General features: G+C 35.0%; 2 protein-coding genes across 4 annotated transcripts; both read left to right on the plus strand.

Annotated features, from left to right (window-relative positions):
- Positions 1-29,881: 29,881 nt before the first annotated feature.
- LOC141672790 (uncharacterized) lies at positions 29,882-36,833 on the plus strand. 3 transcript variants are annotated; one of them, XM_074479466.1, is made up of 8 exons: positions 29,882-30,036; positions 31,130-31,214; positions 31,322-31,390; positions 31,487-31,599; positions 31,850-31,961; positions 32,031-32,174; positions 33,094-33,268; positions 36,439-36,833. In XM_074479466.1, exons 1-8 carry the CDS (start codon positions 29,985-29,987, stop codon positions 36,562-36,564), a joined length of 876 nt encoding a protein of 291 aa, XP_074335567.1. In that variant the 5' UTR covers positions 29,882-29,984; the 3' UTR covers positions 36,565-36,833. The 3 variants fall into 3 exon arrangements, with proteins under 3 accessions (XP_074335567.1, XP_074335566.1, XP_074335565.1); XM_074479465.1 differs by having other exon boundaries at positions 29,929-30,069; XM_074479464.1 differs by having other exon boundaries at positions 29,941-30,084.
- Positions 36,834-46,903: 10,070 nt separating this feature from the next.
- Positions 46,904-47,873, plus strand: LOC141675216 (uncharacterized). Its single transcript, XM_074481927.1, has one exon. It carries the CDS (start codon positions 46,974-46,976, stop codon positions 47,733-47,735), a length of 762 nt encoding a protein of 253 aa, XP_074338028.1. The 5' UTR covers positions 46,904-46,973; the 3' UTR covers positions 47,736-47,873.
- Positions 47,874-72,089: the final 24,216 nt, after the last annotated feature.

The raw sequence follows: 72,089 nt of genomic DNA on the forward strand, positions 1-72,089 counted from the left end.
AAGATCATTTCTTTTACAGTTGCTTCCAGCTTGATCTTCTGATACGATTAATCACCATATGGTATGTCTTGTCTTTAGAATGCACGAACAACAACTTTGATCAATACGAGTAGTCAACCACCATCACTAAGGTATATATTTACTTTGATGTGATGTTGTCTTTGACTCCTCTTTCTGAAATGCCTCGCATATTTCATCCTACTGAATTCCAGATAAGGCAGTCCTCTCACTAATTCCTTTTCACAAAAGAGTTCCTTCAGTTGATGTTCAAGGGTGAGAGCTTCTAATGCCATAGCTAAACTTTTGTTAGATGAAGCTTTATAGTAGAAACCATTGACTTCACATTTTCAGAGTTTCCATTCTAGCCATGAGCATTTGCTTTCCTTACTCTAAGAAGAGCAAGCTTCTCAACCTTCCTGCTTCAGATGAGACACTAATCCTTCTTTCAATTGACATTTTGTCCTGTGATGCAGAACTGTCTGATAAGAAGATTTGTGCCTTGATTCTCCAGCAAGAAAGATGCTTCAATTGTTATCAATGACTCCAATAATTAGTTGTTATCAGTGATAGCAATTGTTGAGTCCATGATGACATCCCTTTTCTACATAGCTTGTCCCGTAATGAAAACCTTTGCTGTCATCTCCAAAGATTACTGACGGAATAGCTTTTGTTGATCACATTTTATTGTGAGGCTCTTTCTTTGATCATATGCCTTGAGTATGAATTACCAAGAATACATATGAATCAATTGACCTGTTATGTCCTGCACTCACAAATGGATTAACAGTTCTTGGTACCCAATTTATCAGTTTGGGTCCAGATGGATTAGAGACTTTACTATAAGCAAAGATAATAACAACTACAACCTTATCATGCTAATTCTTATTTTTGACTGACCATTTTCTCCATTTTAATACCGTTGACAGAATTGTCTCTAGGCTAGGGTAAAAATGATTCCAACATTACATAAGGAGGACTAACAGTCTTTGCCCTATTGTAATCCTAAACATGCTTTCTACAAAATAAGCAAGCATTGTATTAAGAATACATGGCATTCATTCAGAAACATTACACATAAGAATTAAGAAAGACAGGCATGATATGGAATAAATAGAATTAACACATAAATCACTAATTCTATCTAGTCCAATCCTGTTGATGTATCTCATCTAGCTATCTCAATCCAAATATAAACTAATACATCTTAACAAACAATTCAGATTAAATGGATAAATCACATTTTAATAGGGTACATAAAATAAGCATTAACAAAGGTCTTATATGCTGGAAAACATATATCTCACTTAAGTAATAAATCATGTTTAACAAATATTCAAACACATATATAAGATCATCTAAAGTAACATGCACAAGTTAAACATCAATCCTAGTTACTAGAAAAATAATCTAGTGAACTAGTTCAATATTATCTATGTGTAATGTTATCATGCTTGTGCGAGTGTTAAACATTTAAACACTAAGATCTTATCATGCATTGAATATTGAGAACAAGATATTGCAGTGGTTCAAGAAATTGAAACCTGAGATATGTGAGTTGGATCATCTTCAGAGATTGCTATAAAAGCAAGATATTCATTATTTGTCATCTGATCCATCCCAACTCTTTCCCGTGCACTATAAGTTTTGACAGGATGCTTCCCTAAGAAAATATTCCACCTTTGTCTCAACTCTTCAACTGAATCCCTACTCATCCTTGTTTGTCAAGCTTCTTGTTCTGTTGTAGCAAAACCCCTGATAGTTACTTGACACATATTGCTTGTCAAACCTGTAGCTATCAAATCTTATTTATGTCCTAACCTCAATCTGTAATCATCTCTTGAATTGAATCTGTAAGAATCTCTACTTAAAAATAGATAGGCTTGATCCTTGGATATAGCTTATGTACTCCTTGTGAATCTGATGCGACTAAACTTCCCTGACAAGTGAAACACTGCCCTGACGTCCAGTCCCTCAAGTACTTCTACCTGAGTTTCTTCTGATTCAATAATCAGTAACTCTTACATTCTGTCCTGAGGTTCCAACTTTATTGCATGTAACTGAGATGTTTGTGTGTCCCCACTATTCTCTCTGACCTCCACGATTCCTGCATGTATGATCTCATTGATTCCCGTATAAATATAACATTGGTACAAACCACTGTGACTGTATAATCTGGAATCCTAGAGTTGTCTTAAAATCTCCGAGAAATTTATTTCTTCAAAAGATTAAAATCCACTTTAAAAGCCCAGAAGAATCCTGAGTCTACTAATCCTTTGGGTACCCTTAATTTAATATTTAAGAAAAAATAAATTTCCAGTATTTTTAATTTTCTTAGAAAATAAATTAATCAAAAATAAATATTTACATAAAATTTAATTTTCACGAATTTCGAATTTTCTTAAAAATTAAATAAAATTTAAATTATTATTTAAGAAAAATTTAAATTTAAGAATTTTAAATTTTATGGAAAATTAAATAAATCATAAATAAAAATTATGGCTAAGTCCAAATTATTTAAAATTCAAAAATCTCAAGTGTTGATAAATTTTGAAAATTAAAAATCTGAAAATATGAGAACTTGATTGTTTGGGCTGACACACCGGATCTGATCTGTATATCGATCAACAAACTATGATACCAATTGTTAGGTCCCGAATTATCGTAGAAGGGGGGGGGTTGAATACGATAATCACTAAATTAAAAATTCTTTCAAATCTTTAGCGGATATAAGATTTAGTGCTCGGTTAGTGGTTCCGTTTTCTTGAGGTGAATAGTGTTTGGGAATATAAAATGAGGAACACAAGATATTCGGGGAAGTATATATATTCTTATATAAATCCTCGAGGGTGTTGCTACACTCCGGTAAATAAATTAACCGGCTACAATCTAAGAACAACAAAGTTCCTAGCTCCTACAAAGATCAACAAATTAAATCCTATACAATGATCTAGCTTTTGTTTGTCTAAGGATTTAATTACCGGATAATGATTATAATGCCCCTATGAATATACAAGTGTTAAATAGGGAATTATAACGTTTCTCCTGTGAGAAGTTAAACGGATATCAATGTCCTGAACTTCTCTGTATTCTCTTTGTTTCTTATTTTCATCACCTCCCGTGAGAGAGATGATGAACGGAACTACTTAACAATAATAATTTTGATTGTTATATATTCTGCTTCTCTGTGTAGACTTTCAATTCATTTGGACAAGTGGCAGCTTTGTGTCCACAAATATCCTTGAAATGCTGCTGTATAATTCACTGGAAAATCAACCAAGTGTTCTATGGAGACTGGAGTATCCTTTGGCTTTTCTTCTATGGCGACCAGCATCTGTGTGGCTCTATGGCGACCAATTGAGCTCTATGGCGACCACTGGAGCTCTATGGAGACCACTAGAGCTCTATGGCGACCACTGGAGCTCTATAGCGACCACTGGAGCTCTATGGCGACCATTGGAGTGAAGAGTCTTCTGCCTTAGAACATTTTGCTTCTATTTTGCCATTCTTCACTGTATCAACACTTTCTTCTGTAATTAAATTAAAATCCCTTCTTGTATACCGATGTTTGGTGCACTAGTCTGGTTCAGAAAAAACTAGCATTGAGAGAACCTAATTCAATTTCTCTTGTGTTTTTAAGTTGATACAGATTGGTTGAATATCCATTGCTTCTAACACTGACTATCAATAAACAACTGTACTTTCACTGGAATCCTTTCTAGTACTTTAAACAGTGTCTTTATTGCTACTACAATCTTGAACACTTTATTCACTGTTCTTAACCGACACTTGAACATATAAATGAGCTCCTGTCAGTGAGTATAACTTCAAGACTGCAGTTGTCTTCTTTAACCTTTGTTTATACCATGTCTTCAATTCTTCAGATTCCTATGCTTCATACACTATCTATCTTCAATTAATGCCAATACACTGAAATCTTCTGGTAGCACTTTATACACTGAATCTTCATCATTTCTGAAACTCTGAAAGTCTTTAACCTTAATTCTTCATTGAGGCATGAACATATTAATGAACTTCTTTCAGTGACCTGTAAACAGACTTCAAGCCTTCTTCTAATATTTTGATTCTTTGTATTTGCCTTGTCTTCATTCATCCTGATTTCTTGTGTAGTCGTAGTATTATTAACCTGTCATGTTTTAGTGTTGTTCTCGTGTTGAGTTATCACGTAACTGTTCATACAGCTACGCAGTCTCACCAACAAGTTCCTAACAGTATGCACACAAAAAAACCTTTGAAATAATTATGCATAAAAATAAGCTTGCACAACAACTCGTGCGAGACATGGGTCATTTTCTAGATTATTTTGTACACCATACAATTATATTAGTAAAATTCTTGATCGTTTTCTTATTGATAATATTGTTTAACGTCTAAAATATATCAAATACAAGTTGAGTGTTTATCAATGTGTATGAATTACATGTAAGACATTAACAACGTATACAACATTTTTAATATAACTCATTAATCAAATTACATATTTTCTTATTTGTGTCATCTAATTCGTATTTACCGAATGAATACATGCAGGGTAACCACTGTACGTTTAAAAGAAAAAGATATGAAGTTAATTCATAGAATGTTGTTAGTATGTTTATAAAAAGTAAACTAAATATTAACACATATGTTAAATGCAGAGTCGAGATTTTTTTTAAAGTTTTGGTTAAATAAACCCTGGGTAATGAGCTATTTTATTACTAATGTTATTACTAATTTACAACAACCTTCCTTAATTTAAAAGGATTAGTAATGCATAACTAAAGTCGTCAAGACCTGCAATCGTTATATTCAACAAAGTAGAATTGACACTACTGTTAATATAAGTTTATTTTTTTATGAAAGATGTTATTTTTTTAATACGACGTTCATGTTGATTTTATGTCATTACTAATATCTTAATTTATTAAATAAAGTTGGCCAGTCGTGTCCTTGATTTTTAATCTAATCTATTATACAAATTTATTTTTTAAGATGTCAAATAATTGTTAATGTCATAATTTATAAACTAAAATTGATATAATCCACCTAATTTTTAACATATTGAAGAAAGCATAGATTTAATTAATGAAAGGAATATGTCCTAACTCCAATCGTGTATTAGGATTTAGGAATAACTTTTATGTAATCTGTTTTGATTTCATTGATATTAATAAAAGACTTGTTTTGTTTTTATTACGGGCTCTATCTATTTAAGTGTTTAAATAAGATATACCATAGTTTAGAGTAAAGTTTTTTATGGATTATGATGAGATGATAATAGTGAGACCTAAAAAGATGATAACTCTAAACTTAAATAGTTTCTGGTCATAGGATTACTAACTGGTAATTAATAATCCGCAAAGATCGGTACATACTATGCTTGCTTCATTATGAAGGATGTCTGTTCTCATAGACATTTGTGTGGTGACACTATAGCTAGTATGTAGGTGCTTATTATAGAATAAGTTCACTGAACATGACTCACACAGCTGAACAACTGACGGAGTTCACTCACGTGTCAGCAGTTGTTCACATAGTGATAGTTGTACAAGTATCCTTAGACTTGAGGTCATCATAGTCATCTTGTGTACACCGAACTATGCTTTGGTTTAGTTCTTAGTCTCCAGGAAAAATTATTAGGGCTCTTCTGGGTATAGGAATTTGTACACGAAGATAGTGTATGATCAATAAAGGATCTACCCCTTCCAGTGAAGGAAGCGAATGTTCAAGGCTGATCCACTTATGCTAGTTCAGGAATCTCTGGCCAGAGTGAATGAAATTAGAAAGGAGTTTCTAATTTGCATTGAACTAAGCATAGTAAATGGTAAGCAAGTGATTGAATTAGATAGGCTTGACACGAGATCTATGCCTTGTATTTAATCGGGACATTGTAGGGTAGAAGGAGTTTATTGTACGGTAACTATTCACTGAATAGGTTCTTAGTATTCTAAGCAGTGAATTCATATTATCCGGATAGTCGCGATATGCTGAGAAGTATCCCTCACGATGTAGAATAAATGTGATTAATTAATTAATCATATTTAATAAATTAGAGAATTTATATAAATAGTGATAAAATAGTTTTATTATTATTTATTTCTACTACCGGCTTAATATTGAACCTACATGGTCACACCATAAAAAGAGAATAATTTAATGGTGGAGGAATTAATTAATAATGGCTGATAATTATTTATTTATGAAATAAATAATTAATTGGCAAATTTAATAATTGATTAAATGAGATTTAATTGATTATAAATTAATTAAGAAAAGTTCTTAATATTATTAATTAAAGGATTTAATTTTTGGAAATTAAATCAAGAGAGAGAATTATTTCTAAAGTGTTTAGAAAAAGGATTAATAATTAAAAGGTGTTTTAATTATTAATAAGAATAATAAATGGGATAATAATAATATTATTTATGGGAAAATTTCAGCTGCAAATTTTGCCTATAAATACACTATTATAGACCCTAATTTTATTCTAACCCGAAAACCCAAAATGTTTGGAAAACCCAATTCTCTCCACCTCCTTCCTCCTCCTTAACATCGTTTTCTTGGTGGATACCGGTAGAGTGCTTCACACTTGAGGAGCAACTGCTAAGGATCTCTGATCGTTGTCTCCGAATTATTTTAAAAGGTCAGATTCGATCCCTCAAATTTTTTATTCACGATTTATATGCTTTTATTTGGATTTTGTATGTGTAAAAGTGTTTTGCCATGACCCCGCTGCGTTAAAAATCCAACATTGGTATCAGAGCATAGGTTGTATGCATATAGATCTGTGGTAAAAAATTCAGAATTTTATGTGCTTGTATGAATTAATTATGATTTTTACAAGTTATATCATGGATTAATTTTGTCTGATGAGAAATCGTTTCTCAGAATAATTTTGAATATTGATCTGGGTTCTACAAGTGTTGTAGATCGTCTGGGTATTTTTTTCATAATTTTATGATGTATAGATTTTTTATTATGAATTTTTGAAGTTGTTGCAATTAAATTCATAATTAAATAATCATATATGTATATATATAAATTGTAAGTATATATATTAGTGCATATGTCTGCTGTATTAATGGCACGGAGAAAGAAGACAGGTGATGTCAGGCGCGCAAACCGAGAAAGAGAACGTCTGTCAGGCGGCGGAAGAAATAAACAAAAAATAGGGGTGTCACGCATTCCGGGAATGCGTTACACACCTGTGGCGCATTCACGGAATGCGTTACACCCTTTAATGGCTTAAAAGGGGTGTAACGCATCACCGGAATGCGTTACAGGGCTTGTAACGCATTCCTGTAATGCGTTACAGCCCGTCTGTTGTTTTTAAAATTGATTTTCTGGGAGTTTCGTAACTCCGTTTTAGGCGTGCAATATACCGTTGGATTCGTTTTTTCGAGACGGATCTAATGGAGTGATCAATTTTAGTTTATATAAAAGTTTTGAACTGTTTATATTCCATGAAGTGTTTTAAAGCTATTTTTGATCGTTTGAATTGATTTTAAATGCTTCATGTGATACATAGAGATGTATAATGCTTAGACTAATGTGCTAGATGATGTAACATGCCTACCTTGATGTTTATTCATGTTGATATATGTGATATATGCTTAGTTTATCATGCGATGATAGATTTAGGTGAACTTAAATAAATATAAGGCGTTTGTTAGACAACCTAGTATAGTGAAATTGTTTCATAACCTTAATAATAATATTATGAATACAATCATGAGATTATTGTGTTTATGAAACACGTAATTGAATATGAATTTTCGATATGAGAGAAAGGATGATTCTGTCAACAACAGATTTCTATCTGTAAGAAAGGGTTATTAAGTGACGCCTCTTGACAATGCTCCACCCGATCTGGGAATCATCTGATTATTGATTATTGATTTGAAATATTTAATTTAAAAGGAAGAATTTCTTTATAATATGATTATGATTGTAACGTAATATAATCCCTCTAAAATTAAATAATATCAAGTAGTAATTGGCCAATGATACAACGGGCTTGTGTCGGTCATAGCCTTCCAACATGGTAGAAAGTAGTTCTTATTTTTGAATCATTGTCGTTTCGTGCCACAGCAGAGGGCTTTGATTTCGAAATAAGAAATACTTGTCTATTACATAGAGATGTGTACATTGAATAAGAATCTAAAGGTCGTTACGTGCCACAGCCGTGGGCCTTTGGGGACTGATTCAATTGTACGGAATGTTGGGTTAGACTTGACTTAGAATATTGAGTTTATCGTGCCACAGCCGTGACTCAATTATTCAAGAGGCTAAAGTTTGATTAGGGAATAACATAAGATGTAATTGACAAGAGTTGTCTGCCTATTAACATTACATGGCGTTTCGTGCCACAGCCAGGGTTGTGTAATAGAATGTAGGATCCCTATTCCCACTAGCATTATGAATGCTTAATTTTTCACGTAGAGGGTTGAATAAATTAGGAAAACTAGTGGGAGCCACTTATGAATAAAGACCCGATTCATATAGTGTTTTTAAAATGAAATCGAATATTTGCTAAGTGTTGTTATGTGTTTATCATTTACAAATTTACAATATACATTATGTCTTCTGCACTATCACTCAGGAGCATACTAGATGCTCATAAATTGACTGGTCCTAATTATGCTGACTGGCTTCGAAACTTGAGAATTGTTCTCAGGATTGAGAAGCTGGAATACGTGATTGACTCACCTAAGTCTACTGAACCTGCTAGTGATGCACATAATGATGAATATGTTGTGTATCGTAAGTGGATAGATGATGCAAATGTTGCTCAATGCATCATGCTAGCTTCCATGAACATTGAGCTACAGAAGCAACATGAGCATATGGATGCTCACACTATCCTCATGCATCTACAAGAGTTGTATGATGTGGCAGGGAGGACAGCTCGATATGTGATATCGAAGGAGCTGTTCGGTTGTAGAATGTCTGAGGGATCATCTGTGAATGACCATGTACTTAAGATGTTCAATTTGATTGAACGTCTTGGACAACTTGGTTTTGCCATGGATGGGGAGCTGAGCCAAGACTTGGTCTTGTAATCGCTTCCGAGTTCGTTCTCGCAGTTTGTTGTGAACTTTCACATGAATAAGTTGGATGTCAGCCTGCCTGAACTCCACAATATGTTGAAGACTGCAGAATCGAATTTTCCCCCTAAGAAGAGTTCTGTTCTTCTAATTGGTGAAGGTTTCAATCCTAAGAAAAGGAAGAGGAACCCTTCCAAGAAGAAGAAAGTAGGTGAGAAAACGCCGGTTCCACCAAAAGCTGAAGACCCCAAGAGCAAAGTTGTTTGCTTTCACTGTAACAAGGTGGGGCACTGGAAGAGGAACTGCAAGGTTTACCTTGCAGAACTGAAGAAGAAGAAAGGTAGTGAGACTACCGCTTCTGATTCAGGTATGTTCATGATAGAAGTGAATATGTCATTAAATCAAATTTCTACTTGGGTATTAGATACCGTCTGTGGTTCTCAAATCTGCAATTGTTGCAGGGACCAAGGAGAAGTAGGACTCTTGAGGAAGAGGAGATGATTCTACTGATGGGAAATGGAGCAAGAGTTGTTGCTGAAGATGTAGAATCATTTCATTTACATATGCCTACGGGCAAGACTATTATTTTAAATAATTGTTATTTTGTTCCCTCGATTGTGAGGAATATTATTCCCATGTTAGAATTGGCTGGATTTTCATTTATTATTGAGAATAATGAATGTTCTATTCTTAGAGTTAATATTCTTTATGGATGTGGTACTTTAAATAATGGTCTGTATAAATATGACATAATTTACTTCAGATTGAACAAACTAATAAAAGAAAAGGGATGATGAAAATCTCACTTCGTTGTGGCACTGCAGTCTCCATTTAGTAGACATGGAGAGAGGGCTGCGAATTTGCTAGGAATGGTACACACATATGTATGTGGACCAATGTCTACGCAAGCCATGGGTGGATTTTCATACTTCATTACTTTCATGGATAATAGATCTAGATTCGGATATGAGTTTGATGAAATACAAGTCTGAAGCCTTTGAAAAGTTCAAAGAGTATAAGTATGAAGTGGAGAAACAAACCAAACAGAGTATTATAATTCTTCGATTAGATCGAGGTGGTGAATACTTTAATGGAGTATTTCTAGATTATCTCAAAGTAAATGGTATAGTCTCCCAGTGGACTCCTCCAGATTGGTATCTGAAAGGAGAAATCGAACTTTGTTAGACATAGTTCGGTCCATGATGAGCTATGCAAATCTTCCAGTATTCCTATGGGGTTATGCATTGGAAACCTCAACATATTTACTGAATAAGGTGCTTTCCAAATCTGTTCCTCAAACTTCGTATGAGATATGGAAAGAAAGGAAACCGAGTCTTAAACACGTTAAGATTTGGGGATGTCCAGCTTATGTCAAGTAAGTTGACCCAGATAAGCTGGAAAATCGATCCGTAAAATGTAGTTTTGTGGGATATCCTAAAGAGACTTTAAGGTATTACTTTTACACCGATCATCGGGTATTTGTCTCCAGACATGCTACCTTCTTGGAAAAGGAGTTTATCCTTGAAGGAAATAGTGGGAGCAAAATTGAACTTGATGAAGTTCAAGAAGCACAAACTACTACAGATCGAGTGGAAACACCTGTTCTGACTGAACAACCTTTTGTGGAACAGCCCATTCATAGGTCAGGGAGAGTGTCTCGCCAACCTGAGAGGTATTATGGCCTTGTCATTGAGAATGACAATGAGTTGTCGATCATTGAAGATGACGACCCTGTGACCTATAATGAGGCTATGAGTAGGGTTGACTCAGAGAAATGGCATAGTGCCATGAAATCCAGAATGGAATCTATGTATACGGTATATAAAAGATAGATTATAGCAGATGGCCAGGCTTTTGGGAAAAGGATTCAAATAAAGGCAATGGATTGACTTTGATGAAACCTTTTACCTGTAGCCCTGTTATAATCAGTTCGGATTTTGCTTGTGATTGCTGCTTACTACGACTATGAAATTTGGCAGATGGCCAGATGGTTTTCTTTCCAAGGGAAATAAAACCTAGTGTGTAAGCTGCTGCGAACCATATGTGGTTTAAAGCAAGCTTCTCGAAAGATGGAACATTCGTTTTGATGAGACAATCAAAGAGTTTGATTTTATCAAAAACGTAGATGAACCATGCGTCTACAAAAGGGTTAGTGGGAGCGCGATAACATTTCTTGTGTTGTATTGAAATAGAGTTGACACACATAACAACATAGCAGACCCACTCACAAAGCTACTTTATGAAAGTCACTTTGATCGTCAAAATGGGTATTAGATACCAGAGTGATTGGCTTTAGTACAAGTGGGAGATTGAAAGGAATATGTCCTAAGTCCAATCGTGTATTAGGATTTAGGAATAACTTTTATGTAATATGTTTTGATTTCATTGATATTAATAAAAGACTTGTTTTGTTTTTATTACGGGCTCTATCTATTTAAGTGTTTAAATAAGATATACCATAGTTTAGAGTAAAGCTTTTTATGGATTATGATGAGATCATAATAGTGAGACCTAAAAAGATGATAACTCTAAACTTAAATAGTTCCTGGTCATAGGATTACTAACTGGTAATTAATAATCCGCAAAGATCGGTACATACTATGCTTGCTTCATTATGAAGGATGTTTGTTCTCATAGACATTTGTGTGGTGACACTATAGCTAGTATGTAGGTGCTTATTATAGAATAAGTTCACTGAACATGACTCGCACAACTGAACAACTGATGGAGTTCACTCACGTGTCAGCAGTTGTTCACATAGTGATAGTTGTACAAGTATCCTTAGACTTGAGGTCATCATAGTAATCTTGTGTACACTGAACTATGCTTTGGTTTAGTTCTTAGTCTCCAGGGACAATTATTAGGGCTCTTCTGGGTATAGGAATTTGTACACGAAGATAGTGTATGATCAATAAAGGATCTACCCCTTCCAGTGAAGGAAGCGAATGTTCAAGGCTGATCCACTTATGCTAGTTCAGGAATCTCTGGCCAGGGTGAATGAAATTAGAAAGGAGTTTCTAATTTGCATAGAACTAAGTATAGTAAATGGTAAGCAAGTGATTGAATTAGATAGGCTTGACACGAGATCCATGCCTTGTATTTAATCGGGACATTGTAGGGTAGAAGGAGTTTATTGTACGGTAACTATTCACTGAATAGGTTCTTGGTATTCTAAGCAGTGAATTCATATTATCCGGATAGTCGCGATATGCTGAGAAGTATCCCTCACGATGTAGAATAAATGTGATTAATTAATTAATCATATTTAATAAATTAGAGAATTTATATAAATAATGATAAAATAGTTTTATTATTATTTATTTCTACTACCGGCTTAATATTGAACCTACAGGGTCACACCATAAAAAGAGAATGATTTAATGGTGGAATAATTAATTAATAATGGCTGATAATTATTTATTTATGAAATAAATAATTAATTGGCAAATTTAATAATTGATTAAATGAGATTTAATTGATTATAAATTTATTAAGAAAAGTTCTTAATATTATTAATTAAAGGATTTAATTTTTGGAAATTAAATCAAGAGAGAGAATTATTTCTAAAGTATTTAGAAAAAGGATTAATAATTAAAAGGTGTTTTAATTATTAATAAGAATAATAAATGGGATAATAATAATATTATTTATGGGAAAATTTCAGCTGAAAATTTTGCCTATAAATACACTATTATAGACCCTAATTTTATTCTAACCCGAAAACCCAAAAAGTTTGGAAAACCCAATTCTCTCCACCTCCTTCCTCCTCCTTAATATCATTTTCTTGGTGGATACCGGTGGAGTGCTTCACACTTGAGGAGCAACTGCTAAGGATCTCTGATCGTTGTCTCCGAATTATTTTAAAAGGTTAGATTCGATCCCTCGAATTTTTTATTCACGATTTATATGCTTTTATTTGGATTTTGTATGTCTAAAAGTGTTTTGCCATGACCCCGCTGCGTTAAAAATCCAACAATTAATCATTCTCATTTTCACAACATAAAAGACTTTTGTTATTCTATTCTAGAGTATCAATAAATCCGAATACACCATTATCATTGAATCTTTTAAAATTAGTAAAGATAAAATCACATGTGCGTGTCTATATATGTAAATTATTATTTGTTATATTTTCGAATAAATTATTTTGGTCTCTTTATTTATATTCTAGAATCTTAATGTTAGATATATTTGATAATGTCATGTCTAATATGATTTGTGTTTAAGTTTTCAAATCTTAACTAAACAGGACAAATCAGTACTTAACTGGAAACCAGTACTTATACTGAAGCCAGGACTTAAGATATCAGAACTTAAGTTATCAGAACTTAAAATATCAGGAGATATTTATCAGGAGATAATATCAGGACTTAAGGAGACTTTCAGATAAGGCAGGCGGCTGATTAAAAGGAAAGAAGATCAAGACAAATATAAGAAGAAATATGCATGAAGAAGGAATTCTATGAAGAATAGAATACTTGGAAGAAAAGATAACTAGTTGATATATTTTAGGAAGCAGAATTATATTCCATATCAATTAGAACATTATCTTGTAACTGTGTAGTATATAAACACAGACAAAGGGTTTACACTATAAGTGTTATCATTATCGAAGTTATTATTCATTGTAACCCTAGAACCTCCAAAGACTCAAATCCATAATCGATATGAGACTATTAGAGTTCCCATACTGAAACCATCTAAATATCCCATATTGAAGGTGAGGATGTCTATGTTTCTGGAAGCTACAGATGCAGAATACCTTGACAGAATCAATGAAGGACCACACAAGCCAACCAAGCTCTCTATTGTAGTTGCAGGTGAACCAGCAAAGTCTATACCAAAGGAGAAAAGTGATTACACTGTTGAAGATATCTCATCTATTGCTAAGGATGCTAAGGTACGACACTTGCTGCATAGTGCCATTGATAATGTCATGTCAAACAGGGTAATCAACTGCAAAACTGCAAAGGAGATATGGGATGCCTTGGAAACAAGATGTCAGGGAACTGATTCAATTAAGAAGAACAGGAAGACTATACTCACTCAAGAGTATGAACACTTTGACTCAAAACCTGATGAGTCATTGACTGGTTTATATGCTAGATTTGTCAAACTCTTGAATGATTTGTCACTAGTTGACAAGGAATATGATCTTGAAGATACAAATCTTAAATTCCTGTTAGCTCTTCCTGAAAGTTGGGATTTGAAGGCCACCACTATAAGAGACAACTATAATCTTGATGAAACAACTCTTGATGAAATTTATGGGATGCTCAAGACTCATGAACTTGAGATGGAACAAAGAAGCAAGAGGCATGTAAGAAAGTCAAGGACAGTTGCTCTTAAGGCTGAGGAGGAATCCCCCAAAGCAGCTGCCTCAAGAAAAGGCAAGAGAAAAGCTCTCATCACAAAGTCTGATACTGAGTCATCAAGTTCTGATAGTGATGATGACTCAAAAACTGAAAGCTTACATGAGATGGATCCTGATGAAGAGATGATGAAGCTGTGTGCTCTTATGGTGAAAGGAATCACAAGGATTGCATACAGGAAATTCAGGAAGGGAAAGAAATTTTCCAGGCTAGGTGCAAGTTCTGATAAGAAGAATTTCAGAAAATCTGAAGGCAAAGGAGGAAAGTCTGACAGAGGAGATTACTCAAATGTCAAATGCTACAACTGTGGTGAGAAAGGCCACATATCTCCTGATTGCAAGAAAGTGAAGAGTGACAAAGGCAAGGCTCTTGTCACAAAGAAGGAAAGCTGGACAGACACTTCAGATTCTGAAAGTGAGGTGAATTATGCCTTAATGGCAAATGCTGATAGCAGTTATGATGTTGCTAAGTTAAAGGTACCTCAAACTACTTATGTCTTTCATACTGATGATATTACTGAGTTGAGAAGATATCTTAAAACCATGTTCATTAGTTATAGAGATCAAACTTTAACATGTGAAAGATTAACTTCTGAAAATCTTGCTTATAAAAAGAGGAATGATTATTTAAAAAAAGAGTTAGTCATGTTCCATCAAACTCAGAAAGATAAAGATGATGCCATTTATGTTAGGGATGAAGTGCTAAAAATGAATGAATCTCTAAAAACTGAGTTAGAAAAGGAAAGAGAGATTATCAGGACTTGGACTAACTCTGGCAGAACAACTCAGAATTTGTTAAGTAGTGGAAACTGGAAAGAGGGCTTAGGTTATGGAGATGATAAAAGTGAAAAAGGAACTGTAAAAATTGAGCCTATAGTTGTTAAACAAAAGCCCAAGGTAAATCCTGTTAAGTTTGTAGCTGTAAAGTCTGATATTAAGAAATCATAATTTAAAGAGAAATTAACTTCTGACAAACCAAAACAGGATAAGCCAACTGAAGTTAACATAGGCTTAATGACAAAGAAGCAGCTCAAGCATAAGCTGAAAGATGTTAAGAATGTAAACAAGGTAAAGCCACCTAGGAAAAATAGGAATGGAAAGGAAGGTGTGAATAAAAGCAATGATTATAAGCCTGTTCCTGATGCTCCTAGAAAGAAATGTTATAACTGTGGAAATTCTAACCATCTGGCTTCTTTTTGCAGGAAGAATAAGAACATAAACTCCTTACCTTCAAAGTCAGGAGTTAAGAGTCAGTCTGTTAGATATAGGCCACAAAATCCTTGTTTTCATTGTGGTAGTTTATGGCATTCCATTTATACTTGTAAGGAATATCATAGTTTGTACTATGATTATTATCAAATAAAACCTTCTTTAAAGAAAGTTAGCATTATTCCTTCTAGTATAAGTTCTGATGCAAAGTCTGATACTATAAATGCTGATAAGAAAAATGTTAACATAAACTCTGATGCTAAATCCGCTGCAAATGTTAATAAACTTAATAAGGTCAAAGGATCCAAACAAGTTTGGGTCCTTAAAACTAATAATTAGTGGTCTTTGTGATTGCAGGGCAACAGGAAAAACATCCTAGTTCTGGATAGTGGATGTTCAGGACATATGACTGGAAATAAAGCCCTGCTATCAGAATTTGTGTAGAAAGCTGGCCCATGTGTTTCTTATGGAGATGGCAACAATGGAAAAACTCTGGGATATGGCAATATCAATCTTGGGAATGTCATCATTGAAAAAGTAGCTCTAGTCTCAGGACTTAAACATAATTTGCTGAGTGTTAGTCAAATATATGACAGAAGTTATCATGTGGGTTTCTTTGAAGAACACTGTGAAGTTGTAAGTAAATCTACAGGCAAAGTTGTTCTGAAAGGATACAAACATGGTAACATTTATGAAGCCAAGCTTTCAACAAGTACTGATAGTTCTGTAATCTGTCTGTTGAGTAGAGCATCAATTGAAGAAAGCTGGGATTGGCATAAGAAACTCTCTCATTTAAATTTTAACAATATAAATGAACTAGTCAAGAAAGATCTTGTGAGAGGACTGCCAAGGTCAGTATTTGCTCCTGATGGCCTTTGTGATTCATGTCAAAAGGAAAAACAAAGAAAATCTTCATTCAAGAGCAAGACTGAATCATCAATTCTTGAGCCTTATCACCTACTACATGTTGATCTATTTGGTCCAGTGAATGTCATGTCTATTGCAAAGAAGAAATATGTTATGGTCATAGTGGATGAGTTCACCAGATACACATGGGTGTATTTCTTGCGCACAAAAAGTGAAACTGCATCTATCTTGATTGATCATGTCAAACATCTGGATAAATTGGTCAAAGACTCTGTGAAAATCATAAGGAGTGATAATGGCACTGAGTTCAAGAATTTGATTATGGAAGAGTTCTACAAAAACCATGGAATAAAGCAGGAATTTTCTGCTCCTGGAACTCCACAACAAAATGGAGTTGTTGAAAGAAAGAATAGAACTCTTATTGAAGCTGCACGAACTATGCTTGATGAAGCAAAGTTACCAACCTACTTTTGGGCTGAAGCTGTGCAGACTGCTTGTTTTACTCAGAATGCAACACTTATCAACAAGCATGGGAAGACACAATATGAGTTGGTGAAGAAAAAGAAGCCAAATCTGAAGTACTTTCATGTATTTGGATGCAAGTGTTTTGTTCTTAAGACTCATCCCGAATAGCTATCCAAATTTGATCTAAAAGCTATTGAAGGAATTTTTGTTGGATATCCACTTTCCACAAAAGCCTTTAGAGTCTACAATTTAAGAACAAGGGTTGTCATGGAATCTATCAATGTCTCTTTTGATGATAAAAAGATTACTGGACTAGAAGATTTCAATGATCATGATCAGTTGAGATTCAAAAATGAAGTTTTAAATTCTAATTCTGTAAATTTTGACAGTCTAAATCCTGACAATCTAAATCCTGATACTGCAAACTATGATGGATTAAACTTTGATGTTATTGAAACTTTGGTTACTACGCCAAAGGAAAATGCACCTGTGCATGGGGAGCATATTGAAGATCCAACCACATCTCAAGAAGCATCAGAACCTACAACAGGCTCTTCAAGTTCTGATGGGCCAAGTTCTGATAATTATGGAAACTAAGATTCTGATATTTCTGGAAACTCAAATACTGAAGGATCCAACTCAGAGAGCATAATTTCAGGGGGAACATCAGAAAATGTTGATGGAGACAGCATGGATCATGGGAGAGCATCCAGTTCTAGAGATAACCTTCCATCTGCAAAGAAGTGGACTAAAGCACATACACCTGACTTAATTATTGGAAATCCTGATGTAGGTGTCAGAACTAGAACAGCTACATCAAATGAATATCTCTATCATTCTTTCCTTTCTCAGACTGAACTAAAGAAAGTGGAAGAAGCTCTTCAAGATGCTGATTGGGTGCAAGCAATGCAGGAAGAGTTAAATAAATTTGAAAGAAATAAAGTCTGGACCCTAGTGCTAAGACCAAAGAACATATCTGTTGTTGGTACAAAGTGGGTATTCAGAAACAAAACTGACAGTGATGGCATAATTACAAGGAATAAAGCAAGGCTGGTTGCAAAAGGATACTCTCAACATGAGGGAATTGATTATGATGAAACATTTGCACCAGTTGCTAGATTGGAAGCCATAAGGATATTTTTGGCTTATGCTGCTCACAAGAAGTTTAAAGTCTTTCAAATGGATGTGAAAAGTGCTTTTCTTAATGGAGAATTAGAAGAGGAAGTATATGTTGAACAACCTCCAGGCTTTGTAGATCCCAAATTTCTCAATCATGTCTACAGGCTTGATAAAGCACTTTATGACCTTAAGCAAGCTCCAAGAGCATGGTATGAGACATTAGCTCAGTTTTTTCTGGAAAGTGGATTTAACAGAGGGACCATTGACAAAACCTTATTCTATCTCAACCATGGAAAGGACTTACTTTTGGTGCAGATATATGTTGATGATATCATTTTTGGTTCTACAAATGACAGACTTTGTAAGAAGTTTGCCAAGCTGATACAGTCAAGATATCAAATGAGTATGATGGGAGAACTTAACTATTTTGTGGGCCTTCAAGTCAAGCAGAATGAAGAATGAACTTTTATTTATCAATCTAAGTAAACCAGAAATTTGTTGAAGAAGTTTGGAATGCAAGATTGTTCAAGTGCATCCACTCATATGGCCACTGCAACTAAATTGGATAAAGATACTGGTAAATCAGTAGATATTACTGATTACGGAGGTATGATTGGCTCTCTACTCTATCTAACTGCAAGTAGACCTGATATCATGTATGCTACCTGTCTTTGTGCAAGATTTCAAGCAGATCCAAAAGAACCTCACTTAACAGTTGTGAAAAGAATTTTCAAGTACCTTAAGGGTACAACTGATCTGGGATTGTGGTATCCTAGAGAATCAGACTTTAAGCTAATAGGTTACTCAGATGCAGATTTTGCAGGATGCAAAATTGACAGGAAAAACACAAGTGGAAGCTGCCAATTTCTTGGAGGCAGATTGGTTTCTTGGTTTAGCAAGAAATAGAAGTCAATTTCCACATCAACTGCAGAAGCAGAATACATTGCTGCAGGAAGCTGTTGTGCACAGATTCTTTGGATGAAGAATCAGTTACTGGATTATGGGTTAGAATTTTCTAAAATCCCTATTTATTGTGATAATCAAAGTGCTATTGCTATGACAGGTAATCCAGTTCAACACTCAATGACAAAGCACATCAGCATTAGGTACCACTTCATAAGGGAACATGTGGATGAAGGTACAGTGGAATTGCATTTTGTTCTAACAGATCAACAACTAGCAGATATCTTCAAAAAACCAATATGTGAAGCTACTTTTACAAGACCGGTAAATGAACTTGGAATGATTTCAGGTTCTTTCTTTAAATCTGCCTAGTTTATGTTCTGATATATCAGATTTTATGATCAGTATTTACAGATATTGCTATCTTTGTATTCTGTGCTTAAATTGAAATTTTCTAAGTACTGATTGTTGTCTGATGTGAATTTCTAAACTCTGATGGTGATATAAATGTTTCTGTGACTATTCAATCCTATGAGGATAATTGTGCTAGATGCTGACCTAGTAGTCTTTAATATACTGAAGATCCCATGTATGAAGTAATTGTTTATGTGGAAATCTTTTAACACAAGAAAATTCTGATATTGAGCTCAGTTAAGTTTAATTTGTGTATCTTATTACTAAGTCAAAAACTAGAATAGTGCTTCTTATCTGTTAAGTTCCGATGTTAGTAAATCTGATGGATGTACTAAGTGCTGATAAGCCTCACTTATCAAAAGAAAAAGAAAAGAAATAAAAATCAGGTACTCCTTTGAGATCTAGAGTAAAAATATGGAAGGGAAGACCCAAGTGCATTGCTGGTATTAAGTAATATGCATTAGAAAAGCAAAATAAAATTTTCTTGGTGACTTTTCATACTCTATGATTACTGGAGAAATATTCTGATAACAACATATATTCTGATAAGCAGTCGTGACTCACTTACACTGAGAAGCCACTGTAAAATGGAATTTCAAAAGATGCATAAAATGAGCACAAAACAGTTGAGGTGGACTCATGCATGAACTCATTCTAAAGTAGACTTCAGACTAATGACAGATTTTGAGCAAAGTTCTTAGTTATGCCTTATTTCTAAGATGTACTGAAGTGAATCAGACTTTACTCTTTGTCTGATATTTAGCTTAATGCACACACATACACTCCATATGAATGTTGAAAATTACTGTGGTGATAAATGTTATTTTAGATGAACAATTTAAGTGTCCGTTGCATAAATTCTGAGGACAAGTTCTGATGAAAGTTCTGATGATTAAGTTCTGATGAAACCATATCAGTATTTGTGTGAAGAATTACAGGAATAAACATTCACTTTTCGAGTTAAAGAAGCCATATTCTGATGACTTTTAAATTCTGATAATAATCAAGTTCTGATGCTGACGTGGTAGTATTTATTTACTTGATTTATTTTTGGTCATTACTTGAATGATCATATTTTTACAGAATATTGGTTTATGTGAGATAAAACAGTCATAATCATTATGGGTTAGTGGTTAGTGTGTATGTCTTGAAAAACTGCATGTGCACAGTAATTGTTATTATATCACGTGCCCATTAACTCTGGCTTTAGATCTTTTACTGACTGTTATTATTACACATCAGTCTAGGGAGTCGAGGGGTCATTATTTTTACTTGTAATTTTTCACCAGTCCTCGCGTCCCTTAGTATTCCATTTCCTATTTAAATAACTGATCATTCATCAGTAAAACCACATCTGTTCATTTCTCTCAAACAATGGCATATTTTAGTTGGTATTACTATTATGGCACAGAGACTGTGACTATCTTTCGAAATGGAATTCCGACTTCATATCATATCAACAACATTCCATTCATCATCTGGATTCAACTTCCAGAGAACATTAAAAATGATATGTTGTCTTTTCAAAGAGAAGTTCATCTTCGTATTCTTAAACAGCAGGAGCAAATCATTCATCTTATTGTTCTCTTTGTTGAAAGTAGGAAGAAGAATTAATTGTCATCCATCCGTTTCTCTTCACCATCAGCTTTGTTAGGTCTTCTTAGACTAGGACTAAGGCTGTTGATGTTAAGAATCGTAGAATAGGCCTATCTTGTAATTTTTGCATGTAATTGATAAATTTCATGAAATGTACTCATCTGATATATCAATAAAATTTTCTTTAATTGCAAGATTTGTTCTTTGTTTCTCAAATTATGTGGCTTTGCATGTTTAATTTCAATTTATTAATCTTTACTTCATCGATTTTTAATTTTATTTTGTGATGAATGTTTTGATTAAATTGTGTTGATTTGAGAAAATACGGAGGAACAGGTTCCCATATCAGAACCTGTTGTTGTAGAAGCTGAGAAGATCTCTTCTCAGAAAGATACTGTAACTCGGAGTTCTAGGCCTCTCAATAGGCTTAGAAAGTTAAATTCTGATGATAAAGCTCCTATAGTGTCTCCACCTTTGAAGAAATTGAAGAAACAGAGAGCTCACAGGGACATAGTTAACTCAGATTTAGAAGATGTGGAAGCAGCTAAGGAAGGGGGTCAGGAATCTCTGATCCCAACAAAACCAGTTATTATTGAATCACTTCCTTCTGCACAACCAAAAACTGCTCAAGACAGAGTGCCTACACCTCCTATGTCACCTATAATTGAACAAGTACATACTGAAGAACCAGGTACAAATGCTAAAATTGATATTCATAACTTGATTGTGCCTGAGGTTCTGTACTTGGAAGCTCCACCAACACAACTCACTCCACCAACAATACCAGTTTTGGATGTTGATCAGAACCTGGCTGCAAATCATAATTTAGAGGATGATGTTGAAGCCTCTATAGCCTCACATACTGCTATTTTATCAGAGGATGCTGATACTGTAGGATCTACAAGTTCTGATGCTGCCAATGAGAATATTACTGGTGAAGCTGCTGCTAATTTAGATGCTGATGCAGCTTGTCCATCAGGACATGCCCCTCAACAAAGAGTTAACAAAGTTAATTTGATAAAGAAGTTTGTTAGAGCGGCACCAGTACCTTGGAGTGAAACTCCTAGAGGAAAGGAGTGGACTAAAGAATGGAACTCAGTTAGTTTTGTTCCTAATGAAAAGATTCTTGCTGAGCATCTGGAAAAAGCTGATAAAATACTGATAAATGATGATTTCAAGGCACAGTTGAGAGTTACTGCATTGAGTACTAGGCACCTTCAAGGTCAACACTCAACAACTCATGCCAAGGTGAATAAAATTCAAGAAATCTTGATCCAGCAAGATATGAATGTGAAACTTGAAAATACCAGATTTTTCAAGCCTATCTTTGACAGAATTGCCAACATTGAGAAAACTCAGGAGAAGCAACAAACTCAGATTGATGAAATTTTAAAGAATCAAGCTTCTCAGCAAACTCAACTCAATGAGATCCAATCCTCAGTGGAATTGCTTGTCTCTCTTCTTTTACCTGCTGATGCCAAAAAGGGGAGAAAGTGATTAAGTCCAAATGCAAATCTACTGAAGCACTGAAGGGAAAGGATGATGGAAAAGATGACCAGGGAAACTCTGGAATGGGTAGATGTCATGGTCAAGGTAAAGGTTCTTCATCAAGGACAACTGAAATTTCTGCACAAAGAACAAGTTCTGATACTGGGAGAAGAATAAGTTCTGATACTGGTAAAAGGATAAGTTCTGGTGAACATTTGGAACTTGATGAAGAAATTTCAAAGAATTTATTTCTTAAAGAAAATCCAGGAATGGACTTCGAGAGTCTAAAGGAAGAAGAAGCTAGACTCAAAACAGAAAAAGTCAACTCCAAGTCTAAAGCTTCTGTTGTTGAAAAGAAACCACCAAAGCCTAAGGGCATTGTGATAAAAGAAAGGTCAATTTCTGAGGCAACCAAAGTCAAATCACAGGTGGAGATAGATCCAAGGTCCAAGGGCAAAGAAAAAGTTGATGAACCTGTAAAGGTTTATATGCCAGTCATGGATGAAGAAATAATTGATGATGAAGATGCTAATCTTACTTTAATTTCAAAGACGATTTCTCAAACAACCTCTGACATGGCTCATGTTGTTCAGAGTCAAGATGTAGTAAGTTCTGATATGACAGTGAAGCAAGCAACCTCTGACATAGCTCAAGTTGGCTTGATATCAGAAGATAAGGAAAAGGAAACCTCTGACATTGCTCATGTTAAACCTTCAAAGATACTCCTACCAGGATTCACCAAAGCTAAACAAACTCAACATTTGAAGACTGCAACAAGTGGTTTTGAAGCAAGAGTTGTTACAGGAAAGGAAGCAAGAGATAAATCTGGATTGGGTAGTTCAAAAGAGAAAAGAGTACACAACACTACCAATGATCCAACTTCCTTAAGTGAACCAGGTGTAGGAGCAACTCCTGAAAGATTGAATCAACTTGAATCTGTACAAATGGTTTACCATTCTGTTTTGAAAGAACACATCATGTTACATTTTATGACAGATGGTAGGGTATTCCATATCAAGAAGAATGCTATTCCATTGAAGTATTTTGAAGAACTGGAATATGTTCTATTTTTACTTCAAGTGAAAAATAGATCTACAAGTGGTGCTGCAGATTATTTAAAGTCACAAATTCAAAAACAGAAGAAGCTTTACTCTGTAAAGTCTGACAGCCCATATTTTCCTAAGTACAGAGATCACAAGGGTGATATAGTTGAAATGAAGCCTAATACTGTTAAGATTATAACTACTTTTCTGGGTTATAAAGCTGTGGAATTCAATCTAGAGTCTGACAAGGCATATCTGATCAGACTAGATCAGGACATAAGAAAAGATAAGATAAATGATCTCAGAGCAGCTATTTTTCAGATATGCTAACACTGCTAAGATTATAACTACTTTTCTGGGTTATAAAGCTGTGGAATTCAATCTAGAGTTTGACAAGGCATATCTGATCAGACTAGATCAGAACATAAGAAAACATAAGATAAATGATCTCAGAGCAGCTATTTTTCAAACTGGTGAAGAAACAGCTGAATTGATAAATGCTAAAAGGAGGATGGTCAATGAACTTGAATATGCTGAGAGATGTTTGTTGAAGAACTATCTCAGAACAACTCCTAACATCAAAAAGATCAGAAATTGAAGCCAAGTCGAAGATCTACAACTGCTTAAATTCTGAAGTGTATACAGACTGAAGCTGTTATCAGACTTTAAGGATGGTAAAGCCATAAGGGCTATAAGTTGTAGTTATCTAGTCAAAATTCTCATGAATTTGTAATTAATGTTTTTGACATCATCAAATATCTGTTAAACTTTTATATTATGCTAATTTACAAGTTGGGGGAGATTGTTAGATATATTTGATAATGTCATGTCTAATATAACTTGTGTTTAAGTTTTCAGATCTTAACTAACAGGACAAATCAGTACTTAACTGGAAATCAGTACTTATACTGAAGTCAGGACTTAAGATATCAGAACTTAAGTTATCAGAACTTAAGATATCATGAGATATTTATCAGGAGATAATATCAGGACTTAAAGGAGACTTTCAGATAAGGCAGGCGGCTGATTGAAAGGAAAGAAGATCAAGACAAATACAAGAAGAAATATGCATGAAGAAGGAATTCTATGAAGAATAGAATACTTGGAAGAAAAGATAACTAGTTGATATATTTTAGGAAGCAGAATTATATTCCATATCAATTAGAACATTATCTTGTAACTGTGTAGTATATAAACACAGACATAGGGTTTACACTATAAGTGTTATCATTATCGAAGTTATTATTCATTGTAACCCTAGCAGCTCTCGTGATAATTTGTTCATCACTGAGAGAGAACAGTTCCATATTATAACAAAGTTTATTGTGTTGAATAAAATCTGTGTTCTGTTACTTGTGTTCTTTAATTCGATTTGATTGTTGTAAATACTGTATTCAACCCCCTTCTACAGTGTGTGTGTGACCTAACACTTAATTATTTATATGTCTAATCGTTAGCCAATAAATTACTCAAATAACATGCATATATAATTATTTAATAAATAAATTATAATTATTAATATATTGTAGTCGTAGTAGCACTGAAAATCAACCGATATCTATTTTTACTCAACATAACATCAATCATGGATGTGGCATAAAAAAACTCATATATCGTAAAGACTAACTACTGCTATTTACAAGCTTTTTTCAAGAATCCTAAAATAAATCTGTACTATAATCGTCATTCAAATCATTTTCAAGCTTATTTCGTTTATGATTCTAGTCTTTTTTATAATAACTTGATAACATTATATATTATTTTTCTAAAATTAAATATTTTTCAATTCGATTTTTTTAAAAATATTAATTGAACTTGTTAATCCTTTCAAATTATCGACTATTATTATTATTTTTTCTTTAGATAACATAGCATGTATTAAATCAAATGATAAAATACATTATAGTTTCAACTTTTTCAAATAATTCAAAATAGTTGCATGTTGGTTTCTAGCATTAAATATTATTTTCGTAAACTTATTATTGATAATCTTATATATGTGTGTTTGTGTGTGTGATAGTTAAGTTCTATGAAGTCCTTGTTTTTGTTGAGTACGGGAGTTCACCTATGTTCTGCAATTAAATAGTACACAAATATTTATAATGTGAATCATCCCACAAACATCGTTATTTTAATGAAAATCTTGCAAATCTCATACATTTGACAACTTGAACATTTGTAGAACATGTGATTTTATAAAACATGATTAGTTTGTAGAACATACATATTCATGTTGTAGAATACATACATGTTCAACTTTTTGAAGATTATTTTTTTTTTTTGACAAATGCAGAAAACTTTCATTAACTTCAATATAATACAGTCGGGACAAACCCCCAACTGTCGATACAACCAGGTGGTAAAACAAATATCTTACTAAAAACAATTAGATGATTTGTTTCCTGATCGTTTAACACATAGAATTTAAAAATTCTTGAAATTAAAAACGAAATCAAAGACATCCCGAGCAATCCAAACTGTACCAACATCTCTGAAAATAGCAACATCGCAATTGACCATATCACATAAAAACCATTGTTAGCCCAATGTTCAAAAACACCAATCACTGAGATTGGAGAAACGACACCACAGCTATCTACTTGCCGGACACCGGCTATAGACATGCCGAAAACACCCCAGCTGTCTACATGTCGGATACCAGCTATAGACATGCCGAAAGTGTAAACACGTGAAAGATGAACAATCTTTGGTTGTGAAAGGTGAGCTCTTGCAATAATCAACACCGCTCCAGATTCGACGCAGGCTTTGCAGATCACCAAGAATATCAATAAACTCGTTCTCAACTGATTCAACACGAAATAAACCCAACCATAATTAAACAAAAACATAACAAAGCACTCCAAAAGAAGAGACAAAACACACACTCCAAAAGGAGAGACATACAAACACCCAAAAAATTGGGTTTTATTGAAGGGAAATTAATAAGGACAAAAGAGAATGAATGGTTGGGGCTTTCCACCGGAGAAAACCAGTGGAAGCCCCTTAATTTACTTGAAAATAAACAAACCCTAGGAGAGGAGAGGAGAGGAGGGAGGCGGCTTGATTTAAGTAGAGTTTAATTTCTAAACCGATAACTTTTTGAAGATTATTAATATAACACCATATCCATAACACACGTTTATATGCTATAGTTTATTATTTTAGTTTTCAAATTATTAAAACATAAAACCTGAACCATTAGATTGGATTGTAATATAAATTTATGATTTTTTACTACAGGACTCCTAAAACACTGGGACTTCATGTATATGGTTACTTATAATAACCATATCAAATTGAACAATTTAAAATTTAAGATTTGTTTCACAGATATTTGAATACAAATATATTTTTTATTTAAATAATACGATAAATAAACTATAATTTTTATTGAAAGCATTAAATGTCTCACCATTTTCCAAATAACATGTTAATGAAATTTCTAAATTTTACTTTATAGTTATAGTTTAATTTTTACCAACATGTAATATCACAAAACTTCCCCTTATTGGTAGATTTTTTTCGTCGAACCCGTAATTTAATTTAAACCTAAATAGTGACATTGTGTTTTTTATCAGGTCATGCACTCAAATTTCGAATATTTTTTTGAAAAATGGGTCAAGTTCTGATTTCGAATTCGAAATAAATAAAAATACACTGACTATTTATGAACGTAAAATATCTAAATATGTAGTACACATATATATTATTTATATAAGTGCATCTATTTTCAACATTTTAAAAAAATTATATGTATAGTTTAATTTTTTAATAAAAAATGTATATTAAAAATGTACGAGACATATATTTCAAATTAAAAATTATTTAATAAATAATGTAATGATCAGTTTATATATTATGCTTAGTTTTATATCTCAAATTCAATTGTTTAAAACTGACTCAACAAATATTTTAGTAATTATATTTACAATTAAATAAATTGTCTTTAGTTACAATACTTATATATTATGTGTATAATAAACTGTCGTTAGTTTGCCTTGATAGTAACTTTGAACTAATTATGCATAAAAAAAATTATTAGCGTGAATGATCCAATTGAAGAATAATTTAAATTAATTATGATTTTTGACTGAGAAAGCTTTTAATTTATGTATTACGTCCATGGTTGTAAAAATCGGTAATCGGTACTAATTAGGGCTGTTCGCGAACCGAGCCGAACTGAGTTTTGATCGAACAGAGCCGAGTTTTAATTTTTTTCTGACGAAACGAGTCGAGACGAGCTTTCTTATCGAACAAAAATCGTGTTCGAACACGAACTTGTTTGTGAACATAAACGAGCCGAGCTAAGCCGAGCTAAGCCGATCTGAGCCAAAAAAAGTTCAGGTCAACCGCTGTTTGACTGTGAAAATAACTTATCAAATAAATTTATTCTTTTTGAAACTTTGGTTATATCACTAATATATATATATATCATGACATCCATACAGTTGGATCGATGGAAAATATTTTTAAAAAAATCGAAACACCAATTAATGACTAAACACTAGTTAGTGGTAATAGTCAAACTAATACTTGACTGTTAAAATAACAAACCAAATAAAATTATCTTAATTAGAAACTTTGGTTATATCATTAAAATATATTTATTTTGACATAGATACGGTTGGATCAATTAGAAATAATTTTAAATAAGTCGAGACACCAATACATGACTAAACATTAGTTACTTGTACTAGTCAAACTAATGTTTGACCGTTAAAATAGCAAACCAAATAAAATTATTTCGATCTTTAACTTTGGTTATATCAATAAAAAATATATATTATGACATCCATACGGTTGGATCGATATAAAATATTTTTAAAATAATCGAAACAACAAATCAGGACTAAATACTAGTTAGCGGTAATAGTCAAACTACTGTTTGACTGTTAAAATAACAAACCAAATAAAATTATCTTGATTTGAAACTTTGGTTATATCATTAAAATATATTTATTTTGACATCCACATGTTTGGATCAATTAAAAATAATTTTAAATAATTCGAGACACCAATACATGACTAAACATTAGTTACAAGTACAAGTCAAACTAATGTTTGACTGTTAAAATAGCAAACCAAATAAAAATATTTTGATCAGTAACTTTGGTTATATCAATAAAATATATATATTATGACATCCATACGGTTGGATCGATATAAAGCATTTTTAAAATAATCAAAACAACAAATCAGGACTAGTTTGCGGTAATAGTCAAACTAATGTTTGACTGTTAAAATAACTAACCAAATAAAATTATCTTGATTTAAAACTTTGGTTATATCATTAAAATATATTTATTTTGACATCCACAATGTTGGATCAATTAGAAATAATTTTAAATAAGCCGAGACACCACTACAAGACTAAACACTAGTTAATGATACTAGTCAAACTAATGTTTGACTATTAAAATAGCAAATCAAATAAAATTATTTTGATTTGAAACTTTGATTATATGAATAAAATATATATTTTATGACATCTATAAGGTTGGATTGATATAAAGTATTTTTAAAATAATCGCAAAAACAAATCCGGATTAAACACTAGTTAACGTTATTAGTCAAACTAATGCTTGACCCTTAAAATAGAAAATCAAATAAAATTGTTTTGATGTGAAACTTTGGTTATATCATTAAAATATATATATTTTAGGACATTCATACGGTTGTATCAATGAAAAATATTTTAAAAAAAAATCTTAACTAAAATATAATTATGAAGCCAGATTTTAAAATTAGAAACTAAAATAAAAAATTTCTAAATCACGTCAAGATATGACACATATGGTATGCAAAATGATCGTTGGAAGATGAAAAAAATACAGTGAAGTCAAATTTTTTTTTAAAAAAATCATACCTGTATAAAAATATTCAGGATGTATTAGAATTTTTTCAAATTTTAACGAGCGAGTTCGAGCCGAGCCGAACTCGAGCCGAGTTCGAGCCGAACAACCCAAAGCTCGGCTCGAGCTCGATTTGCTTAACGAACACATTTGAGCTCGATTTGCTTAACGAACACATTTGTCTGTTCGAGTTCGAGCTCGAGTTCGTTAACGAGCCGAGTCGAACGAGCTCTTAACGAGGCGAGCTCGAGCTTGTTCACGAACAGGCTCGGTTCGTGAACAACCCTAGTTCTAATCGATTTGGGTACCGATTAGAGATTAATCGGTAAATCAGAGGGATTAATCGGAATAAAAATCGGATATATTTAAATATTTTAATAATATTTAATATATTTACCTTATTTATTATAAAATATATAATTCAAAAATAATTTATAAATATTAATCGGATTTCAAAAAATAGATTTGACAAATATTTTGTAAGATTTTTAGAAAACTGATGACGCCTTTTACTTGTTATTTTGGTACTTTATCATCGGAATCATATTCTCTTGTTTTTTGTAATCCGTTATAATATCTCAGGAAACACAAGTGCATTTGAATTGGGGGTGAAATGGAGAAAATCAGAAGAGCATCTCACGCTGGTTCTTGGTACTCTGATAATCGTAACTTACTTTTACCCCCTTCTCTCCACATATGTATGTATGTACTATGTATGTATGTATGTATCTCCACTATTCTTGTAATAACATAATTATATACTTCTGTACTGACCTCATCTACATTATATTCTAATTGATCATATTAAAGTTAGGTTCTTGTTTTTTTTTTAATAATTCAGCAAAATTTGTTGTGTCATTTCTGCAGATTTGTAGATTTGTTTGGGGGTTAATTTCGAGTTGATTCAGTGGGTTTAGTTTGTTGCTGCTTTTGTCAATTTTTCGATGTTGATCGGTTTGTTATGGTGTGTGTTGAAAAGTTTTACGCACACTTAGGTAATGGTATTCACTAGGCTAAAATTTTACCGGGGTGTAGACTAGTAGTTTGTTGTGTTACAATTGTCGGATTTGTGAACAATCAGACACGGTTGAGGCCACATTTGTTATCTTTGAGCAAACTATTACATTCATTTGTTTGTTTCTCAATTTTTTTCTTTTCAACTTGGGGAACTTCTTTGTCCGATTGGGTCTTACATAGACTGGGATCATTAATGTATGTTTGTCATGCACCATTGATTTAATATCATAAATGTGTGTTGCATTGCATACACCTTGGTGAAGTACCAAAAGCTGTGCCTAGTTAAATTTTTGCTATCCATGGTAATTACTAATCTTTATTATGAGTTAATTTCCCGCCTCTTGGGCTAAAACAGTTGTCGGTTGAAGCTAGTCTGATAAACAGAACAAAGATCTAGCATGTGCATCTTTCTGTTGCTTGCACAGGCAAGATTAATTGCTGTACTTGATCTGTTCTAGTCTTAATTGAGCCAATTGTTAAAGGTGTGATAGTGAAGGTCTATCTATAAGTATTGTTTAACGGTTTGCTTGCATTTGCATTTTAGATCAGCAATGTTGAACTCTGGTTAATTTGTTTCCTTTCCTCCCTACCTTGTATGGTACGGTATTATACAAGCCCTATCTCTTATTAAACAATTCTGCTCCCAATGATCTTAAATGTAAGAGTCGTTGGTTGTTGGAAAATGGGTGTACTGTTATCAAAAAATAACATGACATCTTTGCATTTTTTTTCTTTCATCAGCAAAAAAATTAGCCGAAGAGCTAGATGAATGGCTGGTAGCTGCTGGCATCCCTAAATCTCCAGATGTGAGAGGTGTTATTGCACCGTAAGTAAATGGCACAAATTATTCTTAATATGATTTCATGTTTCTTTTACTTTTTATTAGCTCATTTGTATTTTCTTATTTTTCCTCTATGGAATCGAATCCACTAGTCATGCAGGTTACTCTTATTCGGGGCGTGCAGCAGCTTTTGCATTTGGAAACATTGAACCAAGCAACATGTGAGTTTATTTTTGTTAGATTCATATTTTCATATGTTAAAACAAATTTGACATTAACCATTTCCTTACTGACATTTCTTTTTTCTTTGTTTTCAGTTCCCGGGTTTTCCTTCTTGGTCCATCTCACCACTATTACACCCCAAGATGTGCTCTCAGCCAAGCTACTTTATACAGTACTCCAGTTGGAGACTTGCCTATAGATGTTGAAGGTATTTAGTTCCTTTGTTCTACATTCAACTTTATTGCAAGATATACACCTGATTAATGATGTGGACCTGTTAGGTCACTTTCTGTCTTTTGTTTATCTTTGTGTCTTTCGAGTCTCTACTATCTGTCTTTGGAATATTATCTGTCTGTAAAATACAAATTACGTTCCTGGCAGGTTGCATGTATGTGTTAGTTCTTTTATGCTACCTATTGAACAAAAATAATTCACAATTTGGCTTTGTTATCTACTAGTCATCGAAGAACTAAAAGCCACCGGGAAATTTGAGATGATGGATCATCAAGTGGATGAGGCGGAACATAGCATGGAAATGCACCTTCCATATCTTGCTAGAGTCTTCCACGGGTTCGTACTTATTATATTGATGTCATTTTAGTTTCTCATTTCCGACTTTGTTTGATTATAAGAATGCAGGTATAAAGTAAAAGCTGTTCCGATCTTGGTCGGTGCTTTGAATGCTGAAAATGAAGCTCTTTTTGGAAGATTACTGGCCAAATATGTGGATGACCCCACTAATTTTTTTTCTGTGTCCTCAGACTTCTGCCACTGGGGATCACGGTATGTTCTTAGTTGTTTTCTCAACATCAACTTTGTTCTAATTGCTGAATTATTTCAGTGCAATGTTAATCATGACCCAGATATGTTTTATAATTCATGTTCTCCATATGTACTCAAATACTATATCTCTATTGACAAATGGGGCATTTTTTTCCAATAAGTTTCAGTCATGTTTTCTGGGATAAATATGTTTTTCAATTGAGCTATTGAAGATATATTCTTAAGAAATTAAACTTTTTTAGAAAATTATTCTCTGAAACTAAAGGGAAGTACTTTGTATTGATGTCTACTTTCTAGAAATTATCAACCAGTGTCCTTGTATGGCTGAACTACCACGATAACAATTCTAGATGTATTTAGTAATCTTCTTACCTAATATTTTGAAATATTGAATCACCTACAAGTAATTAGAACAGAGAATAAAATAATAGAATAAGAATTGCTTAATTTCTTGTTTCCCGTCACATGTTGTGGTGCAGTTTCTATATCTTCAGTGGTATATATATTTTTTAGGTCGCCCTTACTTTCTCTCCCTTCTGGTTTCCACGTGATCCTAGTTTTTTGTCTTTATATTTATTTGCATGTACATTATCATATGAGTACATGTATATTCTAGTTGTATGTATACATATGTAGAGCATACCTATGATTTTGCGCATTCCTATACATGTGTGTGTGTGTGTGTGTGTGTGAGAGAGAGAGAGAGAGAGAGAGAGAGAGAGAGAGAGAGAGACCTTAAATTGCAAGTGGCACCCAAAAGAATAAATAAGAGCACCCTCTCTCAATATTCATACATATGAACTACCCTTTAGGTTGTGATCATTACTGGATCTATAGCCAGACTACAATTGCTTTTAGCAAATCTAAAGGTTCATTGCCATGTCAGTATGTAGGACTACATTTTTTGTTATGCCTGCAGGTTCAGTTACATGCACTATGACAAGAAACAGGGGCCAATATATAAATCTATTGAGGCATTGGACAGGATGGGAATGGACATAATTGAAACTGGGGATGCAGATAGATTTAAAAAATATCTGTTGGAGACTGAAAACACTATATGCGGACGCCACCCAATAAGTGTATTTCTTCATGTAAGTGCCTGATTTTTTCCCTTATAATTTAAATGTTTATTGTATTGAATAAAAAATACCGCGAATTGTTTTGTTTGTTAATGTATGTTTTGTTGATACCCATTCAAGTTAATTATTCTTAAAGTTGCCATTTTGACAATATATCTAAAAACCGATAAGTGCCTCGGTTTTTTTTGCTAGTGAGAAGTGCCTTGTAACACATTACACACTGAATTATTGATGTCAGAAACGATGATTAGCTTATTATAAATTTTATGGGTGCTTTGGTGGTTTGGGAGCTAGCGTGCACCACATCTGTGAGATGCCTATGGGGATGCCATATTTACCTCTGGGTCCCATATTATCTTTTACTGACCAACTCTATAAATCTTCACGCAGTTCTGTGTTATTGTCCATCATCCCCACCATCATTGCTGTAATCATTCTTCCAACTCTATATACTACTACCTGCTATGTTACTCAGACTCGGCTAGAAGTGTTCGACATGGACACGTGTCCAAGTATCGGACTCGGAAACAATTTGGAAAACATACATGTTTTTGATCTAAATTAAGTGTCCAAGTCCGAGTGTCCATGTCCGGGTGTCAAGTGTCCGACACGGGTACTCGAAGCTAAAATAAAGAGTCTGAGTAAGGTAGTCTACCTCCATCACCGGTATCACCATTGGGACCTAGTCCATTGTCCTTAATCATCTGAAGTCTGCGCCTCTACCCTTTGTCTTCTCTAGTCTATCTCCATTGAGCGCAATCATCTGTACCTGCCCCAGGTAGCCACATTCCACACCGAAGCTGCTTTTCATGCCTTACTGTATTCAATTGTTACTAGCACCCCAAAAATTATAGCCGAGGTGTAGTGGATGCGAATTGAATCAGGGTAATTGCTGATATTTCAGACGTCAATTCATATAACTCTATATACCCTCCACCTCACAAGTTATTGGATCGGATATCAGATCCTCTAATTAAATGAAGATCACATCATTATATAGAGAGTCGTGTTAGTGTGCACTTCAAAATCATGTAAATTAATTATTTTCTTATTGTCATTAAGCTTACAAAAATTAATATTTAGAAAAAAACTATTTATATATTTGAAACTAATTACACAATCAAAATTTGATTTGATACAGATAGTAAAGAATAATTTTATGCTGCAATTTGAAATAGGAAAAAGTAAATACAGCAAGATAGCTTGACAAGTTCTATAAATTAGTACGATTAGATCATTATAAGATAATCATACTACATGATTTTAGGCTGCGGTAGGAGAGTTATATATACGTATGCTGCTAATCGTAATTGGTAATAACGGATTGGATTGGCCTTGAATCTTGATCCACAACCAATCCTTGTATAATTTGGATGGATGCTTTTTATAATCAATCCATTTCTGACCAAACAAAGACAAATCATGGTTTAGACGACCCATTATCAAATTGTCTCTGTGAATTTTTGAATAGTTCATAAGCGAGCAGAACTAGACCTTTAAAGGTTGTCAACTAGTCCAAGTTGAACTGTTGAAGCTCTAAACCAAGTCTTTTGATGGCCAGAAGATCAAGAGTTGGAAAGAAGAGACCACGGATGTACCCAACGCTTTCAAAAGAAATTGGAGAAGTCTTCTAGGAGAGAATGAGAGGAGAGCGCTTGTGTGTGTGTGTGAAAGGAGGGGGGGGGGGAGGGGTAGGAGTGGCCATTTTTAGGGTTTGATATCTCTTTGATTGGGATTCTTTTGGGTCTAGTCTCTAGTGAGGGAAGCATGTGCATGTTGGACTGTAGGAGTCGAGTTGAACCTTCAAGTGCTCAGTTCTGGCTCGTTAAAAACCTATTGAATTTGAGCTTGGATTAAGTTAAAAATTTTGATGGATTTCGACTCGTTAAGATAATTGTTCACAAAGAGCTCACATATGTCTCATGAGCATATGAGCAATACTCGTCAGTTTGCTCATCAACTTTATTTATGAATATGAAAATTATTGAAAATAAAGTAATCTAAAACTTGCAACATAATGCAAAAGTTTATGTTCCAACATTACACTGGTTATATTTTATTGTGTTACATATAGTGTAATTTAATTAATAATAATGAGAATGATGAATAGATAAAATGAACTAATATATTAATTATTAAGGTAATTACACACACAATTACTGAATATCGGACCTGTGTTAAGATCTTATTAATGGATTATGTTCATGGGCCTACTTATTGAACTTGTTAAAAAGCCTCCTTTTGAATTTTTCACGAACTATTGGGCCGCACTCTTCTATGATCAACTTCTATGAACCGAGTCAAACTCGAGCTGAACACTTCGTTAGTGTCTCAGCTCATTTAGAGCCCCAAATACCATTTCCTCTTTATTGTTTTCACATGACTGAGGACTAAAACTGAACCCTGAAAGCACATTCTCCAAACATGAAGGTTCATTTTCCCACATCTGGCCTTGTGTTATATAGACTGATGCTACGGAATTAGTGCCTGGTAGATGCAATTCATCAGTATTATGCTAATATTAGATTTGATACCCAGGAGGAAGGTTTGTGAACCCTATACGGAGGTCAACTAATTGACAGTATGGGTATAGGGTATTGATGATCTCTTAGTATATGTTAAATAAAATCCGTCCTGATCCTTTATTTATTTGTCTTGACAGAGTGGTGATAGAAGTAAAGTTTTGTATTGTGTGTTCTTTTATTTTTACCTTCACATGTGGAATTCAGGAGCTCAAGGAAGTAGGTTGTGATTATTATCCTACGTGTTATATGCGTGCTAATTCTAATCGGATGTTGGAAGTTGGTTTAGTATAACTATCTATGTGAAGTCCTAACTCATGGGAATAGCCTGAGCTAGTTTTGACTTTTGATTCTATCAAAAATACTACTGTGCTAATTTTTAAAAAAAATAAAACTGAAGATGAAAAAAACGAAACTAAACTCAACAGTTAGCCATTGTTTTAAAGTTTCCACAAGTTAAACTCCTCGTGAAAGTAAAACTACTGATTTAGTGAACACAGAGCTTACATACATTAAATGTGTTAGTATTTCGCGTATTTGAATTATGGGCGTTATTATCTGGTTGAAGTTAGACAAAAGGCACAGCACCTGTTTAAATATTTATGTATCTTTGATCCTGTTATTTATTAGCTGCTTATTCATATTTTAAATTAAAATCAGATGCTGAAGAACAGCTCCACAAAGATAAAGATCAATTTCCTTCGATACGAACAGTCGAGTCAGTGCAAAAGCACCCGAGATAGTAGTGTAAGTTATGCATCTGCAGCCGCAAAGGTGGAGGGATGAATTTGTGATGGAGAAACCAGATGCAAATTGGGATCATCACAATTGAAATGTTTAATTTCTATTGTTATTTGCTCCACTTATCAATGAAATGTCAACGACAATGATTGTCGCAATAATTAGTTGTGTTTACCGTGTAATAGTTCTGTAATAGATGGTTATTGTCGACTCTGTGATTGACTAGACTATTTCATAAGCCTCATGCATTACACAGTCTCCTTAAACTTGGGGAGTTGTAGTTTATTGTATAGAAATTTGTCAATTTTCCAGAAGGGGAAGTTTGCTTGAAAATCGAAATATGCAACTTACAAAAAAGATGTTCCTTAATAATACAATGATGTAGAAGCCAAACAAGGTACCACTATTTTCATGATGGCAATATTAGACCAAATACGATTAAGGCTCAGTTTGGGATTGTTGTTAAAAATTGTCGTGCTGTTAGAAAAAGGGGTTAAATATCAAGTAGGTCACTCATTGGGGCCAAATGTTTCAAGTAGGTCACTGACTACAAATCTGACTCGATGTAATCACCGATTAACTCTAATTGTGCATTCCGTCAGAGTCAACCGGGTTTATAGTCAATTTAGATGGGAACCGTTAAGTGTTCCGTTAGTGTGTGACATGTGGACGTCTTCTTGCCCCGTGGCGCTGACTGTAACTGTTACGTGTAATGTGATATATAACAAAAAAAAGAAACTATAGACATAATCGACAAGACAACGCGGGAAGATGAAAGGGGGAAACTGCAAGCCTTAATTACCCACTCCTTGAATCGTTGAATTGAAGTCGTTCTTGGCCGTATTGTTCAAAATTACACACTAACAAGCATCTGAGAATTATCTTAATCTTATTAAGGTATGTTTCGAACTTATCCGTAGGGTTTTAGGTCTTGCATGATAAGTTCTTGTTTTTTGATCATATTTTTATAAAAATGATGTAATTTTTATAGATCTTGTTATCTTTGATTCGTTTGCTTGAAGAAATTATTTTAATTCATTATATATTTACTTCGTTTTTTAGAAATGTCTACGAGGGTTTCTATTTACTTGCACCATCATGGGATATTTAGTCCTGGATCTTTTAGAGGTAATGCTGATTATGTTGGGGGAATGATAGATATCATCGAAGATATTGACACGGACAAATTTTCGATTCTTGAAATGGATGATTATCCTCTGAAATTTGAGTATAGTAAGAGTGATATGCTTTATTTTCAATGTGATGGTCATATCTTTAAGAATGGTATTAGAGTGTTATATGATGATCAGTCATTTAGGGATTTGATTGAGGTGTCATTGCCATTTAAAAAGTTACATATATTTGTGGATCATAAGAAAACATGGTAGTGTACTGATTTGGTAGAAAAATATGATGAGTTCAGTGGACTTGACGTAGGGTTTGATATTGATGAAGTGTTTAATAATGATCTTGATGTTGGTGATGACTGGTCTAGTGATGGTAATGATAGTGACCCTAACTATGACCCTAAAGAGGGAGAATCTGATGAAGAGCTTGTAGTTTCTAGGCAACTTAGACAACAAAACCCTGATGCTAGTGATGAGTGTGAGTATGATGAGAGTGACTATGCTAGTGATGAGTTGAGGTCCGAGGATTCTTCCAGTGAAGATTGAAAATATTAAGAAGGGGTATGTTGCAATTCCTCCTGGTAATAAAAGGAAGAAGAAACCAGCAATTTATAATCCTGAAAAGTTGGGTAGGTTTAAGTTTGAAGTTGGGATTAAATTTTCCTCCATGGCTGAGTTCAGAAAAGCTGTTAGAGATTATGGAATATCTGAGAGGAGAGCCCTGCATTTCATCACAAATGATACTAAAAGAGCACAGGTTGGATGTGAAAAAGGGTGCACATTTTATTTGTGGTGCAGTAGATTGGAAGGGGGTAAGGCTGTCCAAATTAAAACATGTCAGCCTGATCATCTATGCACCAAATCATACCACAATAGGCTTGTATCTGTGAAATACTTAACAGAGATGTATGGTGAAAAAATCAGAAAAAACCCACAGTGGAAGGTGAAGGAGATGCAAGAAACCATTAGGTAGGAGTTGGAAATTGATGTACCTAGAATCAAGTGTTCTAGGGTAAGACATGCTGCTCTTGCTGGAGTTTTAGAAAGTATGAAGGGTCACTATGGGATTTTGGTTTTGAGTTGATAAAAAATAACCCAAAGAACACATGTAAGATAATGACTAACATGGTGACAGATGACAGTGTGAACACATTTAAGAGGATATACATTTTCTATGAAGCTTTGAAACAAGGTTGGAAGTTAGGATGCAGACCAATACTGGGTATAGATGAATGTTTTCTGAAAAATGTGTATGGTGGTCAGCTACTCAGTGCTGTTGGTAGGGATGCTAACAACAACATGTATCCGGTTGCAATTGCTGTGGTGGAGACTGAGAGCACAGACAGCTGGAGATGGTTCCTTCAGCTCTTAAAAGATGATCTATCACTAGGGAATGGTCATGCCTTCACATTCATCAGTGATCAACAGAAGGTAACAATCTTCCCTTGTACTTACATTGTCATTACATTGACAGCTGTTAAAGGATGTTTATTTGATTATTTTTAGGGTTTGGTAGCTACTATGAAAGAGTTATTGCCAAGGGCTGAGCACAGGTTGTGCACAAGGCATTTGTATAACAATTTCAAGAAGAGGTAAAAAAACTGTGTTTTTGCATTTATATTTTTGCATTTATATTTTGCATTTTTTTGTTTACATTTATATTTTGAATTTATATTTTGTATTTATATTTTTACATTTATGTTTTTGCATTTATATTTTTGCATTTATATTTTGTATTTTTATTTTTATATTTATGTTTTTTCATTTATATTTTGCATTTTTTTTGTTTACATTTATATTTTGCATTTATATTTTGCATTTTTATTTTTATATTTATGTTTTTGCATTTATATCCAGGTTTCCTCAAGGCACTGTAAAGCATTGCTTCTGGACTGCTGCTTGTGCCACTTATCCAGCTCTGCATCACAAGGCAATGAAGCTTTTACATAGAGTTTCAAAAAATGCTTATGATGAGTTGAGCAGGTTGGAACCAAAGAGTTGGTCTAAGGCATTTTTCGACAGACATTCATTTGCAGATAATGTCGAGAACAACATGTCTGAGTGTTTCAATAACTGGATAATTAATGAAAGATAATATACTTGCAACATATTCAATTGTTTATTCAATATTTAATTGAGTTTGATGTGTTGTTGTAAGAATGTATTCAACATTTAATTGAGTTTGATGTGTTGTTGTGTAGGTACATGCCACTCTTGAATATGATTCAAGAATTACACTTCAAAATCATGAGGAGAATAAGGATTAATAGGGATTCAATGGCTTACAGGGATCTTCCCATATGCCCCAGGATAAAGCATAAGCTTGATGCAGCTATTAATGTATCTAGAAAATGGCAAGCAACTTGGGATGGAGACACAAAATACATGGTTAGGCAAGGTACAAGATCAGTCACTGTGAATTTAGAAGAGAAAACATGTGACTGCAGGGCATGGGAGTTGACAGGAATACCATGCCCACATGCTGTGGCTGCTATACATGATAGGAGACATCAACCAACATCTTATGTGTCACAATACTACTCAAAAGAGATGTATATGAAAGCCTACAGTTTTCTTATGATCAATAACATTAACAGAACTATCACAATCACAAACACTAACATAATTGTTAAAATATTAATATACTACATATCTTCAAAAACAAGCAGTGAGAACAGAATTTAGTTAAAACAAGATACATTACATCAAATTTCCTAACCCACTAACAATAACACAGATACACTACATCAACTTCGCTAAAATCACTAACAGAACTATCACAATGAAGTAGATCTTCCGATAATATCCATTTTTCTTCTCCAAAGCTCTCTTCTTTTCTTCACTACTTGCAAGTTTCACCTCAAGCATTGCTATCTGTTCTTCAAGAAGTGCCATTTTTTCATCTTGAAAAATTCTTCTGTTATTCAAGTGGGTGATAACATCACCGTGCCTGCCTAAAGTTTGAGGATCGTACCATCGAAAATAGTTGCATCTACCCTGCAATTTTTAAAAAATTATGAAGTTCCAAAAACCCAACTTAACTGCAGAAATATTTCAATAAAAAGGCTTACTTGGGGTTGGCAACATGTGTAGAATCTTCTCCCGGGATTGTTGAGTGACCAAGATGTATACATCTTGGCCGTTTTTCCGCAATAACAAAGTTGCTCATTCGTCGAAACTTGGGACGACCTTGCGGAGCTTGATGCCATAGGCCTTTTGAACTTAAGGTTGAATTGAAGTTTGTCCTAGAACGAATTAGATGAATAAAATGGGATTGGAAAGATTCAATAATTTTTAGTTAAGAACCCTAGTTCTCTAAGGTCTGATTTTAGTCTGTATATATAGACCCATGATATTAGAGTCGTTGCACAACCACGTAAGCACCAGGTCATCCACTCAGTGGCTGCATATCCATGTCACACAGTTGACCGTTACTAATTTCTGTTGACTCTGACAGAATGCACAATTAGAGTTAATCGGTGATTACATCGAGTCAGATTTGCAGTCAGTGACCTACTTGAAACATTTGGCCCCAATGAGTGACCTACTTGATATTTAACCCTTAGAAAAAGTGCTTTTGAAAAAAGTGTTGTAAAATTCAGATGACTGTTTGATAATTTTTTTATATGTATATGTTTTGATGAAAAAATTAAAAATAATAATGATTTTAGTAAGATTCGATGGTGAAACCAGTTGCTTCCCGCAAAAGTTGAAAAGCGGCTTTTTTCAAAAGGATGGGGGGACTTACTTTCTCTAATAGCAGCTTTTAGGCGAAAAACACTTTTTCGGAAAGCAGCTTTTGAATTTTACCAAATTTTTAACTGATTTTCAACGACAGCAACAACAATATCAAACACACCCTAAGTCAACATTTTAGTAGTAAACCGCCCTGTAACAGCTTACTTTTGTTTTTTATTTTTTTGATAAATAAAAAAATTATATCTCTAAAAGAAGAAACAACAAACAAAAGCCAGAACTTTGATCTCAATCCGGAAAAGATAAACTAGATAAATATAGTAAATCGGAGCCAGAAAAAGAACAAGAAACAAGTTTGAAACCTATTACAAGCTAACAGTGTAGAATCGCAAACTAGAGCTTATACAAACAGTGAGAAGCTAGTACAAGTCTAATATGAGATTATAGTTTTTTGCTACTATAATATGAGATTATAGTTCTTTGCTTACTTTTGTTCTGATTGAAATGTTATATTTTGGGTCTTGATGATGATGAGTGTTCTAATTTAAAAATAAATGGAAATAGTATTGTTAGCAGATGAAGATGATTCAATGAAAAGAAACCAAATTGGTGGTAAGTAGCAAGTACCAACGTAGATGTAAACAAAGAAGAGGCACTAAAAAAACGCCTAAATACAACCATTTTTTGGCTGGTAATGCTCGAGCCATATTTAGTAGACCGGTAATATTTACACTAAATACAACCGGTTAAACGATCGGCTAAATACAATCGCGTAAATACAACTGCATTAGTCGAATTTGAATTTGAAATTCCCGCCGATAGTTTTGATTTAAAATTTCAAATTTTCGGTAAAATTTTAAAAAGCCCGTCAAAAATACTAAATTCGACTATATATGCTCGTTTATGCAGATATGGTTGTATTTGATTTCAGTTGTAGTTATCCAGTTGTATTTAGTTTTATTTTCTTATAATGAGGTATTAGCGGTGATGGTATTTTAGAACGTGCCTGAGTAACCATGGGTGCTATAAAGAGGTCCGGTTTAAGACAAACGAATCAACGATTGTTAGTCCATTACAGAATCAATCAGAGGCGAATGTAAAAGGTGTGCTCAAGGGGCTTCAACACACCCCTGAGTACATAAGTTTTTCATATATATTTTTAAAATTTGGATATTTTTTAGGTTAGCCCACCCAATAAAAAATAAGCCCACCCTTTTATATCCTTGAGCCCACCCCACTAAGGCACTAACTAAATTATTTTATGAGTGACTACAAACTAATTAACTTATAGTACCTTTAATCTGCTGCTCTCGACTTCTGGTTGGGTACTCTCCTGCTCGGCTGCTCCCTCCTCACTCTCTCTTCTTCACTCGCAAGTCCCTGATTCTTCTCCACCAAAAGTCCGAAACTAAGTGCCTTTTCCCCAAATTCAGGTTTGTGTATATATTTTTTGTATATGCTAAAATTAGGGATTGCTTTTTACTTGTTAAAATTTATGATTTTGTTTGATTTTGGATGCAGGTTTAAAGCTACATACAATATCAATTGGGTTTTTCTATCTTTTAATTAATTCATCCTGTCAATTTGTAAGTTTTACTAATTTTATATTTTCCTCCTGCTCATTTTGTAGTGTTAGAATGTTAGTTAAAAATTTATAATTATTGGCCGTGTTAAAATTTTATGTAGGCTCAATGTCAATTGATAATTTTTTTATTAAACGGCCAAGAAATTTGTTGGATTCAAGTGGAGGTAGTAGTCCCTCTCCTAGATCAAATGTAGAAACAAACACTAATCCTATATTGGAGTTTGATCTAAATGAGATTAAAAGTGATCCGGGTGAACGAAAACTAATTGAAGAATTTGATGTTGGGGTTAGAGATCGTGTTCGTAGAGAGTACATATCTAAATGTGCTTGTCGACCAAAACTACATAATTTTCCAAAAAGTCAATGTGGTGGATTAAATAGGTGTTTTCAAGGGGATTGGTTTGGTTTGCATGACTGGTTGGAATATAGTATATCCAAGGATGCTGCTTATTGTTTCTGTTGCTTTCTTTTCAAGCCAACAAATGCTAGTCGGTTTGGGGATGATGTTTTTGTAAAGAAGGGATTTAGGAATTGGAAGAATGCTGTGGAAAAATTCAGAAATCATGTTGGAAGAGTTAATAGTGTACATCGTGATGCTCAAATACTATTTGAAGCCTTCAAAAATCAACGGCAAAGTGTATCACATGTAATGTCACGTCAAAGTCGTGAAATGGAAGTAACTTATCGCACTCGTTTGATGACAATTTTGTATGTGACTTCTATTTTATTACGACAAGGATTGCCTTTTCGTGGTCATGACGAGTCCTCAACTTCTAATAATAGAGGAAATTTTCTTGAGTTTCTTGAATGGTACAGTGCTCGAAATGAAGATCTTGTAAAGGTTGTCACTAAAAACGTACCTGGAAACAATCAAATGACTGCTCCCTCAATTCAAAAGGAAATGGCTAATGCTTGTGCTACGGAGACTACACTTGCTATTTTGAATGCTATTGGTGATAAATTATTCACTCTTTTGGTCGATGAATCTCGTGATATCTCAGTGAAAGAGCAAATGGCGATTGTTCTTCGATATGTCAACAATTGTGGAAAGGTAATTGAACGCATTTTGGCTGCGGTTCATGTAGCTGACACTTCATCAAATTCTTTAAAAAATGCCATTGATGCCTTGTTTTCGAAACACAACTTATCTTTGTCTAGATTGAGAGGTCAAGGTTATGATGGTGCTTCAAATATGCGAGGACAGTTTCATGGATTGAAGTCTCTAATTTTACAAGAAAATCCTTTTGCTTGGTATATTCACTGTTTTGCTCATCAACTTCAATTAGTGATAGTTTCCGTTGCCAAAGATAATCAAGTTGTTAGTGATTTCTTTGGTCTCATTAGCTTGATTGTGAACATGAGTGGATCATCTTGTAAAAGGGTTGACCAACTTTGACAAAGCCATCATGATCGAATAGTTGAGCGACTTGAAACCGGAGAAATTACGAGTGGGAAAGGTAAAAATCAAGAAACGGGATTGGCAAGACCGGGTGACACTAGATGGGGATCACACTACATAACTTTGCTACGTTATTTCTGTAGCTTGTCTTGATCCTAGAGATACATATTCTGCCTTTGATGTTGATAAATTAGTGCATCTTGCTAATCTTTATCCGGAAGATTTTTTATGGACAAAGCTTCTAATGATTCACAGTCAATTAGAAATGTACATTTATGATGTCCAGAGAGATCAAAAATTTTCTAGAATCGGAGATTTGGGAACTCTTGCAAAGAAAATGGCCGCAACTAAGAAGTCTTGCACATATCCATTGGTGTATCGCTTGATCGAATTATCATTACTTCTACCTGTGGCAACTGCTTCTGTTGAAAGAGTATTTTTTGCAATGAATATTGTTAAGACCGATTTGCGAAATCGAATGGGAGATAAATGGATGAATGATAGTTTGGTGGTCGAGAAGGATGTCTTTGTAAAGATTGATCGTGAACTGATTCTGGATCGTTTTCAAAAGATGGCATCTCGAAGAATTCAATTACCTCCTCGCAGTAATGTTTAAAAAAATTATTAATGAAGACCCCCCTCTTGGTACAATTCTGAATACACCACTGTACAGAATAATACCATATTGCGGATAATTATATTGGTCGGTTTCTACAAGAAATATATTTAAATTAAGCTGATTTTACAAGAAAAGATATTCTTAAAATTTAATTTAACTGCTTTGGACTCTCTGCTTGCATAGACATTTGGAAGTTAACCGGTTAATTCTTTTAATAGAATTTTAAGAGTAATCACTACAAGAAATCTGACCATTTACGACGGTTTTTTTGAACTAAAATCGTCGTAATTGAGCCATTTACGACGAGAAAAAATCGTCGTTTTTGGTCGAGTAGTAAGTTCGTTTTTTCGTCACAAGATAAAATTGCGTCGCAAGTTAGGGAAGTAGGGGCCCACATACTCAATAAAATAATAAATCAACTTACGACGAAATTTATTGTCGTAAAATACCAAAATACGACGAACAATAACGTCGTAAGTTATGTACTTACGACGGAAGAATGCGTCGTAAGTTAGAAATTTCCGACAGAAAAACGTCGTATTTTAGAAGATGGGGCCTACAAGCTGGGAAAATGAAAATTTAAAAAAAATATTTTTTAAATATGAAAATGGATACATTACGACGAAATATATGAAGAACAACCGTCGTAAGTTCATTTTACGAGAATAATTACGATGGAATGTTTGAAGAACAACCGTCGTAAGTTTGTTTTTCTAGAATAACCAAAAACTAAATTTTCAGTATCCGGCCATTTTCGGCTTCCAATTTAAATTCTTAACCTGCTAAAATCTTATGCAATCGCAAACTCAAAACAAACTCTAAACCTCGCAATCAAGTCACAATACATAATTTACATTAGTTATACCATAAATCCGTACTAATTCACAATCAAAAGTAGAAAGCAAATTAAAATTCAGTTTACAAACACCCACAACCCAAATTCAGATTTTACAAATCAGGTTTCCTGATTAACACGGTAGATATAACTAATTAAAATAAAATTACTATAGTTAATGGAGGGAGTAACGATCAACATTAACAACATGACTTACAAATCAGGTTTCCTATTTTGTTGTAGTTAGAATAAAAACGGTGATATTGTTCCTCCGTAGCATTAACAACATGATAAAATATTGTAATAGTATTCTGTCAAATGTTGTTTGGGATGATTTTGCCTGAAGTTATTTGCCCATCTTTGTTAAAAAAGATAAATAAATTATTTGCTTGATGTTAGATTCCGCAAATCTATAAAAACTAATCTGAAATTAAAAGAATACGAAACATAGTAGTAATTTATAATTGTATATGCACTACATTTCTATGATTAAAAAATAAAGATAAATTAAGAGGTCTAAAAATAATATTATATTTTTTTATATATTCACAAGTATTTGAAAAAGAAATACACAATGGATAAGTAAAATGCAATCTGATAAAATTTTGTATAAAATATAATTCAAAAAATGGAAGAAAAAATAATATATTACAATACATATGAATAAAATTTGAAAAATATCCTGTAATAAATTTACACGGAGCATAGACCATTATACAAAAAGAAATTTCAGTTTTGTACAAGCTTAGAGTAACAAGTGTAAGTGTCTAAATTAATTCTTTTCCAAATTAAGTTTTAAATTAAACAAAAAAATTAAGTCTTTTAACACATTAATTTATATTTCTCGAAATAATTGATAAAACATAGTTGTCAACAGGAATTTAAAAAGGTTGACACATTATTTGTAGAAAATAAATTTACATATTTTTAAGATAAGAGCACTTTATTAATTTAGTTTATCAAGATTAATGATACATCCAAAAATAATGTATGAGAGACTACAGTAGTAATGATAGGGTTGAAAAGGCAACAGTCCTTACCTATATGCATGTACGTAAATATCTGACGGCTATATATAGCGTCTCCATGTTGTGCATATCTATTCGAACAAACTTCTTATATCTCTCCACTTCCTCTCCCTCTAACACCCCAAATATCTCTCGTTGAATCTCTCCACTTCTCTCCCTAACACCATGACTAACAACGACCTTGATGATCAACAAGAGGTTTCTCGTAAACGAAAATCATCGAATCTCAGCGTTGATAACAACCCCACACAGATCCCAAAAGATCATGATATTGATATCTCTCAAGACAACAACAACAACGTTGTTCTCACTCTCTCTCTAGGTATTCAACAAGTGTCTCCTGTTTTTGAAATCGCACAGTCTGTCCCCCGACCGGGACCGGGGCCTACTAAGATTCGAAGACGTAACCCTACGCAGGCCCCTCGTGACGGTACAAAAAGTCAGGAAATCCCACAACCCTACCCGTGGGCTACTACTAAAAGAGCCACGGTACATACATTAAGCTATCTTGATTCGAAACAAATAAAAGTTATTTCTGCTGAAGTGCAGTGCAAGAGATGTGAAAGACAGTATCAGATGGAACTTGATTTGCATGACAAGTTTATCGAGATCGGGTCGTTTATGGCGAAACATAAAGCCTCCATGCATGATAGGGCCCCTGCTAGTTTGATGAACCCGGTTCTTCCAACGTGTAAGTTTTGTAATCAGGAGAACAGTGTGAAGCCTGTGATTTCGGACAAGAAGAAGACGATAAATTGGTTGTTTTTGCTTTTGGGACAAATGTTAGGATGTTGTACACTTGAACAATTGAAGTATTTCTGCAAGCATACCAAGAATCATCGGACTGGGGCGAAAGATCGTGTTCTGTATCTTGCTTATCTTGCCATTTGCAAACAGCTCGACCCCAATGGTCCCTTTGATCGGTAAATAATGTGTCCTAGTACTAATTAATGGTAGGGGATGAGTTCTTGAATTAGTTTGAATGTTCTGGTTTGAAAGTTTAATTTGGTTTTATCAACTGTGTTATGAACTTATATTGATTATGAGAATGAGTAGTAGTAAAATTCTATCCGGTGCACAACTCAATCTTTGTCATATCCAACTGTTTGGTACTCCCTCCGTACCACTGAAATATTTATCATTCGGTACTTATTTTAAAACTTCTATAAGATATAGTTTTATTATATTCTTTGTAATTTTTTTTAATAAAAATTTAAATATAAAATTTGTATTCAGAAAAAAATTTTTTGGAAAAAATATTATGAAACTATAATTTAAACGAGAATTGAAAAGCGTGTCGAAAAGTAACGTAAATAATTTAGTGGGATGGAGAAAGTACTAGTTAAAATCAGAGTGTTTAAATTTCCGAGTCTCTAAATGTGTTGAGTTTTTTATTTCAGATATGATTGATTAATGAATGCCTGTATTTTGTTTATACACGTTAAGTTTAGGTATAGATAATCTGGATGTTTGTAATGTAAATTTTATCAATGGAATGTTAGATGAATTAATATGCAAATCTAGTACCTGTTTTCTTGTCATTTTCTCTACTAGCTCGTAGATACGATTTTTTAAGTTACCTTTCTAATTTTTCAAAATTTTTAAATTTAATTCTTTTTAATTTGCACATATGTATTTATTATTTCCGAGGTTGTTTTAATATTATTTTATTTTTTAATTTTTAATAATTTATTATAATATTATTGCAATAAATATGTAATATTGAGAAGTATACATATGAGTAATTGAATTACGTGTATATATAACACAAAATCTAATTATATTATATCTACTATTCCATAATCCTTAATGTACTCTTTTTATATTTATGATTTAACAAAATCTTTGGTGCTTATATAGTATTTGAACAATCTAATCATTTCTTTATTTTGAATTGTATTACTTATTCTAATAGAATATAATTTTATTCGTCTATTTTTTATAATTGAAATTGTTTTAACAGTAGAAAATCAAAAATTTGGATAAATTTTTTTACGCTATTATAATACGTTTAGAGAAAAATATTCTTGAAAAAGAATTCGATGACATTTGACATAAACTTTGACTGCGTATAACTTTGTAACTAGAAACTTCTAGTTTCAAGTATAAACTCTTACATTATGCATGTCAATATTATTATTATACACTAGAAAAAAACTAAATATATATCATATATAGATTTTACAGAATGTTGACAAATTTAGACAATCATTATGAAACAATATCATTTTGGATCATGGGAACGTTTAAAAACACAGGATATGCTACGAATTATATTGATGCATAATTTTTTATTTTTTATCATCAATAACCCGTAACTTTTATCAATCTCACGGGATCACGCAATAGTATGCAAGTCTCATGCAATAGCCGACAATTCACGTGAATGAAGATAAACCGTACGTAAACGATATGCTCTAGTTCGGGAGCCATAATAAATTTTCCTTCCGTGATATTTGAACAATTATTCCCTTTTTAACGAACTGAAACAACCCTTACGGATATAAAAATTTGTTACGACTTCCTAGAAGTTTAACCATGTTAGAGTCAGGATGGTAATGGAAATTATTGTTAAAAAGAAAAAAATGATACCTGAAGACAGGATTTTAACAACACAAAGATATTAATATTACAAATAACAGTGTTAAGTATATAAAAAAAAATCTGAATTTTCTAAATTTTTATAAAATTTTATATAAATTTGACAAATTTAAATTGTGGACTCGTGCTTGTGTACTTGAAAGTTTAAGGAGCTATTAACTTCACCAGTTTTCCACTTGCATCTATACTATATTATAATAAATAAAATATTAAAAATTTGGTAGTTGATCTATAGTATTTGTTGAAATTACTTAATTATCCTTATTTAATTATTTAATATTAGTTACTGGGTTGATCAATTCCAATTCTAATTGATATTCAAGTCAACTTCCTTTATTAATTTACCAATTTTAATTTTATTTTATATCAAATTCTATATAATTATAATTTATATTAAATTCAACTTCTTCTACCAATTTAAATTTTAATTCATATTAAGTTTTATATTATTCTAATTTATTACTTGGGGCTAAATTAAATTTAAGCAGACTAAATATAATTTTTAAGATTTAGTTGATATATAATTTGACTCGGGTTAAGAAAAAATAATAATAGTATCAATCCCCCTAAAAAGTTATACTAATGAACTTAGATAAACAAAATAATATATTTTACTTATATGGAATAAAACAATATATTATACAATTGATTCAGACTAACACAAAACTAAAATAAATATACAATTCGACCAACAAAAATAAAATCATATATACTAATTATTCAATCTAAAACAAAATTATCTTATTGATCAAGACTTGAAAAAAATTAAAAATAAACTAAAAATAATTAGTTTGATTTGGTCGATGTATTGGGCATTGGTCTAAAATAAAATAATGTAAACCGCTGATCTGAGATAAATCAAATTAATATTACACTAAGTATAATTCGTATCCTATTGATATGAACTAAAAAAATAAATTTTAATTAAACATAAATATTGTTTCTTTTAAAATACACATAAAATTATTAATAAAACTATATTGTTCGATCAGTAATATTATCTTTTTAAAATATATTTTATAGAGTTATAGTTAATCGATTAAGTAATCACCATGATAAAATAATATTTTTTAAGGTCTCAACATAATGGAGATGTTATATTTTTACCATCAATAAAATAATAATTTTGTTATAATAATATTTCATCCTTACCAATGTTATCACTTTATATAAGTTTAAATGTTCTAAAAAGTTATGAACATATACTAATATAATTATCATGAAGTTATATCATTTAAATTTTTAAATGAACAAAATTAATAATTGAATTCAATAATTTCTTTTTAAAAAAATATAATATTAAAAAAAATCTGTGTGATCCGTGCATCGCATGAGTTTTAAGCTAGTATTTTCTAAAATAAAAATTAGAAAATATTTATAACTATGAATGAGAAAACTCTGGAAAACAAAACAGTTTTTTATTATTTTTTAATTTAAGAAAATGTGATTAAATTAAAAACATTCACTCACCGTGTTCACCATGTTCTAACCAAAATATACATAAATTCACTACCTTTTTATTCACTACCTTTTTATGTAAGATATGCATAATATATTAATATATTTTTTTTATGAATCATACATGAATATTATTAATAGTAATATAATTAATATTATTAATATTTATACATTTGTTTTAAAATAAAGACAAAACAAACTCACAAAAATTTAAATAAATTTATATTAATGAAATAATCACAAATAAATTGTTAACATAATAATACATAAAAGTTGATACATAGTACAAATATTGAAAACTATATAAATGTGATTAAATAATTTAAAAACAGTTTTTATAATATAATTTTTGTTGGCAATAACAATATTTACCATTGTTCATTAATTACACAAAAAAATTAGGGCTTTTTTCATAAATATCCAAGTCAAAAAGAATTTTTGTAAAAATACTGTCATTTTTTAAAATAAATTGCAAAAATACTATCTTTCAAAAAATATTTGCAAAAATACGGAGGTTGCATTTGCAACCATATCTGCAACTGCTAACAACCATATTTGCAACCATAAATGCAAATTTGAAAATTTTTGTTAAAAATTACATTTAGTTGCAAAATAAGATGCTCACGTGGTTGCAAATAGTGAAAAATGAGTGCCCCTGCGGGGCCATTTTATTGAGAGTAGACTTTTAACTAATTATAATTAGTCATTTCTGCCACCTCCAGCACCGCCGGCAGCTACTGGTCTAACAATATACTTAGCCGGAGGACAAGGACAGGTGGTAGGCGGAGCTGTGGTGGGGACAATTTTAGCATCTGGACCGATAGTTATAATGGCGGCATCATTTAGTAACGCAGCTTACGAGAGGTAACCATTAGAGGATTCTTCCAATACAAGGAGGAGGATTAAATGAATCACCCGTCGGACAACAGAACACGCAGCAACAACAGCAGTTACTAGGACCCTTCTAGGTTTCACGAGATGGCACCGAATCTATTGAACTCTATTTTAAAATGACTTTGCTGGAGGTTCCCATGACGCCGGTGAGTGAAGCTCCGGCGCTGGTGCCGTCGGCGGAGATGGCGGCGGTGGTGTCGGCTGATAACTCCGGTGAGCGGGCGGCTCCGTACGACGGCGTTCCTGAATCTTCTGTGCGGGGGTGAGGTGTACCTATTGGTTGGGCGCCTGCAAAACAACACCGGAAGGGGGGTTTGGCTCCCACGGCGCCTCCGGTGTGAGAATAAGAGCAGGCTTTGGAGAAGAAGAAGGTTTATGTAAGCAATATAAAGGCTGCTGTGTGTGTGTGTGTATGGATGTGTATATGTGATGGCTGCTGTGTGTTTTTGAATGTATGAGAGTGTGTGAGTGTGAATATTTTTTAACCCCTAAACCCTTCAGCCTTGGGGGTATATATAGCCCCAAGGTAGGGTTTAGGGGTAGTTACCTCTAAATCTGGGCCGTTGGATTAAGGGAGCGGAGGACGCCTGGCTTGGGGGGATTGCTTACACGTGTCCAGGGGATGACCACCTTCAGAGTGTCCTAACGGCCTCTGACACGTGCCGTGCTTGTCTGGTGTGTTGATTGTTGATAGCTGTCGAAGTCACGTGCCCACGTACCCTTGCTTGGCGGGTTGTGGGATGTGCATGTGTTTGCTAGGAATCCCCCTCATGGTGGCTTGAGTCCTGATCCGGATCCGGGTAGGCATTAGGTCTGGGTTCCGGGTTGGATCCGGATCCGGGTCATGGGATGGGCCTGGGTCTGGTCTCTCCATTTGATTGTACTGGGAGAGGGGGGTCTTGGTACATCGATTGAGCCTGGTACCCTTTAGATCTAGGTTAAATCCTAGCCGGGTCTCTTATACCCTATCATTTGCCCCCACTCCCTTATGCAGATTTTCTGGATGAGGGAGTAGAGTAAGATTAAATGGTTGCCTTAGGATAAAAATTTCTGCTCCTGGTTGCCCCCCAATCCGGATCTGGTGTAGTAGATGCCAATCCGGATTAAGGTAGAATGGTTGATGCCTTAGAAAAATTTCTGCTCCTGGTTGTCCCCCAATCCGGATCTGGTGTAGTAGAGATATCCGGATTGACCTTGGGTAATTTTCTCTTCCAAATCTGTATCCGGTTGACAATGACCCGGCTTAGGGCTCTTGGTCCGGGTAAGGGCCGTGGAATTTGAAAAGTCGAGGAGTTGTAACGTCTTTCAGTTTATTCCCTCCCACGAATTTGAATATTTGGGCAGTTATTTCCTAAAAACTTGGCCCATAATCATTATGGGTTTAATTTGCATTTATATGTGTGTAATTACACATATATATGTATTATTTTTTTGTAACTGCTTCTGGAACCAGTAGGATCCTGCCACGTGGCAGGGGTAGTTGTCCTCATTTATGCCTATAAAAGGTCGACGCCCCTTCTCTTCTTCTTTTCTTTTTTATTCATCATCAGAAGGAAAATCAACAGTCACTTAGTTCTCTCTTCATTTTCTCTCATTTTTCTACGAAGTGTCGTGCTCTTGGTTGATTCTTGCCTCCGCGTGTCGCTGCTTTCTCCATCCATCTTCAATTGACTTGTAAGATTCTCTTCTTTCTTGTTTTATTAATTTGTTCTCCGATTTTGCTTTTCGAATTTTGATTTTGCATGCTTGAGACTCGGTTATATGTCTTCGAATTGGTAATGCAAATCGAGGTTTTTGGTCGTTTTTGTTGCTTGGTTTTTTGTTTATTTGTAGATCTGTATGTTTCTCTGTGTTTTAGGCTCGATTTTTGTTGATTTGTATGGGTTTTTCGTTTGATTTTTCTGGGTTTTTTGGGGCTGTTCTTCGTGTTCTTGGAAGAAAATTTATGTATGTATATGAAAAGTGTGTGTGTTTTGCTCTTTGATTCTCAAAATAACTGTTTGCGTGTTAGGGTTTTGATTTTGATCCGGGTTGGAGTGTAGGATCCGGATTTGGGGGAGGTTTATGGTAGGATTGTATGACTTAGGTTTTATCTGTTTTTTGGTTGCTTTTGATCCGGGCATGGGTGTTTGCCGTTGGGATCCGGGTATATGGGTTTTGTTTTAAGTTTTTTTGTTGCGAAGGATTCGGATCTGGGTTTTTGCCATCAAGATCCGGGTCCATGGTGGTTTGCTTTTTTGGATTGTAGTTAACATGATCCGGATCGTTGATGTTTTTACGGGTTGGACTTGCATTGGTGGTCCGGATCATTAGGTTATGGTAAAGCTAACATAACGTACCTGATCCGGACCACTTAGTAAGACAAATAAAATCTGTAGGGCCCAGGCTAACTGACCTTCATTTTAATAGGTATATGGTCCGGATCAAGGAGCGAGCTAGGAAAGTTTATAATTGCTATCCCAACTTTTCTGACGAGGAGAGTGATCCGGATTCGTCTGGTAGAGAACAGATCCGGGGCGAGATGGTTAGAAAGGGGTCCGGGTCTGTGGGAACGATTTCGAGCTTCCGGTTCAAGAGGCTTCCAGAGAACTCTGTTATTTTCACTCCGGATGGCCGTTGGTCCGATATTAAATATCACTTTGTTAGAAAGCCACCCGGGTTTGAGGATAGCATATACTATACCCGGGTCAGATACGAGAGGCGCGAGGATGGCCACCCGGGCGTTTATGATCAGGGCGCCCTGGTGGCAGCTTTTGCTTCTTTTGGGATCAGCCGGGATCATTACCAGCTGAAGGATTTTTATGCTGAAGCTGACCCGGGTGATATGGACAAGGCAATCTGGGTTGCTTTTCAATTGACTCCTGATATCGCTTGGAGGTGGCCCGAGCCGCATGAGAGGATCTTCCATCGTCTTGCGGATGGTTTTGTTCCGGTCTGACTGGAGCATTTAAGGTCCGGGTGGAGCCCCCGCTGCCATATTTTTCTTAAGCACCTGTGCAAGTACGTCTATAGGATATCCCCAATGCAGATAACCCCGAACGGAATCAAGTCTATGACCTGGTTCATAGCTTGCTGTAACAAGGCCGGGCTCACGCCTACCTTCAAGTTGTTCCACCAGATATTTTACCTTTCTAGGTCAAGCCAGAAGCCTTTTTATGAGCTGAGGTTCCGGGCAACAGAGTGTGGATTTGGTCCGGGTAGGTCCAAACCGGTTATGCACCAGACTTCTTTGAAACATTGGAATGGGGAGATATTGATGTTGAAGGGGTACGATTTGGAGTATCTCCCTTACTTCACAGCTGGGGAAGTTAAAACGAAGTTTAACCCGGAGATCTTAGAGTGGGAGGCTGTAGACCAGATTAGGAATTTCTGTGGTAGTCTCGGGTTCCAGCCGACCTGGGATACGTTTATGAACCATAAACTCCTGTTCCAACTTGGCTGTAAGTTCTTGTTTAATGTTTTTTTTGATCCGGGTCCCCATCCCAGCTTGGAGAACCGGATTACCCTCCTTTTGCTAGTAACTTGTAATTTTTGGTCCGGATCAAAGCCTATTTTGGTCTTTGATCCGGGTCCCTCTACTTTTCCTGATGATCTGGATCAATGTATCTTTTTGTTTTTTACTTGTAGCTAATTTGCATAAAACGTCTTGCCATGGTCCGGGCTTACTGTAGTATTTTATTTCCGGATTTTGTAGTCTTTGCATTTTTATCAATCCTGTGCTGATAGTTTTCTTTTTCCATTTTTCAGGTTTGCCGCATTACAACCCCGCATCCCGGGCCATAATGTCTTCTTCAGCTTATGCAGCAGCTTTCAACTCATTGGGATTGGCATACAAGACAACCAAAGGGGCCCCTGGTACCGGATCCGGATCTGCGGATGTAGAGGGCGGTGCCGAATCTTCTCCTCCGGAATGTGGCTGATCCGGCCAATGCGCCCTTGGCCAAGGACCCGGACGTCCAGGAAATCTCTGACGAGGAACCTCCTTCGAAGAAGAGGAAGTCCGCCCCGGGAAAGCCTCCCCGCAGAAAAGTTGTTGTTGCTGACCGGGTCATATGTGATTCGGAAGGGAAGGGGCCGGATGGGGCTCCTATCCGGATAGGGACAAAGAGCCTTATTGACCTGGCCGGGTTCATGTCCAGTATCCCCTCCGAAGAAGATTGGGAGGAGGTTGAGGGCTACAACATGGCTGCTGCCTTGAAGAGGGTCACAGGTCAATGAGGGCAGGTGATTGCTGAATTTTTATTCTCTTAGTTCCGGGTTATGCCCCCTAATTTATTTTATGCTTTGCTCATAAGTATGTTTTTTTTTATTTCTCAGCTTGGGAGTGCAATATCCATTTGCTCCGATGTTGCTTTCACTGAGCTCAAGGAGGCCAACAACCGGACTAAAGCCGAGAAGATGCTTTCCGATTCCCTGAGGGGAGAGCTGGAGGAGGCCCGGGAGGGGTTCCGCGTGGTGGAGGCCGGGTTGAATGAGAAGCTGAAGGACTCCGAGACTCGGGCTGAGGGGCTGGCCAAGGAAGTGGAGAGGCTCAAGGCCGAGCTTGCTGCTAAAGAAAATCTGAACAAGGAGGCTATCATTGCTGAGTTCAAGGCTAGCGATGTTTATGACTTTGAGGTCGCTCAGGCCGGGTTTCCCGAGGTGCGCAGGTCCTGGGTCGTTGCTGAGCGCCACATCAAGACTGACCCCTTGGCTTCCTGGGAGAGCTTCATCCAGGAGTTCCTTGCTGCAAAGGCTGCAGTTGAGCAAGGTCAAGGGGAACCGGAACCATATGATGGTCCGAGCCCTAACTTCCTATAGATCCGGACCAGCTTTGCTAAGCTTCCCGGGCCCAGCCCATGTAATTTCATTTTCTAGGATTTTCCATTATCGTACTTTTATTTGAATTATATGTAATATTTGGATTTGTTCCGGGTTGATGGCAATCCAGATTGTGCTTTAAACTTTTCTTCCGTTGTAGAAAATATTTGCTTTTCTTTGATCTGTTTTTTTAGCAATCCGGATCCTGGTTATAGCCCCTAATCCGGATTGGGTTCGTACCAGGGTTGGTCCGGGTATGGAACCGTGTCCGGGTTGATGTTTACTTTTTTGCTTTATGTACTTAGAAAATGTAAGTACATAATTGTTGTTTGCAACCTGGATTTGAATGCTAATCCAGGTTGTTTTTTGCTTTTAAATTTACTTTCAATTCGGGTTTAAAACCCACCCGGGTTAATGTTTGCTTTTTTGCTTTATGTACTTAGAAATGTAAGTACATAATTGTTGTTTGCAACCCGGATTTGAATGCTAATCCGGGTTGTTTTTTGCTTTTAAATTTGCTTTCAATCCGGGTTTAAAACCCACCCGGGTTGATGTTTGCTTTTTTGCTTTATGTACTTAGAAAATGTAAGTACATAGTGGTTGCTTTTGTTTTTTGCTTTTAACCCGGGTATGAGAACGTACCCGGGTTGTTTTTTACTTCCATAACTGGTAATTTAAAAGTAATAATTTTCTGAGAAAGGAAAATTCTTTTCATTGATTTGCAAATTTTTTCATACAAAATATAGGATCATAGATTGGTTGCTTGCCATAGGCTGCAAGTTCTGGTTGCTTTTGGTTGCTTTTTCTACTGGTAAAACTTTCTGAGCCTGACTCCATGCCATGTATTTGGTACTTCAGACTCATCCATGTTCATGAGCTTGTATGTTCCTGACCTTAGAACTTCCTTGACTTTGTATGGGCCTTCCCACTTTGGCATTAGCTTTCCAGTATTGGTGGGGTCTGAAGCTTCCGTGTCTCGAAGGACCAGGTCTCCAACTTGAAAGTTTTTGACCCGGGACTTCTTGCTGAAGTGCTCTCTTGTTTTCAGCTTATACTTTTCCATTCTTGCCACTGCCTGGTCTCAGACTTCATCAATTAGCTCAATATTCGTTCTGAGCCCCTCCTCATTTGCTATCTCATCAAAGTTGATTGCTCGATGGGAGGGGGATCCTACTTCAATTGGTAGCATGGCTTCAGTTCCATAAGCCAGCTTGAAGGGGGTTTCTCCTGTGCTTGTTCTGGGGCTTGTTCTGTATGCCCAAAGTATATTAGGTAATTCTTCTGGCCATTTGGTTTTGCTTTCCTTGAGTCTCTTCTCTATGCCCCTGAGAAGTATTCTATTTGTTACTTCAACTTGGCCATTCCCTTCAGGGTAGGCTACAGATGACTTCTTGTGCCGGATACCCCGTTCTTGAAGGTAGGATTCGAATTCTGAACCAACGAATTGCGGACCATTATCTGAGACCCGTACTCTCGGGATCCCGAACCTCATCAGAATGTTATCCATGAACTTGATGCAGTCTTATTGGTTTATTGTTCTCATTGCCTTTGCCTCTACCCATTTTGTCATATAATCAATTGAGACTAGTAAGTACCAGAGGTCTCCTCTGGCCCTGGGAAAGGGTCCCATGATATCAATGCCCCATACAGCAAATGGGATTGGTGACAAGACTGAAGAAGGTAGGACTGGGCTCATCCGTGTCACATTGCTGAAGAGTTGGCATTCCTTACATTTTTTCACAAAGTCTATTGAATCCTGGTGAATAGTAGGCCAGTAGTACCCCTGCCTTATGATTTTGCGAGCTAGTGCTTTTGCGGACATGTGGTCCCCGCAGATTCCTTCGTGAACTTCCATGAGGCAGTATTGTGATTCTCTTGGGCCTATGCACTTGAGGATTGGGGAGGAGAAGGTCCGGCGATAGAGTATTCCCTCTTCCATGAAGAATTTTGAAGCTTTTGCCTTTAACCTTTATGCCTTCCCTTTATCCTCCGGGAGCTCTCCCTTCTCCAAGTAGTTAATGAATGGAGTCATCCAATTCGGAGTGTTGTCTATTTCCATGACTTCCTCAGACTCTGTGCTTGGTTTCTGCAATTCTTCGAAGTAGACGGAGCAATCCAGGTCTGATGAATTTTGAACAATCTTAGATAGTGTATAAGCTTCTGAATTTTCCTCTCTGCAAATTTGGATGACTTGTATTTTTGGTATCAAGGTGAGGTAGCTTTGGACCAGAGCTTGGTACTTGGCTAGAACTGGATCCTTGGCTATGTACTCGCCATTTGTTTGCTTTACGACGATCTGGGAGTCGCTGTAGATTTTGAGATTCTGGATCCTAAGTGTTCTTTCTAGCTTCAATCCTACAATCAAGACCTCGTACTCTGCTTGGTTGTTTGTTGCTGAGAATGCAAAGGAGATCGCTGTTTGGATTGTGAACCCTTCTGGGCTCTTTAGGATGAGCCCGGCTCCCGATCTTTCATTGGTTGAAGAACCATCAACTTTGAGAGCCCAGGCTTCTGTTTCTTGATCTGTGTTTCTCTCAGGGTCAATGCACATGGGCACGGGCTCTTCTTCTGGGAAATTATATTCTATGATGAAATCAGCTAGAGCCTGGGCTTTGATTGCTGTTCTAGGAATGAAACTTAGGTTGAACTGACTTAGCTCAACTGCCCAGTTTACCAACCTCCCTGAGACATCTGGCTTGTGTATTATCTTCGTTAATGGTTGATTTGTTATAACTCGTACCTCCCTTCCCTGGAAGTAGTGTCTGAGTTTCCTGGATGCTGTGACTAAGGCAAAAGCAAACTTTTCTAGCCTCGGGTACCGGGTCTCTGCATCTTTCAGAACTTGGCTCACATAATAAACTGGTTGCTGTTTGCCATTCTCTTCCCTGATCAAGGCTGCTCCAACTGCCAGGGCCCCTGCTAACAGGTAAAGGGATAGGGGTTCCCCGGGTTGAGCTTTTGTTAACACAGGGGGTTGAGAAAGGTACCTTTTGATTTCTTCAAATGCGCTTTGGCATTCCGGGCTCCAATTAACTTTTTTCTTGTTGGTTGCTCCTTTTAACATGTCAAAAAAGGGTAGGCATCTCTCAGCTAGCTTGGAGATGAATAAAAAAGGGGGTTGTTGTAAGGCCTGCTCTCTGGGGGAGTCTGCATTGGCTTTGGAGGATAGTATAATGGCTTTCCCTTGATCTTCTTCAGTATCTCTTCCCGGGTCCTGTTTAGTTGTGTCCACTCTGGCTCTTGCCTAGGCTCCCTTTGCTGCCTAGGGGGACCGGGATCACTTTTGGATTCTGTTTTAGGACCCAATCTTTGGAATATTGGGGTGTTTTGTACAATATTTGTTTGCTGGGTTTGGTTGCTTTGTTTGAACTTTTTCTCCTGATGGTAACCCCCTTTCGGTCGGTCATCAGAAGATTTGTTCCTGTTTCCTCCATTCCGAGTTATTCTCATTTCCTGGAGAACATCCGTTTCTTTTATGAACTGGGCTGCCATTGAATAAGCAGCGGCCAGGCTTTGGGGCTCTTTGTTTATCAACTCCACAATATACCTCTCGTTGTGCTCTGGATCCAGGTTTCTTCGAAATATGCTTAGAGCCTCCCTTTCATCGAGATTCGAAACTTTGTTGATGGCTTCCTGGAACCTCCGCATATAGGCCAAGAGTGCTTCGTTATCATACTGGCGGATTGTCTCTAGGTGGCACATGTGCATTTCATGTGTTTTGTTGGCTCTGAATCTTCTAAGGAAGGCTTCTCTGAATTCTTTCCAGGAGTGGATGCTTCTTGATGGGATTCTGCTGAACCATCTTTGAGCCCCTCCTTTGAGGGTCGAGGCGAAGAATCTGGATTTCGTCAAGACATTGTAATAGTATATCTGAGCTATCTGTTCGAAGTAGTTGAGGTGCTCTTCCGGATCCCCCAGCCCATCGAAAGAATCGAAGTTGTAGTGTTTGAGATTTTTCTGTCGGGGATGGCTTCTAGGGTGTGGCTGAAGGGCGTGAGGGTCTCCCCAACTTCCACCCCGGATTCTTTCTCCATTTTTCTCTGGAGCTCGTAGATCATTTCCTTGAGGTCTTTCTGACCCTCCTCTTCGTCATCGGAAATGAGTTCGGGGGTAGGGTCCCTCCGAGTTCTTTTTCCTCTTGTTTTAGCTAGGAGCCTCTCCTCCTCCAGCTGCATTCTTTTCTGAATTTTTTGCTCCAGCTTTTCCTCTTCTTTTCTTATCTTTTCTCTGATTTCTTCTAACTTTTTCTTTCTGATTGCTTCTGTCTCCTTCTTACTAGGCTCTTTTTGATTCTTTTTCGCCTTAGCCCCAATTCGGTCGAAGACAGATCTCCTGGATTGCTGAGAGTCCCCAGACTCTTCTTGCCCATCATCTTGTTCAAATTCCATCTGAGCCCGGGCTTGTTCATCTCTGTAGAGCCTGATTGCTTTAGCAAGTTCATGGCTTGTTAAGTTAGCCATATGCTCCTCTGCAACTGGAACATTGGTGTACTTGTACTGATTTAGCTCTATGACATTTCTAGCATCCCTGATCGGGGTATGCTGTGTCAGTGCTTGCTCCTGGAGGGTCTCCCTGTCTCCTCCAGGTTCTTGGGCTTGAGAAGGGTCTTGATCCTGAATGTGGGTACTGGCGGAGGGCCTACCAGCTGTACTTTTTCCTGCTCTTGCCATTACCACAATTGTACAAACAACTGACCAAGATTTGAGGCTACAAATATGGATCTGAGGTTGCTTTTTTGAATGTTACAAAAAATTTCCAAAATAGCAGCAAGCAAACTTTCTGGGTTTTGCTATCAATAATACCAAACAAGAACAGCAGGCTCTTGAACACAAAAGAAAATATGCAAGCTAAAACAGTTCTGGATTTTAAAATCACCAAGACTACCAAACCCCAGGCTTCAAGATTATCAAACCCTAAACAACCAAAACTTAACAAACAAGGGCGGGCTCCCACAAACGTGGCCTAAAGCAACAAGCTCACACACACGTGACTAAAATGAACATTCATATTTCAAGAAAGAGTTTGGTTATTTATGTTCTTACAGGTTTGAAAGTGGACTCTCTCAAGAGTTTGCTGATGAAGATGAATCCAGGGGCACCGAGACCCAAGGATGGAGCGCCCCTCCTTCTAGTGCCAAATGATAACTCCGGTGAGCGGGCGGCTCCGTCCTACGATGTTCCTGGACCTTTTGTGCGGGGGTGAGGTGTAGCTGCTGGTTGGGCGCCTGCAAAACAACACCGGAAGGGGGGTTTGGCTCCCACGGCGCCTCCGGTGTGAGAATAAGAGCAGGCATTGGAGAAGAAGAAGGTTTATGTAAGCAATGTAAGGGCTGCTGTGTGTGTGTGTGTATGGATGTGTATATGTGATGGCTGCTGTGTGTTTTTGAATGTATGAGAGTGTGTGAGTGTGAATATTTTTTAACCCCTAAACCCTTCAGCCTTTGGGGTATATATATCCCCAAGGTAGGGTTTAGGGGTAGTTACCTCTAAATCTGGGCCGTTGGATTAAGGGAGCGGAGGACGCCTGGCTTGGGTGGATTGATTACACGTGTCCAGGGGAGGACCACCTTTAGAGTGTCCTAACGGCCTCTGACACGTGCCGTGCTTGTCTGGTGTGTTGGTTGTTGATAGCTGTCGAAGTCACGTGCCCACGTACCCTTGCTTGGCGGGTTGTGGGATGTGCATGTGTTTGCTAGGAATTCCCCTCATGGTGGCTTGAGTCCTGATCCGGATCCGGGTAGGCATTAGGTCTGGGTTCCGGGTTGGATCCGGATCCGGGTCATGGGATGGGCCTGGGTCTGGTCTCTCCATTTGATTGTACTGGGAGAGGGGGGTCTCGGTACATCGATTGAGTCTGGTACCCTTTAGATCCAGGTTAAATCCTAGCCGGGTCTCTTATACCCTATCATCGGCGGCAGAAGGAGGTTGTGGTTATGATGGAAGAGGAGAGGGTTGAGGAGAAGGTTGTGGTGAAGGAAGATGAGGTGAGGAAGGATGAGGATAGTAAATAGGGTAGAGGGATGGTATTTTTGCAATTTAATTATTTGTATGTTTATAAAGATAGTAAATTTGTAAGATTTTAAGTAAGGTAGTAGAGATGTAAATAAATATCCAAAAGTTGGTATATTTGACAAATTGCCAAAAAATTATATATATATTTCAAGTTGAGAAGTATTTATATATTTTTCTACTTTTTTGTTTAATTTAATTTGAAACATGTTTTTTTTTATTTTTCAATAGTTTTCTTAAAAATAGAAAAGTGAATTTTTTTTAGAAAATTGAAAAAAAAATCTGTAAGTAAACCGCCGTAATATTTTGATTAGAATGAAAAACAATGAAACATGTAAAATAACTTCTAAAATTTGTAATAGTGGCACCTTATTGCACGGGACTCTTGCCCTTTCGAATGTTGATAGAAGCTGCTTAAGCAACTACCAACATTATGCAATCTCTCTTGTTTCTTTCCTTCCAAATGACGCTACCAGGTACGGGTAGTCATGAGTAGGGCTGAGTATTCGGTCGGTTCTGTCCGGTTTTGGACCGAACCGAATATACCGAAAAACCGAATTACTATTTTTTCTTAAACCGGACCGAAACAAAATTGTAATATGGACCGGACCGAACCGAAATAATTCGGACCAGATTTGGACCGAACGGACCGAATTTTTAAAAGCAATAAAATTTTATTAAAATTTTAAACCAAAAATTATAAAATATAAATATAACTAAAGTTAGGTGATATATACAGTATTAAGAGTGTATAAATACAATTACAAATTAAAAATTATGATTATAATTATTAAGATATATATCTAAAATGTATATAATATAAAAGTATAGCATTTATAATTTGGTCTATTCGGTCCGGACCGAAATATTTTTTAAAAGAACTGGACCGAACCGAATTTTATTTCGGTGTATTCGGTCTGGACCGAATAGACCGAATTTTTGAAAAATCAGAACCGAACCAAACCGAATTAGCACGGTTCGGTTCTCGGTTCGGTTTTGCTTAACCCTATCCATGAGTTTTTGACCGAATTTTTGAAAAATCAGAACCGAACCAAACCGAATTAGCACGGTTCGGTTCTCGGTTCGGTTTTGCTTAACCCTATCCATGAGTTTTTGAATGTTGCTCCTCCGTACATTTGTGAAGTTACCATCCAAGTTAGTCCCAGTTTTGTAACAAACTAAAAGGAGCTGCACTTTAAATAGTACTCCCTCGGTCCCTAAAAATGTTTCCTCTTTGTGTTGTATACGTTTGCCAATGCACACTTTTGATTGTTAATATTTTTAATTTCATATTAGTATAAAAATTTCATTGTATTAAAGTACTCATAAATACGGATCCAATAAAATCACTCATGACTATGTTTGATCTTATAGATTAGACGTAAATTAGTATTCAATCGCTTAATTTGAACAGTACAAAAAATACATATAGGAAACACACTACTAGCAAATTGTCAGGAGCTGAAAATGTGAGGTGTACACTCCTGGGCATCATTAAATAACAAAAAAGAAGGATTTGTGGTCATCCCGAAGCTTATCATACACTCTTTCCTTGGGGCAAATCCAACAGTGATCCAAAAATCCAAATTTGGGGTAGATTACCCCAAATTCCATTCCAACAGTAATCCAAATAGTGATCCAAATTTGGATCAATGAGGGCAAATCCAACAGTGATCCAAAGATCCAAATTTGGGGCAGATTACCCAAAATTCAATTCCAACAGTGATCCAAATGGTGATCCAAATTTGGATCACTTGATTTAATATAAAATAATGATTTTGTTATTTGTAGTTTATGAGATTTTAAATTAATTTTTGATTTTTTAAATATATAATTAATAACAGAATATAATTAATAGTTAACACAATTTATTTTTAAAATAAAACTTAAAATAATGAAAAACATAATTTCATTAAAACATAAATAGAAGTACATTACATAAAATAAAAATTACATAAAATGCGTACAAGAAATTACAACACATAAAATGACTCGAAAACGATACTAGAAAACATAAAATCCTAAACCGTCACAGAAAACTTAAAAATAAAGAGGCACGTATTGCACTTAAAGATGGATTAATTGAGCATTTGTGGGAAGAATATACTAATTCAGAAAATTAGTGTGTATCAATGATATTTTGTGGGTTAACTATTGCAATAAATGTATTTTTCGTGAATTAAGTACACATTTTTAATATTTTTATGTGTATTAATTTATTTTGATTTAATTAATTTATGAAATGTTATATAAATAGTTAAGAAGTGAATAACACACAGGGGGTGAATGTGATTTACTGTTTTTATGCTTTTCTTGAATTCTTTTTCTGGTTGAACAAAGTAAATTGAATCTTGTAATGAAATATGTTACTGCAGAAATTAAACATACAATAATAAAGAACACAGATCTTTTCAAAACTCACTTAATTTTATATTAAAATTAAGAATGTTTTGCTACAAAATTTCTAGGCTCTTTGTTGATAAAGAGCTTAGCTTCTCCTTGAGAATGTTACAAGATTTTCTATCTAAATTGTTATACTAACTAAAGGACCAGTGTTAACTTTATAATTTAGTTAATTGCTGGTTTACACAGTGTACAATAAGACATGCTATTAACTTTAGTAAACTGTCACTTATCATTTCCATTTTAGGAAAAGTTTATCTTCCATTTATGGCTTAGCATATCTTAGCATCCTGTGTTTACTTTGATCTTCCTTTGTCAGTTAATCTTCACCATTGATCTTGCACATCCTTCAAGCTGCTTTTTGTAGACTTGTCAATCCAGCTGTTTGAATTGTAGATCTTGGATATTGAACTGATCTGCAATTTTGTACTTTGAGATTTTACCTCGAGATCTCCCTTTGGTCTATAGAGAACTTGACATCTCGATAAGCATATTGGCTTATCGAGATCTCTAATAATCCATAGTAAATTTGACTTGTAGAGATCTCTAATCTTCATATCTTCACTTTGACTTATCGATATCTCTGAGTTCTCTAGTGGCTTATTGACTTATCGATAACTCAGAGTTCTCTAGTCAAATTTGACTTGTCGATAACTCAGAGTTCTCTAGTGAATTTTGGCTTATCGATATCTCCGAGTTCTCTAGTGGAATTTGACTTATCTATAACTCAGAGTTCTCTAATGAATGCAGACTTGTCAATAACTCTGAGTTCTCTAGTGAAGAAATGACTTGTCAATATCTCCAATCTTCATGTCTTCGATTTGGCTTATCGATATCTTTATGAGTTCTCTATTAGCTTTTCTAACTTCTCGATAAGTCATTTGGAGTTCTCGAGTGACTTCTCTATAACACTAAATCTGTGACTTGTACAGATCTTTGACTTAGAATATTTTTATCCAAACAGATTTTTTCAACTCCAAGCTTCTTCAAAATTCTTCTGAGGCATGACCTTCTTGATCTTCTTCCAGATAGAATCCTTAGGCTTGATACTGTTTAAACAAAAAGACTCCAGTCTGCTCTTTTATATTTTTACAGACTTTAAATTTTACAAGTACAAATGCAAACTAAGATTACAATACAACTTAATTAAGGTTGTCAATTTGACGTAGTCTTGTTAAAGTACTGGTATTTCTTGCACAACATAAATTATTAATAATGATTAAATGATAAATTTATGATAAAATTTCTTAATATGATTTTTATACATTATTATATGTAAAAAATAATTTGGATCAAATATTTGGATCACACTGTTGGAATTGGTCAGAAATTTGGATCAGTATTTGGATTAGTTGGTGATCCAAATTTGGATTTTTGGATCACAACTGTTGGAGATGGCCTTAGGAGCCTATTTTTTAAAGCTAACCAAAGTATGTAAGAACACTTTGGGATTGCAAGAGAATGCCATACTGCTTTTGCCCAAGGTACAGGAGTCCCATTTTTTCGCAGAGAGTTTGACTTCTGAAGCTGCAACTTCAAACCCCCTGCTATTGTCTCTCGTGTCTGTTAGAAAAAAAGGATTTAAATCATAATTTTTATTATGTTCTTGATGATAATCCTAAAATCTAATGATTGGAAGTTGTTCCATGATATGTGAACTTAAACTTTTATATATGGATGTTAGGAATATGTTGTGAACTTGATGATATATTATACAAAACACCTTAGTAGATTTAACTAAGTGAATTTTGTAGCACTCGACAGATGATCAAATATAGTCCCGACGGATGATTCAAATATAGTCTCGACGGATGATGATTTGACATCCATCGAGTGAGTAGCTTATGTAATAATAAGTATTGTAGCATATTTCTGCAGACAACTTTGTGTAAATTCTGTAGGAGCTTATGAGTCATGCTGACTACTGGTAGATATGCAAAATAGGTTGATTAATTGTAAATATGAGATGTCTTATAATTCTGCATAAGTGAAATGGAGTCAAGTGTCAAATAGCTACCCGGCGGATGATCAACAAAGCTACCCGACGGATGATCAACAAAGCTACCCGACAGATAACAAGCATATACCCGACGAATGATCAATTCAAATATCTGTTGATTGTGACAACACAGTCACATGCGTTGGGTGTTTGTAAAAGGAATGTGGCAGCCTGTTTAGCAGGAAATTGAGAACAAAGAAGCATTACCATTTCCATGCAAGTTATGAAGATTTTTAAAGATGCTGGAATAGAGTAATGAAGCAACATGGAGTTAGACTTGATAGATTTTATTTTATTATCCTGTCTTATTACCATGTAAACTTGGTGATATATAAACCAAGTTAGCTAGTAGAACAAATAACTAAGCAAACACATTTTAGGAGAGAAATAGAAAAAGTTATATTTGTGAAGAATTTCTCTGTAGTTTGTTTGTTCAACTTGTAAAGCAGCTGTGAGCCAATTTGAGCTTCACAGAGTTCTTAAATAAATATATATATATATATATATATATATATATATATCTGGTGGATATATTCAAATCCACCACAAAGTTTTAAAGACTTGTGTTTTTATTACTTTGTGTTTGATTTATTTAATCCTTTCATTCCTCACTTTGCAAATCAAAACACATATATATCTGTCGAGTTAAGAAATGTTTTTAAATCTTGAAAAAGAAGCCAGAATTACATTCAACCCCCCTTCTGTAATTCTTGTTGTATAGTTAGGGAATAACAATTGGTATCAGAGCAAGCTCTTGAAGTACAAAGAGTGTAAAGATCACAACAAACAGCAAGATGAACAAGAAGGATGTTGGAGTTAAAATTCCTTTTCTGGACAAAGATAATTATCACCACTGGAAGATGAAAATGCATCTACATCTTCTTTCTCAAGATGAAGCCTATGTGGATTGCATAGAGAGAGGTCCCCATGTACCAATGAGAGCTGCAACAGGCAATGAACCATCTATTCCAAAGCCTAGGCATGAATGGTCAGATCCTGATATTGAGCAAGTCAGGAAAGACAAGAAGGCCATGAATATATTGTTCAATGGAGTTGATGGTGATATGTTTGATAACATCATTAACTGCAAAACAACCAAGGAGGTTTGGGACACTATCCAGATTATTTGTGATGGTACTGAGCAAGTAAGGGAGAATAAGATGGAGCTTCTAATTCAGCAATATGAGCACTTCTATTGTAAAGATAGTGAGTCTCTCACTGATATTTTTAGTAGATTTCAAAAATTACTAAATGCTCTGAAGTTGCATTGAAGAGTCTATCAGATAAAAGACTCTAACCTCAAGTTCATTGGATCTCTTCCAAAGGAGTGGAAACCAACGACAGTCTCATTGAGAAATTCTCTGGATTACAAGGAGTTTACCTTGGAGAGACTGTATGGAATCCTGAAAACTTATGAGCTTGAAATAGAGCAAGATGAGAGGATGTAGAAAGGAAGGAAGAAAGGAGGGTCCATAGCACTGGTTGCTGAGTTAGAGAAGGAGAAAGATATGAAAGTAGAAGTTGTTGAGTCTACTTCAAAGGTCTGTGAGAACAAGAGTAAAGGGCTGGTAGCTGAAAATGAAGATCATTTGAGCCAAAATGACATGGATGATATTGATGAGCATTTAGCATTCCTTTCCAGAAGATTTTCCAAGCTCAAGTTTAAAAAGAACTTTGGAGCAGCCAAGCCAAGTAGAAACATGGTGGATAAATCCAAATTTAAATGTTTCAAATGTGGCTTGGCAGGGCATTTTTCCAGTGAGTGTAGAAAGTCAGATTCCAGCAAAAAGAAGTTTGAGCCTGTTGATTACAAACAGAAATATTTTGAGTTGCTCAAGCAAAAGGAAAGGGCTTTCATTACACAGAAAAATGACTGGGCAGCTGATGGATTGGATGAAGATGAAGATGTAAGCTATGTCAATCTAGCCCTGATGGCCAAGTCTGATGAAACAGAAACAAGTTCTTCAGGTAATCAGGTAATCACCACTAACCTAGCACATTTATCTAAAGCTGAGTGTAATGATGCAATCAATGACATGTCTACAGAATTATATCACTTGCGTGTTACACTTAAGTCCCTCACTAAGGAAAATACTAAAATTAAAGAAAATAATTTGTTTTTAAGTAAGAGGAACAATGTGCTAGAGTCTCAGTTTATTGAATTTGAAAAATTGAGAACTGAGTGTAAGATTGCTAAGGATGAATTAACTGAGTCCTTAAAGAAAGAAGAGATTTTCAAGAAGCAGTTTGAACGAGAACATGAGGTGATTAAAGCATGGAAATCATCAAGAGATGTCCATGCTCAAATCACTAAAGTTCAAGGTATTGAGTCCTTTTATGATGCGGCCTGGAAAAAGAGTAAGGAGAAACTGGAATCCAACTTGGTTGAAGGATTGTTGACAGATGTGGACTCGATGGATGATGAGAATCATCCGTCTAAAACCAAAAGGATTATCCATTGAGTGACAAAGAGCCACATCCGTCGGCTGTGAGTAAACCTGTGATCAAAGCTAAGCTTGCCAAGCTGAATGAAAAATATGGACCAGTTTCCAAAAACTTTGTTTTAGGAGAATCAAGTCAAGTGAAGAAGGAGAAGAAAGTTAATGTTGGTCATCTGTCCATCAAGCAATTGAATGACAGATTAGAAAAGATTGAGGTTAAAACAGAAACTAAAAAGAAAAACAATTGAAATGGGACAGTAGGAATTAACAAGCATAACAACTATACACCTGATAAATATGCACCAAGAAAAATCTGTGTTAAGTGTGGTAGTGTTAATCACCTGTCTGTTAATTGCAAACTTTCCATGACTACTCCTATGTCTGTGCCTCCCACTTTTCCCAACATGACTGCTATGCCTACCATGCCTATGAATGCTATGTCTTCTCAGAATATGAATGCACAATTTGCTAATATACCATTTGTACCTAATCCTTATTATGCCGCATTTAGTATGCCTCAAATGCCATTTAGCATGCCTTACTGGAATAACATGTTTGTAAATAACATGCCTTTTCCTGTTAATCAAAATGTGCATGCTAATTCTGTTTTAATGACTGGTTTCAAAGGTCCAACTCAAATGACTAAGGATGAATCAAAAATTCCCAAGTCAAATGAGATCAAACATAAGAAACCAAAGAAGAAAGCTAACAAGGCAGGACCCAAGGAAACTTGGGTACCAAAATCAACTTGATTTGGTTTTGATGTGTGCAGGGAAACATAAAGAATCTTTGGTACCTGGATAATGGTTTTTCAAGGCACATGACTGGAGATTCTACCCTGCTCATAGAGTTCAAGGAAAGAGTTGGCCCAAGTATTACTTTTAGAGATGACAACAAGGGTTATATTGTGGGTTATGGCTTGATTTTAAAAGACAATGTCATCATTGAAGAGGTTTCCCTAGTGGATGGCCTCAAGCACAATTTGTTGAGAATCATCCAGCTTTGTGACAAGGGCAATTCAGTAACCTTCAATTTAGAAGCCTGTGTTGTGACAAACAAAAGAAGCAACAAAGTGGTTCTCACTGGTGTGAGAAAAGGAAATGTGTATCTAGCTGACTTCAACTCATCTAACGCAGAATCTGTCACTTGTCTTCTCTATAAAGCAAGTCAAGATGAAAGTTGGATATGGCACAAGAAGCTGTCCCATCTAAACTTCAAGACCATGAATGAGCTTGTCAAGAAAGAACTGGTTAGAGGAATTCTTCAAGTGGAGTTTTCTAAGGATGGATTGTTTGATGCCTGCCCAAAAGGAAAGCATATCAAAGCATCATTCAGAAAGAAGCTTGATTCAATAATTGATGAACCTTTGCAATTGCTACACATGGATTTATTTGGACCAGTCAATGTGCTGTCCATTTCAAGGAAAAGATTTTTCCTAGTAATTGTGGATGATTTCTCAAAGTTATCTTAGACATATTTCTTAAAGTCTAAAGATGAAGCTAGTGAAATCATTATCAATCACATAAGGAAAGTCAAAAATCATCCTGATTTTAAAGTAAGAAGAATCAGGAGTGACAATGGAACTGAGTTCAAGAATTTTGTGATAAGATCATTTTGTGAAGAGAATGGGATAATGCATGAGTTTTATGCAGCAAGAACTCCACAACAAAATAGAGTAGTGGAAAGAAAAAATAGATCTCTTATTGAAGCTGCAAGGACAATGCTTGAAGTGTTAGGTTACACACACTGTAGAAGGGGGTTGAATACAGCGTATACTACAATCAAATCGAATTAAGAACACAAGTATGAAACACAGAATAATCTTATTAATAAAACAATATTATAATGGAACCGTTCTCTCTCAGTGATGAACAAATATCACGAGAGCTGCTAGGGTTACAATGAATAATATTCTCGATTAAGATAACACTTATAGTGTAAACCCTATGGTATGTTTATATAGACACACAATTACAAGATAATCTTCTAATCGATATTGAATATAAGTCTGCATCTTAAAATATATCAATTAGTTATCTTTTCCTCCAAGTCTTCTATTCTTCATAGAATTCTTCTCCATGCATATCTCTTCTTGTGTTTGTCTTAATCTTCTTTCCTTTCAATCAGCCGCCTTCCTTATCTGAATGTCTTCTTAAGTCTTGATATTATCTCCTGATAAATATCTTCTGTTATCTTAAGTTCTGACTTTAGTATAAGTACTGATTTCTAGTTAAGTCTTAATTTGTCCTGTTAGTTAAGATCTGAAAACTAAACACAAATCATTATTAGACATGACATCACAAATATATCTAACATGAAGAAACAAAGTTACCAACATATTTTTGGGCAGAAGCTGTGAATACTGCCTGCTACACTCAGAATATTTCTTTGATTAATCAAGCAAAGTGTATGACACCCTACCAATTGTTCAAGAACAAGAAACCAACTTTAAATTTTCTTCATGTCTTTGGCTGCAAATGTTTTATCTTGATGAATCAAACTGATCAACATGGGAAGTTTGATGCTAAAGCAGATGAAGGAATTTTTGTTGGATATGATGTGAAAAAGGCATATAGGGTCTACAATCTAAGAACCAACATTGTTATGGAATCAATACATGTTGTGTTTGATGACAAAAAGATTGAAGGACTGCAAGATGGAGATTTCCATGAAAGCC

Source organism: Apium graveolens, chromosome 7 (assembly GCF_009905375.1).
Source record: "Apium graveolens cultivar Ventura chromosome 7, ASM990537v1, whole genome shotgun sequence".
NCBI classification, from domain to species: Eukaryota; Viridiplantae; Streptophyta; class Magnoliopsida; order Apiales; family Apiaceae; genus Apium; species Apium graveolens.

Bases quoted from the DNA above. Each gene is read 5' to 3' on its own strand.
- LOC141672790 (XM_074479464.1), top strand. From the start codon at position 29,985: ATGGAGAAAATCAGAAGAGCATCTCACGCTGGTTCTTGGTACTCTGAT. The intron at 30,085-31,129 runs GTATGTATGTAT...TTCTTTCATCAG, and splicing joins CATATGTATGTATGTACTAT to CAAAAAAATTAGCCGAAGAG. The intron at 31,962-32,030 runs GTTCGTACTTAT...ATAAGAATGCAG, and splicing joins CTTGCTAGAGTCTTCCACGG to GTATAAAGTAAAAGCTGTTC.
- LOC141675216 (XM_074481927.1), top strand. From the start codon at position 46,974: ATGACTAACAACGACCTTGATGATCAACAAGAGGTTTCTCGTAAACGA.